This window comes from Amphiura filiformis, chromosome 11 (assembly GCF_039555335.1).
Source record: "Amphiura filiformis chromosome 11, Afil_fr2py, whole genome shotgun sequence".
NCBI classification, from domain to species: domain Eukaryota; kingdom Metazoa; phylum Echinodermata; class Ophiuroidea; order Amphilepidida; family Amphiuridae; genus Amphiura; species Amphiura filiformis.
Window position 1 is genome coordinate 65,418,663 of NC_092638.1, and position 60,948 is coordinate 65,479,610.

Here is a 60,948-nt window from a genome sequence, read left to right on the forward strand (position 1 = left end):
TTTGTGAGCGGTCCCTAAGAGCTTTTCCTTCAGGAGGGTGACAAATTCCCGGGGGGAGGGGGTAGGTGTGTGCGCCGCACAGCGCCAAACTAAAAGTCTAAGAACTAATATTCGGGCAAAATATGAAATTAGGGTCAAATTATAGGCTGTAGTGGAGCTAAAAATTCAATTTTTTCCCCAAATTTGAGCTACATTTGTCAGAATTTGAGGCTCAAACCAGATCCAAATTTGGGTCTTATGCCCCTGTCAGGCTTTCCTGCCACTGCGGCAAGCAGCAAGACATATCAGCCAATGGCAAGCCTTGATTCTGTCATGGTGTCTTCAATACGTGTGCATCATGACAGTATGATACCAGCATTGAGGAACTGCCGGAGAGCCAGAAAAAGGGACCCTTGACTGCCGCACATGTACCCGTACCACCTTAACATGTGATTCCACTCCCCGGACAAATAATGTCTGTGCTGTGATAGTCTTTGTCAAAGACTACTTGCGATTGAGGGGGCATGAGCCTCATTCGCCGTGATGCCCTTCGCATAGCGCGAGCAGTGAGCGGTACTGCTATATGACTATGGCCTGGGGGCCTCTCGCATACATTGTACCATTATGTGTTATCACCGTCAAGCAGCCCCTCAAATTCCCAATCCTAAACACCAACCTTCATGAACCCTTATTACTGACCTACAAACCAGTGGCAGCACCAGGGGGGGGGCATGGGGAGGCAAATGCCCCCAGTCAGAACTCTTGCCCTCTGTTGCTCCCCCCCGCCAGAAAAACCAAAAATTCCCACTTTTTCTGGCTTCGCCACAGCCTACAACAGCTAAAATAGGAACCCTTTTCACTGACCAACTAAAAATAGGAACCCTTTTCACTGATACAATAAAGTAGGCCTAATACTTGGGCTCCCGTACGAGCTTTAAGTTTAATATTTTTTGCTGTGTATGTAAAGTACCAATTGGAAAATGGCTTCCAACAAAACATGAAAATCACTACCCTTAACATTGGCTTAGGAAGATTTTCAACATGGGGGGGGGGAGGGGGCTGAAAACTGAAATATTGTTGGTGGGCCACCCTGGGGTTACCCAAGGGGGGTTTCCCCTTGGAGCAAAATATAGGTCACAAACACCAGTTTTTCAGATTCAGATTAAATTTATTTCAAATTTGTTGCCCGTAGGCCAAATTACATGAAATATTACATTTGCATTGTTTACATTAAAAGACATAATAAAAAAACATTTCCTTCTACATTTGTATTTTATCACAATTTTTTAACTTCACCTAGGATTATTGGGGGGGGGAGGCTGAAAGGTATTCCAGCCCGCTCCAAAATTATTGAGGGGGCTGATCACCCCAAGCCCCACCCCCTCAGTTCCTAAGCCTATGCTTTGTTTGTTTGTTTGTTTAACACAGGTCGGTCCGTGAGGGACACATGGGAAATCCATGGACCGTTCCAAGCTCATACAGTAAAAATGCACAAGCCTGGATAGCCAGTGTAGGCTAATAAAGATGCAAGCTGACCCAGATAGCTTTGATAAACAAAGCAAGAAATGGAACAAACAAACAAACAAACAAAAGGAGAAAGGAGAGAAGGCCACTCCCAAACATGCACAATTGTACAATTTTACTCTTCTTAGCCCTTACTTTGTGAGAAAGGAAACTGGAATTCCAATCTCAAGCCCTGATGCAAAGGCTGTTAAGCAGTGTTTAAAGGTCACTACACCCATTGCATTTTTTTGAGTTTTTTTATTCATTTTGTGAAGAAATGAGAAAAAAGTGGTATGCAAAATGAAGGGGCAAATCTTCTTGTTCTATTGGTGGCATCAGTATCAATGCAGGTTACATGATTTTACAGGTAGAAGCCAAAAAGTGGTACATCACTGATATATTCTACACATCCCCACTCCTGATCAACCGGTTATTCCCTAAATCCCAGCTTACAACCACACCAGTTCCCCCACATTTTCCAGGATAGGGGGATTGGGTAAAGCCATGATTTCTCCGTGATACGGAAAAACGGACACAAATTCACGGAATTCGGGGTTTGCTCACGGAAAATTGAAAATGGCACAAAATAGTGAAAAACTATATAAAATGTCTAACTTTTGTGTTGATTTGCAAAATAAAACAAAAAAAAATGTTAATTTAGCAGTAATCAACCATTAAACAATCCATTCTAGCATTAATTATAGGCCTAAGATGCAAGATTCTGGCCAAACTACAGTAAAAGGTAAGACAAAATACACTTTTAAAACATGTTTGTTTTAACTTTTCAGCGCTTTATTGTGGAAAACAGAAAATCACAGAAATCATCAATTTGTAACACAGATTTTAGATTTTGTAACACAGAGAAATCATGGCTTTAGGATTGGGGAAGAATTTGAATACTACATTATATCAATTTTTATTATATTTATGTCTGATATTTTTATCATTTCCATTTTTGTGAAGTGAAATTACAGGCGACGCTGTATCAACAAACTTCCGAACAAACTATGATGACTGTTGCATTGGCACCCTGATACTTCAGAAATTTGGACAGATCATTTTGCATCAACTTGAGTAGTTTTACAATTCCACTAGAATGGTACTAATATGGCTTCAGATTTTTCTGCTGATTCTGATCAATGGTAAGTAACACAATGGAAACTCATTAACACAAACCCAGGCCCGTAGCCAGGGGGTGTGGAGGTGTGATGCACCCCCATGCCAAAGGCCAAAAAGTCACTTTTGGACCCAAAAAGTCCCATTTTCGAGCATAGCGGCGAAAAAAAAATAGAGGTTTTTATGCCTTTTGGTCCAAAAATGTCCAAATCCGCCCTCCCCCAGTCTAAAAAGGTCCAAATTTTGACAAAAAGGTCCACTTTTTCAAAATCAGCACCCCCCCGGTTTGGTTTTTGCCTGGTTTAAACCGGCAAAAACTCATTTATAGTCACTCAAATGTTAAAAAGTACACAGAAAGCTCATAAACAGTAAACATACATCTTTTAATGAATCATTCAATTTACTTTTTGTCTCATCAAGTCCTTAAAATGAAAAAAAAATTGAATTTGATATGCCACATTTCAGTAAAACGGAAATTAATTTTTTAATTTAATAATTCGTTTTGAGATCAAAAATCTGAACTTCAAATCACTTTTTTAGTTTTTGCCAATTTTGCTGGCAAAAACTGTTTTTGCCAAGCAGTTAAAACCGGTTTTTTCCACCTGCGGCAAAAACCTGCAAACCCTGCCCCCCCCCCCCCCAAAATAAATCCTGGCTACAGGCCTGCACAAACCCTATTAACCATGCAATGGGGTGTGGATGGTGCACAAGCACCTGGGTGTTTGTGTAAAAACATACATGTAAATTTGGCCTATCCCACTCAGGTCCCATTAATGTTAACCCAAAGTTCTAATAACACAAAGTGTTACCACAAAGTCCTACATGTAAATTCAAAATTTAAATACATATAATTAACAGACCTGATAACACAAACTCCGAAATGACACTAGAAACTAAAATCATCAGTGCAGGCAACCAGTGGCATGCGCAGCACATTGAAAGTGGCGGGGCCAGGTTGTTCAGTTACCCCGAATGGAGTCTGATTAGGCCAGGAATCCTATTTTGAGGTGGCAAATTTTGACGTTTTTGCACCGTCGCCCGAATTCCCCGAATGACCAACAAAAGTGGGGGGGGCATGTGCCCCCTTGTCCCCCCCCCCCCTTTGCGCATGCCACTGCAGGCAACTTTGTGTAAAACTAAAAAGCCATGATGTACGATTTGTATTTTTCAAACCTGATTTCTTAGCATAGGCCTATTTGTAATTTTTACACATGTCCCAACTTACACCTAAATGCAACTTCTTGAGTTTGTAGGTCAACAGCAATTTTGGCACAAACTGACTAAAGAAAGAAAAGATAAATTACATGCTTAAACTTTGCAAACAAATTTACAAATACCCACATTGAGGCATTTAAGACCAAAATATAAAGGGAAAAAATCTGTTTAAATTTGATTCTTTATTCAAATGTATTTATTTATTTTCTGTACCAGTATTTCATTTTGTATATGGTGCACTTGTTACAAATCACTTTATTTTAAATAACATGTTACATCATGACATAAGTTTACTTGTTTTTTTATTTATTTGACCTGGTGTGCACGCTATATGCATGGATCTAACAACAGTTTTGTTTATTGATATATCAGAGCATCAAACCCTGGGACCAATCAAGCAAAAAGTAAACAATAAAACAACAACACACACAAGTTACTAGCATGCACTGTGTAGCATACATTTGTATTGTGTCAGAAATGTCAGTGTCCTTTATTCCCGGCTCCCCAACTCAACACAAAAGTTGGCAACCATGAGAGTTTCCAAATCTTTCAAAGACCCCCTTTGTAATGATTTTTCATCAAATTTACCCCCCTTTTTCATGCAAAATCGAGGACAAAATTTGGCCAAAAACAACCCCTTTCTTGTGTTTTTCAATGACTAGAATTCAATGACACTAAACTTTGATATAAAATTCACTGATTAGAGTTTCACGGACAGTGCAAATTAAATACCCCCTATTTTGCTGATTTCACGGTCAAATTTCGCGGACAGTGTAAATTAAATACCCCCTATTTTGCCAATATCACGGTCCTCACTACTGGTAAAAAAATTACCCCTTTTCCGCGCTATTTGGTAACTGTCATGGTTGCCAACTTTTGTGTTGAGTTGGGGGCCTGGGCCTTTATTATTAATAGCCATAATGTACAATCTTAAAAGGCCACCTTAATTAAATAGTATAGTCCATACCTTCCTTGAGTCAGTAAAGTAAAATCAAATTTTGAGATTTTTGCTGAATTCTATTGAATACAAGGCATCCCCTCTCGATTGAAAATGCAATTTAGTAGTTGACACTGAATAATTTCTGAATGACGATTACCGATTGGATCAAAGTTTTGGATTTGAGGTCACTGTTCGGAATGTGGAAATTTGTAGCAGGGGTAAAGACCCATCAAAACAGAGTGCTGCTGAGGAGGAAAAAGTATTAATGAATAAAAAATATTAAGGGGTCGGTGACACAAAGACGTAACTCCATTTTTTGCGAAAATGAGATTTTGATATCAAAATGTTCAAAAACATAAGAACTGTCCATAAACACATAGTTCTAAGTAACTCCATTTAGCACCCTATTGAAATCAATGGTCAGTGAAACATATAGACTTTAAAACTACATGTCAATGTGTTATTTTTCTCAAAATGGCCAAAATGTAGTTATGACTTTTTGTCAATGACCCCTCGATATGGCCTATAAAGGGAGAATTAAAGAAAACAGCAAGAGCACGGAAGATCGCTCAGAAGATTGATAGCGAGTCAGGCAAACCTTGTGAATCATCAATGGTTAGTGTACAATGAGGAAGACCGTAAGGGGTTGTGGCGCCCGAGGGCTAGAATACAGAATGGTGCCCCCTCCTAATTCCTGAAACAATTACGTGAGGAGCATTAAAAATTTGCACAAATACTACTAATTTGGATATAATCAAGCTGAATATCGGTCTTGAAATGGTCTTTCAAAGGAATATTACTGTGGCCAAGAATTTTGACTTTTACTGCTGGAGGGTACGCAGGGTCAATTTGGCTCCCTCTTAATCATCTACTCTTTCGTATTTGTTATAACGGGAAAAACTTGGGCTTGAAAAATTTATGTCGGGCCTGTAACCTGTTCAAGTTGCAAGCCTGCTTGGCTAGTGCCCCAAAAAATGTGGGTACAGAGCTTTAAATATCTAGGAATATTAATACATGCCCATTCCTTGCCAAAAAAAAGGTCACCTTAAAATTAATTTGTATCACAGTCCAGTAAATCTATTCACATAATGTCATAATGATAATATATATCAGCAATCACATTGATTGAAACATTGCTGTGCATTTATTTTTATTTAATTTTTTTTATGCAAAGTGCAGTAGGATAAATATAGTGAACATATTTTTTAACTAAATTAGGGTGGAAAAAGACCCTGGGATGTTGTGGACTGTAAATGCATGGAATTCCAAACTTCATTGTGCCAAAATAATAACACCTGCAACCACCATTGTTAACAATTGACACAATTTTGGTTGACATACATTTGTGACGCAAACAACAAAATGAGTCGTTCGTTGCAGACACACATTTTGTATTTCAACATGCATTGTTTTCTTCAATCTGTATATAATATTGTTAGAGTTCGAATGTATTGTACATAACTTGTTATATTTGGAAATTAATAGACCTTTTCATATCGAAGTTTTCCGAAGTGATGACCCAGTTTTTAAAAACGGGTCATCATACGCAGTTCTTGGGCACGCACTTACGCCAGTTGTGCGTTGCGTCAATGCACACAGTTGAGGAGCATTTATGTGTCTTTTCGCGTCCATGTGATCATTTTAATTTGCAAACATTTCCGATGCCGATTCTCACTTTTTGAAAAGGTCTATTCACAATAAATTTAGTAACAATACTTTTGCTTTACAAATGACTTAGCTTGCTTACCGGTACACAGTTGATGTAGTATTGCTAAATACTATGCTCAGCAGCTATTTAAAGGCTAAAGATCTCCATTATATTAGATGCCATATTAATGATTACATCATTGAGCCAAGGGCTTAACGACACAAAGACCTATGTTCATATCTCACAGTACATGTACCGTATATTTTATATGGAGCTCAGCGGCACAAAGATGTAACTCCAAATAACTAAAATGGAGTTTCATTGCTGAGCTCTGAGACCTCAGCTATTATGGACATACATCTTTTACCGCTGAGCTATGTAATATCGGTCAAATGTTGGCAACTAACTAATCGGTGTACATTGCCCAGAAACCTTCGACCGGGGGAGGAGCTTCCATGGGAGTGCACCCAGGGAGCCAAGCCAAGTTAGATGTACCAGTACTAAATCTTCGCTGATTTGTCAAGCACTAATGGAGATATGTCTATCTGCCTCAATGCGGGTTGGAGGGGAGCATGATCTAGTGGTGCTTGCATTCAAATATCAGACAAATAAAGCTGACACACACTTGAAGGGGAATAATAGTATGGGTTCTAGAATGGCTTGATAAGGCCAAGGAAAGTCGATTTTGAGTTTCCCGTCACCCGCCCTCACTTCATTTTCTGACCCTCACTTGAATTCATTATTGTGATTTACCAAAAAATACCGATAAATACTGTTTATATTTGCAAAAAAAGTTATGAATATCCCTTTATTTTTTGTGAAAAATCAAAATTAAAACATGCATTTTGCTGTCAACCTTGCAGACTCTTTTTAATATACTTTTGAATCTCATTTGGGCTAAACATCCATCTTCAAGTGAGTTAGTCCGAGGTGCTCTGACGATAACACTCCGATCGCCAGGCAATCTACGTGTTGTAGTAGGCCAGTGGGACAACGAAAACGCTACGTGAACGAGCTACAAGTGAGTGAGCGGCAAATAACAACACATTTTACATGTGTGTTGGTCATATAATGAAAGGCAGAAAAAATAATGAATAATGAATAATGAAAAAGTTACCTCACTTGTTTTCAGAAATTATGTGACAGGAAACTCAAAATTGACTGTTAGGGGCCTAATGGGGTGTCATTTCCACCCCATGTGCATGATTTGTCTCAGGAAGGGGAAAAACTTACAATTTTAATATTAGTGGCCTTTTCAATAAGAACTGCAAGAAAATTGTGATTATTGGCTCCCAAGACTCATTTCCTACAAGATCAGTGTATTAATATTTTAAAAGAATTTTCATGGCACAGTTTTTAGTTAAATGGCTAAAACTCGCAAAAAATATGGCTTTTGCCATCCCAGTCGCCTTAAAACTATCAACTTGTGCACATAAATGCACAAGAACCTGACTGAGAATGTCAATGTTTGTTGAACAAGAATAGTACCAGTAATATGAAATTTAACCAATTTGTATGTCAACATTGCTCAATTTGAAAGATTGTTATTTATACAATGAGGTATACTGTATTCATTCAAAGATTAAACACCGGTTGAAACAGATCCTGTTTACACTCCCTAGGATCCACAACATGCTCATCTATCAGGGCACAGTTCTTTAACCCCAATACATTTGTACATTGATTGAATGACCTTTGACAATTTGGGTACAAAAACTCATAGTCTGCAACTTGAGGTCAAATTTTGCAATATGATTGTTTGATTGAGCTTATTGAACTATGCCATGAGGCCATTCTAGTCCATAAGTGACTGGACATTCAGCGTGTTTATACTGAGCGTACGGCTTTTTGACCCGCTATTTTCCGGGCACAAAATACCGATCATAATCCGGCCACCGTTACCCAGCTTGTTTCTACTGAGACCAGAAAGCCGTGTCTCGCTTACGATGCATGGCATTTTTTCCTGTAAACCGAAGTACGGAAAACAGATTTGACGGTTGTATCCATATCCTAAATTTAAATGTCTCACGAATGGCAGCTCATGGCATATGACCTACAATCACAATTTAGTGTTTTCGTAAAATACAAATTGCATTAATTTACCAGTGGATCTAGTAATTGGCTATTATGATAATTAATTTACAGCCAAAATATATAACCAACTCATTAACTATAAAGAAGTAGGCCTAGACTAAGTAAAGTCATATCCATTTTACTTCATCAAGTTCATGCGAGCCACACATCATGCCAGTGTATATAATATCAGAGAGAAGGAACCTACCACATTATAGGCCCAGGCTAGACTATACAAGTAGAATATAAATCGCGTTATTTTTGCAACAAGCATGACCTCGACCCGGCAACCGATGACACGGCTCGTTTCTACGCGCGCGGATTACACGCTTTGACCGGCATGATCCACCTCAAGAGGTGGATCACGAAAAAAGCGAGCACATGACCCGGCATGACACGGCAACCGATTACCCAGATCGTTTTACTGGGCTTGTTACCGGTATGACCCGCACGGCACGGCATGGCACGGAATTTGGCCCTCAGTAGAAACACGCAGTTTGACAACTGAATACACTCTGTTTGTTCAACACTCCACTAATTTAGACACAGGAAACCCTATACTGGGGGGGGTCAATTTGATTTGGGTTGGGGTATGCCGCTGATAATTTGAAAGTGGACCCATCTGTATTCAAATTTTTCAAGAAGTTTGGACCCATCGGTACGGTATAGCAAAAGACACAATTTCCACCCAAATTTAACACAAATTTGCAAAAATTTGGCTATGCAGTACTAGGCAAAATTGGGCTATTTTCCAGAAAATCTGAAAATATTTAAAAATTGCCCCCAAAAAGGGGTCATTGATATATACTAAAAGGCTGGAAACCAATGTTTACAGCACATTTCGGTATGGTCATTTGTACTGACCCTCCTGTGTCTCTACTGCCCTAACCATATTGAAATTCTGGTCTTTTCGGTTGATTTGCTGTTCAACAAGTGCAGCATGTCGAACAAGCTCAGTGCAAATACAGCTCTGCAGATTTTATTGTTGAGTATATCAGCTAGTCACTGAATTTCAACCATTTGTTGACCTGGTTTCTGCATTTAGAGTATACATTGAAATGGAAGTTTTTGTTTTTTATTTTGTGTAAAGAATCACATTTAAATCCAATACAATTACATTTAATTACCAAATATTTCAGCTTTCCAGATTGTCTTTTAATGATGGGAATTCATGATTGAGGGTTTCAATGGGTCACATTTAAATCTTAAGAAAATTTTGCATTTTATTGCCAAATATTTCAGATTTCCAGATTTTCTTTTAATGATGGGTATTCATGATTGAGGGTTTCAATGGGTTGGCCAAAAAAGAATGATTGATGATCAATAACATAAATTTTCATTTTTTTTTTTTTTTCTGTCCCAATTTGACAAGAATTTTTTTTTGCATTTCCCCTTTGGCACCAACCTTCTAATGGACTATTCCAGTTGAAATCCACACTCCCCCTGTGGAAGATTTTGGAAATATCTTCCACTGAGGGAGTATGTTTTTCAAATGTAATTGGTCAGGGTTTCTCATTTTGAAACCCATACTCCCCCTGTATTATGGCTTTACCTTTATCTTTCACAAATGTCGTGAGTATTTCAAATGGAAGATACCCTAATGTCTCTTCTATTTGAAACTCATACTCCCTCTGTAGAAGACTTTAGCTAAATCTTGCACAGGGGTAGTGTGGATTTTAAATGGAATAGCCATGGAGTGAGCTTATGCAGGGGTTTTCTTTAAAGCCATAATGTGTGATTTGTTCTACAGCAATGCCCACAATTTTTCTTGAATTTGTACTTTTTTCATGATTGTCATGCCCAATGGTGTAATAAAATACCACATGAAAGACTAAGCCTGATGTGCTTTAATTACAGTCAAATGTTACAATAAAACAGAGGATCCCCAGTTTTATTTGCCAGTTCCCCATAGAGCTCCACAGTCAAGCGGCTAAGTGGTTTTCTTAATTTTACAATGATCAGAAAACCTCCTTGACAGTTTTTACTAATATTATGTACCCCGGTAATAATTTTTGCCAATAACAAAATTAAAATTTGACTGAAATCATACATTATGGCTTTTATTGTAGCATCTATGGTCACACCTTATTAGATTATAAAATCTGCTTAATATTATTATTCAGAGATGCCAATTTTCCGATTTTATTCGGAATTCCAATTTTTTAGGAATTCTGACTAAAAATCTGATTTTTCAGAATTTCAGAAATTGTAAAAAAAAAATAATAATTAATTTTATTTTTTGGTTTTGGAGTGTCCGTGGACCTACACCATGTAGAGCTAAATGCTAGGATCATTCATGGTTGATTTATTTTTTTTTAAAACTGTTTGTGTTTTTAATGTGAAAAGTGATAATTTGTATTCATGTCATACCGTACCCTATGATTTCAAAATGCATTGAATTTGTATCTATGTTGGCATCTCTGATTATTGAATATCAAACCTTGCTAGAATTAGATATGTAATACTGAAGCAATTAGCATTACCAATCTCAGCCAATACTGCTCTTTTGTGACAGTTCAGGAAGCACAGTTCTTTACATATCACCTAGGAAACAAAACCAGCAGGTGCACGCAGCTTTCCATTATATGATATCTAGTTTAAGTAACATCCAACTGTACCTGTAGATGCAATGGTGAACATTTGTGCAAATTGCATGTGTTCCGCGTTCACTTGTTTTTAAAAAAAATTTGGGGGGGCACCACTATGTCCCGGCACTATGTATTCTTAGCCCTGGACGCCACAACCCCTAGCTACGTCACTGATTTGCTGGTCTTTTTCTTAAAGTTAATTCTAGTTTCCATTATGTATTAATTTAGTTCGAATATATGTCTTCCACTTGGAAAACAGCAAACACTATTGAAACCTATAATTTCAATCTTCTGCTCTGGTAAGAGCAATGTGCTATTCATACGAATGTTAGCAGTTCAGATCTGATCAGATGCACTGGTTGTTGTTTTCAATGTGCACTGGCTGTTCTTGGGTTGGTGAAAGATTTTGTAAAAACCTACTGCACAAAAGGGTACCAAATTCCAAAAAAGGTGGTTTTACTTTTCTTTTCAGAAGTTTGACATGCTGAAAAGTTTTTTAAACAGTTTCTTCATATCACATTTCAAAAAACAATTTCGCAAAACTGGAAGTTTTACTGTGACTTTCTTGATTACTAAATGAGCAATTTTGCGAGTATTTTGGGAATTACCGCCTCTTGCAAAATTAAATCTCTCACAAAATTTGGTGGTTTTACAGTACCTCTGGTTCAAATTTGACCCATATTACCATTGTTTCACATTGTTTTGTTCACTGATTTTTGCAACCAATTTTAAACTGCGGAAAATCATTACCACACAGCTGTGAACTAAAAGAAAGTACAATAGGCCCCTATATAGAAGCTATACAGGGTGTCTAAAAAGTATAAAAACAGTGATTTGTTTCTGAAATTATAAAATGGTTTCATACCATTCAGTGATTTGCTCATCCAAAGAATGGTAGAAATCATCAAAATTCAGATTTTAGCACCTTATTTGGTGTCATAGATGTGCTAACATAACCAAGGCATTAGCCAGATGGGTGTCTTTAAGGTGTCCAAAATGGTCAAAAATACCTTATTCTACAAAATCAGAGTGTCCACTTCCTATTCACTCCATTATAAAAATTCGAATTTTAGAAATTGAAAACAGGGCGTCCAAATGACACCTGGACACCCCTCAGGCTAAGGCCAAAAAAAAAAAAGTTGTTTGCTTGCCCTCAACCGACCGACCCCAATTTTGGAAATCAGAAAAAAGGTTTTTTTTCTATTTACTGTACAAAAGAATACCGACCCTAATTTTGGAAATTCTTAAAAAAGTTTTTTTTTTCTTTTCAAATTTTTGCATTCTGAAGATGTAAAAAAAATGTATTTTAGAGTTTTTGTTCAACATTTTAGTTGTTTTGTAATGTTAGTTGATTCATTTTGACACCAAAATTGTCTGATTTTTCATATTTTGAGCCTTAATTAATTACAAACAGTAGAGTTGGTTAGTAATTTAAAAAAAAAAAAAAAAAAAAAAAAGAAATCCCGACCGACCGACCCAATTGTTAAAATTCAATTGAGGGCAAGCAAACAATTTTTTTTTCTTGGCCTAATGCCCTGAACATAACCTGCAAGTGGTTCTGCTGAAAGCTGTGTATTAAAGAAAAAATAAGACATTTTACATGAAATTGTAATTTCTGTACATTATCGGCTACATACAGTTGATCATTCTGGTTGGAATTTTCCGCGTTCACTCTTACAAAAAGGAGTGAGGGAGAAGGCACTTTCATTTATGTAAATATTATTAATATTTTTTCTGTTTATATTACATTTTTTAGACACCCTGTAATATCTATACCAATAGTGCCATTCAATCTCATTTGCATCACTACATTTCAATTCATTTATTGTTGATTTAAAATGATTTTTTTCTACCATTCTAATCGTGCATTATAAATTATTGCAGTCATGTTCAACTTGATATCAATTATCATTTACAATTGTTATAAATCAATATTTCCTCGTTAGTGCACCAGTTGCATGTTACTAGTGTTAATTCAAGCGCATGGAGATGGAATTTCCGATGGAAAAATCAATATTTATATCACTGATTTTGTTATTGAACCAAATGGCAGGAAATGGAAATAAAAAAAGCATTTTATTCAGGTGAAGTGCTTGGCTTGGGTCACTCACAGTGCTTGAGACCATTTTAATTAGTGTGTTTTAGAACAGAATAACAACACATTAATTTTCCAAAACCTTTTTTTTTTAAATTTTTTTTTAAAATAAAATCTATTTTTAATGCAATTTATGCAAATCACACATTATTGCTTGAAGTCTATGCTACAATTGACCCTGCTTAGGATTATTTTTATAAGAACTTTAAAATTTAAAAAAATTGGCAACTTTGGCAAATTTTTGCAAGGTCCATCTGAAAAACTAATGGACCAAAATTATATGCTTGTGCTAATATTAAATGCATTCTTAAGTGTATGTGGGTTTAAAAAGCTTTAAAAGATATGGAATTCACTATAGTTTTTGGATATAAAAGTTTTACATGATTTTCTAAAACTTTTCTAAATTTTGTTTTCACATATTGGTACTGAGCACTTTTAAGCAATAGAAAAGGTTAGATTTGTGTGGATTGTTTTACACAGTGGGTACAAAAGACGTAAAACCAACTTGAGAATTTTCAAAGGAACTCAATACAGTACACAGGTAGTTTGTACATAAAGGGCTTTACAATGTAGGTATTGTTCTAATCTAATCTCACAACAATTGGTGTATGAAAGCTGATAGGAATGAGTGAATAAAGTTCAATTTTCAAATCAATCTTGACCTACTTGTTAAAATATGCCTAAAACACTTCATTTGTGGTGCATTAATATATCCAGAGGCAAAGACGTTATCGTACACTTCCCATAATGCATTTCTCCCTGTTTTCTGTACTGATTTGCTATCTAGTGCAACATGGGTTGATAGTGATAAAAAGCACCTCAATGAACTGAGCAAATCCAGATATTGTACAAATGTAAATATTTATTTCTTGACTAGAGTTTATTTCTTGACTCTCGACTCATGTTTGGCCAGTTTATTTTCAAAATGCAAACAAAGCGAACTTGTACATAGTAATGGGAGTGTCATGAGGTGATGTATCATGTTGCAAAGAATTCTGGGAAGGGTAAGATTATCTTCTCTGTCCAGAGGGAACTAAAGTTTGCTTTATGGAGAGAGGTTCTGCTGAGAATTTAAATGTGGACCCATCAATATACCCATTTTTAAAAAGGTTTGGATCCATAGTGAAATACCAAGAGTATTACCGGGGGTTCTCAGTACGATTCCTCAGTACAAATGACCATACGGGGACGTGTCGCAAATATGGGTAGCATTTTCAGCCTTTTAGTATATCAATGACCCCTTTTTCAAAGCCTATTTTGGTATATAAATGGGTCCTTTTTTCAAAATTTTCTTAATTTTTTCGGAAAATAGCCCAATTTTCCTTAATCTAGGCAAAATTTTCAAAATTTTCCCAAAATTTTGGGAAAATTTGTAAAAACTAAGACAATTTGGGTTAAATTTGGCCGAAAATTTTGACTTTTGGTATATAAATGGGTCCAAATTTCTTGAAAAATTGGTATATTTATGGGTCCACTTTCAAATTCTCAGTGGCACGTCCCTACCAAAACCAAACTTGAGTACCCCGGGAGTATTAAAACTTTTTAACCAAATTTTACAACTTTCTCCCTGGTTACAATATTTGGGCAAATTTTGACAAAATTGGGGGGATTGGGAACATTTTGAAGAAAAAAAATGACCCATATAAATGCAAGGTGTACCATGTTGGAGAAACTAATTATTGTCAACACTTTCAAAGTTGAGTTTATTTTCAGAAAATATATCAAATATGCCACAATCTGTTCAAGAATGTACACCATTTGAAAGAAAATCTCTGTGTAGATGTCACCATAGGCCTTCAAACACATGTTTGAAGGCCTATGATGTGGCATTTCTTTATACTAACTGTTATTTATTTGTTTATTTTTTAATTTCCGACCTACAATTCCATAAAATCACTGAACTGTCCATTTATGAGCCAAGGTCAAATCACAAAACAATTGTTTACCAAATTTGTCCTTCCTGCATGCTTCTAAAAAAAGGTTAATAGCAACCCATGCAGCAAACTGGAAAATTGATTAAGAATTGCATGATTTCTCACCAGGGTTTTAACTAAAGGTAAAGGTCTATGCCAGAGCAAACATGGCAAAGTCACCATCTCTAGGCCAAACTCTTGTGTAGTGCTACGTTCGGGCTTTAGCATTAGGCGGTGGGTGGAGGCATCCTATTTTTGCCCCCCCCCTTTACACATGCCAAATTTTTGGGATCCCAATATACAAACCTTGAATGGTCTAGATATATGTTGTGACGTACTGTTTTCCTAAGCCTTTTAGTACGTTTTATCGCCCCATGAATGTGTGCCAAAAATTGCTTGCCCCCCCCCCTCTCGGCTGGCCAAAATTGCTTGCCCCCCCTTTCAGCTGGCCAAAATTGCTTGCCCCCCCCTTTCAGCTTGCCAAAATTTCTTGCCCCCCCCCAAATTTTACTCCCGGGCTCATAATTATTGCACAGCCCCTAACTATTTGAAAAGATTCTACTGATATAGTATAGCACAGGTAATTTTTCACACTTAGTCAGTTTTAGACTTTTAGAGCAATTATGTAAGTGAACATATTTCCACATTTTTATTGTTGCGTTACCCTAGTTGTGTTGCTCGCAAAATCACAACAATTATTAATGTTCATCAAAGCTTGTACATGTATGTCTAGGTTACAATTTAGAAGGGTTGCCAAACACACGATTTGGTAGCCCAATTGGGTGACCTTTGAAGATTTTCCATGATTTTTGACAATTCTTGTCACATAGAATCAAACGGTTTATTTAGAAATTGAGTGACTTTTCAACATTGGCTCCCACAACAGTACATGTAGGTAGTTTCTGTCCCATAGAATGATAGAAAACGAATGGTTAAAAGACAACTTGGACAAATTTTTCATTATTTGACCCGCAATTCGGGTTGAATTTTTTTGGTAACCCTACAATTTAGCAACACAAGTTGGAAAAGTTGATTTGTACCAAATTGTACACATAGTATATTTTAACTAAATATATTGTACACTGAAAACAAAACTTGGGGTGCCCTACTAAAGAATAGTTAGTTAAAACAATGTCAAGTACGACTGAGCTATACCTAGTACGGCTGGACTGGACTAAACTATATATTAGTACATCAGGATACACTAGCGACTTAACTATCAAATATACTAGTTCTTTATCATTCCATCCAACGCTTCCCCAAAAAATGGTCTGACCTCCCCCGTCACATCACTGATATTTATTTGTGCAATAGCTTTAACTGCTTCAAATCCCACTTGAGAGACCACTTTCAGTCCATTCAAGAAATTTAATCCTTGGTGACATCTATGTTTTGTTGCGGTGATAGGGTGGGAGGGGGGGCATTATCTCATTATGTTGTGGTGTGTTTTATCCTGCTTGGCTAAGTGCAATATATTGTGTCTCTTTATTGTATCTTGGGGCTTCATGCCTTAAACTTAGTGCTGTTTTTAAAAAATGTTTGTACTTTTAATGTGTTAATAATCTTTGTAATTTTTATGTGTATTTATAGTGCAATACTTTGTTTATTTTCATGACCAGCTTGCAAGGGTGGGGTCCACTCATCTTTTAGATGTCAGTGCTTTATCTGCCACTTTTGTTGGGCCCTGGCAGCCCTTGCTTGCTGGTCTAATTTTGCTGTATATTTTTGTTGAAATGCCTAATGAATAATAAATAAATAAATAAATAAATAAAGTTCAACCTTGACCAACTAATAAATAAATTAGTTCAACTGACACCTACTAGGGGCTCAACTAATATATTGGGGTGTTCAACTAATGGGCTCTACTATCAAAAACGATGTCAAGTACGACTATTTTTTTAAATAGGGCAATCTGTACTAATGATGTTTCACTAGTTCAGCTGACTGAACTAGCATGTGGAACTAGCCCAATTCTAGCCCGGTAGAAGTGGTCGAAGGTATGGAAAGATATGTTTTATTGACCTTTTTTTCAACCTTGTGTTTTTTAATAACTTACAAACCGTTTTAGCATGGTTAGAATTTGAAAAACAGATTTGGCCCCATTTTTCAAGCCCTGTTTTCTACTACACACGGCATGATGAAGGTTCTCACGAATTCGGCAGCCATGGCAGCCTCAACCATGCATGCATAAACCCACGGTCCATGATCATGACATTTGTGATCCGATTTACAATCTCATTTCAAATTCTAACGGTTTGTAAGTTATTCAAAAACAAGCTTGGGAAAAATGTCAATAAAACATACCTTTCCATTTCTTCGACCATTTCTAATGGGTTAGAATCGGGGCTAAATTGTCCATCTCAAGACGCTAGATGTGCTATCGTCTGCAGCTGCAAGTGTGAAATGTTGTCTATAAGCTAGTAGAGACTAGCTCTACTCCCGGGGGGGCCACTCATGTATAAAAGTTGTAAGCATCCGCGTGAATTGACTTTCAAAAATGACCCTAAGCTAGGATGTCGAAAAATTTTCAAACTAACCCTAAACAAGGATTTTTCTCAAATAAAAACACCCTAAGCGAGGAATTTGTTTAAATTTACCCCTAAACAAGGACAGACAATATAAAAACACCGTAAGTGAGGAATTGGTTTGAAATTTGCCCCTATTCATTGCGTGTGTCAGTAGAGTGCCATACAGTGACAGTCATGATATCAGTAAGCTTAAAATTGGTGTTGTTGAAGTCAGCTCCGATTTTTTTTAACAATCTGGTTAGTAAAATTGCTTAGAAACCACTCTTTTGTGCCAAATAACTTGATAAATATGTCACCACTAATGTCTGTTAATTGGGTAATTTAAAAAAAATACCCTAAGCGAGGATCGTCCTTTAAAAAATGAGTGTTTTGAGACCCTAATCGCGGATCCGCGCGGATCCTCGTTTTGCTTTTCAAAAACACCCTAAATCCGCGTTTTCTTTCACGCGGATGCTTACAACTTTCATATATGAGTGATCCCCCCGGGGCTCTACTAGCTTTATTTGTCATAAGAGTCATGTCATGTACTAACGTTGAATTTACAACCCTTGGTACGGACCACAACCATGATTCGTTCTACCAATTCGTAAAGCCAGAAAAGTTAGTTGGACCGACTTTTTGCGGTGCAACTAATTTTCACTTATTAGTAAAGTACCACAATTTGGCATAGTTCGGCATGTCCGTACTAACAATTTCCCTCACTGCATGCTGTACTAGCCAAGCATACTAGATGGACGTTTAGTCCGACATTAAAAACTAGTTTACTAGGGGAAACTAGTGGTCCTACTAAACAAAAGCTTAGTTCAGCTTATATAATACGAGTTTTTGTTTTCAGTGTACAATACAAATTTGTTCTTTTTGTTAGATTGTGATTTTGGCAAAGCAAAGCAACTTGTGATTTTGGTTTAAAAGTATGACCTCTATTGCACTGTTTTCAAATAGCAGTGCCTAGGCGAAATGTCAACCGTGCTAGCATGGTCAACCATGGTCAAAACATGGTTGACCATGGTTAACTATGGTCAGCGATGATCAGCCATGGTGGCTTGACCATGGTCAACCATGGTTGCCATGGTCACCATGGTATACCATGGTCGACCATGCTTTAGCATGGCCGAGCATGGTCAGCCATGGTCTTCACCTCACTTGACCATGGTTGACCATGGTCACTTTTAAGTATACCATGGTCAACCATGCTTTATCATGGGTGAGCATGGTCAGCCATGGTCTTCACCTCACTTGACCATGGTTGACCATGGTCACTTTTAAGTATACCATGGTCAACCATGCTTTATCATGGGTGAGCATGGTCAGCCATGTTCATCACCTCACTTGACCATGGTTGACCATGGTCACTTCAAGTATACCATGGTCAATCATGCTTTAGCATGGGTGAGCATGGTCAGCCATGGTCATCACCTCACCTGACCATGGTCACTTCAAGTATACCATGGTCAACCATGCTTTAGCATGTGTGAGCATGGTCAGCCATGGTCATCACCTCACCTGACCATGGTTGACCATGGTTACTTCAAGTATACCATGGTCAACCATGCTTTAGCATGGCTGAGCATGGTCAGCCATGGTCATCACCTCATCACCTGACCATGGTTGACCATGGTCACTTTTAAGTATACCATGGTCGACCATGCTTTAGCATGGGTGACCATGGTCAGCCATGGTCATCACCTCACCTGACCATGGTTGACTCTGGGTAGTGAATGAGAAAAAGCGCCTCTGTTGTTATTAATCGTATTTAATGCGTATTTACAACGTTGTGAATAAATATTTGACACCATAGAATATAAAAACTAGTAATTTGATAAGTTAAAATAAGATTTTTAACGGAATAAATCTAAATAATATGATTATGCAGTTTATTCTGTTAAATATTTACCCCATAATTTCCTCATTCTTCAGGCCCTGCCCTCTATCGGGTGCTAATTTAAAGTTTAAGCAGGCGGCTGACACTGAAAAATTTGCATGGAAAAATGACCCGTCTCCTCCGCAGCCAATTTGGTTCCGCTCCATCGAAATCAAGCCGGTCACGGAGGAGACTACCCTCCTTTGTGTTTGTTCATTTGTGTATGGAGAGCCCTTTTTGGAGTCCGAAATGACTTAGGCTACGCTCTCAGCTAGAGTCCGACGCTGCATTGCACTAGAAATACCTTTTCTGTGAAATCGCTATAGAGCCAACCGAGAGCACGTATTCGTTTTGAAAATATAGCATTAAAATTAGTATCACCCTTGTGGCCACCGTGCAGTGGAAAACCTTAATTCTTTCATTAAAAGGAAATGAAAATTTAAAAAAACACGGATCTACTTGTGCACCAATAAAATTGGCACAGCAATTTGTCTCAAATATGAATGAATTTTAAGAAACATACAGGGTATGATGAACATTGACCTGACGCCATGATAGTAGGATCTATTAGTCGTTTTATATACAATGTATATATACCGTACTGTCATAATACCAATATTTGTCATTATATATAATGAGTAATATCTAGCAACGTAAATGTGCAGTTCATATGCACAAACGAATACTGATCTTTATGATATTCAGGTTTTTGTACATCACATATAACATGTCACATACATGTAGGGGTCATTCGTGTTGACCTTCATCTATTGTATTTGTTCATCTGTGTATGGAGAGGATTAGCGCCATTAAATGCCATTAAAACGCCATCAGTATTAGGGCGTAGTTCAGTGAACTCACCGGATTGCTATTCCAAGTACTTTGATAATACAGATAATATGTATTAATGGGTCGAGGCGATTGCAAAGAAAAACCTAATAAATTATTCATAACAGTTACGTAATCAATCGATAGTGCGGACACTTTTTATTTGCAAACCACCAAAATTCGTGATCTTTTAGCGTTGGAAAAGAAACCACGTGAATAGAGTGCCCTCTCAAGAATATCAACTCTCTGGTTTAAGCTTGATTGCTATTGTTTCTTTCTATTGTTTCTTCCTTGATTGCTATTGTTTCTTAACCATGGTCAAACATGCAAATTTTTGACCATGGTTGACCATGGTCACTTTAGATAGAATATGGTTGACCATGGTCTCTGGCCGTGGTGCCATTTTTCAAAAACATGGTTGACCATGGTTGACCATGGACAAAAACATGGTTGACCATGGTCAAAAACATGGTTGACCATGGTCAAAAACATGGTTGACCATGGTCAAAACCCTGGTTGTTGAACTATGGTTGACAATGGTTCAACCATGGTCAAACATGCTAAGTTTTAACCATGGTTGACCATGGTCACTTTAGATAGACCATGGTCAAAATGGTCTCTGGCCGTGGTGCCATTTTTCAAAAGCATGGTTGACCATGGTTTGACCATGGTCAAAACTCATGGTTGAACCATGGTTGACCATGGTTAACCATAGTTCAACCATGCCTTTTTCGCATAGGTACAATGTGCTTTGTAGTATTGAGTAAATAGTTTGTGACTTTTGTCCAATACTTGACCTTCAAGTAATAGCTGGTTTTATATACTTCATTAATATATTCTTGTTCATTGATTGGTTAAAAGTGGATCACATGACCAAAAATAGTTCTACCATCAGTACTCCTATCCGTAAATAGTACCTCTAAGCCGTAAATAGTATTTTCAATGTCCCGGATGAGCCGTAAATAGTACCTCCAAGCCGTAAATAGTACTTTTGACCATGCCTTCAAGCGTGCGCGCATTCTATGCGCTGGAACAGTTCACATACGCTTGAAAACTGCCATAGCGTCATTTCGCTGCTGTAATTGGTTAGCCCGATTTTAGGCTATTCGATTTTTTAAAGGGTAGGTTGTGCTTAAATTAGCCGTGCTGTTTACTCAGGATAGAAGCGGGAGAGTCAAAACTTCAAATAATTTTCTTTTAACAAATTAATGAACAAAGAACATATTAATGAAGTATATAAAACAAATATATACTGCCTTTATTGAAGTTCTGGTTAAAACTATGGTCCCTCGTTGAGATCAATTAATACTATTTTCCTTGGGGCTGCGCCTCAGGAAAATAGTACTATTGATCTCACCTCGGCCCATAGTTTTAACCAGAACCTCTCATGGCAGTATATATTTGTATAATGTTGCAGGTGTATCAAGTTACACCTTCTTGCTAACCCTAACACCAAACCCTGCTTTTTGATATCGGAAGTTAAAGAAGATATGAAAAAGGAGAGAAGATGAACAAAGAAGTCACTTGGCACCCCCGGGATTCGAACCTTTGACCCCCCCTGCATGCCAAGCACACGATCACGGACCGGTAGCTACACTGGTAACGCTACCCCGGGCAGCAATTCCATGAGCATTTTTACTTAGGGTGATTGCGTCATCGCAGACGCTGGGATTCACGCATGCGCAGTGGGTTTCATCATGGTATTTTGTGGTATTTATGGGTATCTGGATAAAAGTCGAAGTTTCTAGTCAGTGGTATACTGGCCGGGAGAATGGGCAGGTTTCTGAAACACACTGGCCTTTGAAACATGCGGGCCTGTCATGCAGGGCCTCAGATTCAACGAGAATCACGTAATGATTCTCGTAACATTTGTTGCGAGAATCAATTTCTCTCATTGAATCATGCCGTAAGTGAAGCGATGGTTTTTGATTCCCGCAAACTCACTGGCGTGTCCAGGATCTTTTCCTGCGGGAGCTCAGCCACTCTTTCAGATGCGGGGGCTTAAGGGCTAAAATCACCAAAAAACAGCTGATTTTACATAATTTTTAACAAAGTGCGGGGGGCTTCAGCACCCAAAGCACCCCGGACAATCTAGGCCCTGCTGATGTGTTTGTGCAGCAACAAATGCCTTACTTCTACATTTATTTGTATGTCTCCACATATGCGATCGGATGCAAATGCGAGGACACAAAGTTAACCGGTTTTGTGTGTACTACCATGTACATTGACACATGAGACAATTGCCCGCCAATTGATCATGTGTTCCACACAAAACATAGATCAAAGACCTTTGATTAGTACTGTAGTTGTGTTACCAGAGTGACAGAATGATTCCCGGGAATGATTCATCTGTTTTCGCCAGGGTAGCAGGTGCTTACACATTGCCATTGTTATTAATGAAAAAAAGTCATCTTGTTATTATTGTTTTGTTTGAATGGTTGAAGGTCATGTCTATTGACAGCGCAGTATTGCCAAGCAAAAGGAATTTAAATTGAATCTCCTTTCAATTCTATTTTACTTCCTTGATAGGATATTAGGCGACCCTTCAATATTTATGCCAGGGGGAGTTTTGATTAAAAGTTGTTAAGCGAAAGGAATTTAAATTGAATCTTGTTTCAATTCATTTTTACTTCCTTGATAGGATATTAGGCAACCTTTCAATATTTATGCCAGGGGGGTGGGAGTTTTGACAAAAAAATTGACAAAGAATTTTATGTTCTCCCCTCACATCCACTCAAAAAATTTGCTCTTGTTTTCCCCTTTTTCTCCATAAAACTTAATATCCCCCTCTTAAAACTTATTATCCCCCTTATGATTCAAGTAAAAGATTCAGATTCCTGCTCAAGAGCCCCAAAGTATTTGGATTCCCCTTTCCAACTCCCCCCTTTGCGTAAATTTGAATTTTCTCTTCTCTTGTTTGGCTCTCTCACTACACATGAAATTATGATACTGAAAACTGCATCAGTAAAAATGTTTTTCTTCACAATGCTACATCCCGGCATCAAACGGATTCCATTTTCATCATGGTGGGCGTCGCCATCTTTTAAAAAGGAGCTGCTTTTTAAAAGGCCACTTTTTGAAATTTTACTTGATGACACTATAAAAATCACACTGAAAATTTTATTTTTTCCATGCTTTTTCTGGGGGAGGACACAACTTTCTATACAGTGTAAGTCCATTTGTTGTGTAACAAATAGCCATAGGGACTTGCACTTAATTTCATCTGTTAATGTCCTTTGTCTTAACCCCATGAGAACTACCTGCCAATTGACCAAAAAGAAGTTTTCATTATCAATTGGACCAATCAGCAACAATGTTAGAATAATTTCACCACGCAAAAAAATTGGGGTGAATTATTAAAGCTCCATTCTGATTGGTGGTTAAAGTGAAGATATCGTGTAATTGACCAATCAGAGGCTATGTTAGATCGGCAGGTAGTGCTCAGGGGGTTAAAAGGTAGAAAGTGAAGGAGTCATAACTTGGAAGTACTTTTCTGTTATACATCTATGTCTCTTTCTGTTGACAGGTTTTACTCCAGGATCTTCACAAGATTCTTCAGAAGATCATGAGACCTCAATAAAACCCTACCTCTTGCTAGCTAACACATTCGACATCAGAAGACTCAATTTTGACGGGACAGACTACCGTTTCCTCACGGCAGGTCTGAGCGAGACAGTGGCACTGGACTATGACTATTCCACTGGATACATGTATTTTAGTCATAATGATGGACAAACAACAAAGATATCAAGGTAAAGGTGTATTTGTTATAAGTTTTGTTTTTAAGCTAAAAAGCTCTCAGGTGAGCTAATTTTCCGCTTTGAGTAATAGTTTAATTTCACTTCATGCTATTACTATTTGCTTAATTCTTCTATATATATATACTAAAGATTGTTTTGTATCCAATAAACTTATTTTGAGCAATCAAACTTGTTCAAATTTGAGGCAAGATATCTGCTGTCTACTGAAGATAGCAAAGTAACAGAGTGCATGTATGGTGGCAGAGCAGTGGGCTATTCCATTTAAATTCCACACACCCTCTGTTGAAGATTTCACTGCCATCTCTAAGTCCAGTTGCACCTTGTGGTCAATCCAGCTGGAAATTTTGGCTAGTGATGCATTAAATTTCTATTACAATGTGTTGAAATTTATAAAATCCAGTTGACTAAAGTACAAATTGGCCTAAAATTTGACAATTTTGTTTAGAATTCTAACATTTTCACAACTTTAATGCTTTTTATGGATAATTGTTATGTTGGATCTGGAATAATCATGATAATTGAATTTGGTTGGAATTACAATATCTTCCACAAGGATTTTACCCCCTGAGCACTACCTGCCGATCTAACATTGCCTCTGATCAGGGTTATAGCTAGGCAAATTTTAGTGCCGGGTGAAATTTATATGAAATGGTAAAAAAATTGAAATTTTGATAAGAATTGCTAATTTTTATACTGATTGTTCATTGATTTTGAAACATTTGAGACTGGAGTGCCGGGTATTTGGGCACAAAATTAACTTGAGTGCCGGGTGGAAATTAAGAGTGCCGGGCGGATCTGCCCGCCACCGCCCAGCGTATCTACAACCCCGCCTCTGATTGGTAAATTACATGATATTTCACTTTAATCACCAATCAGAATGGAGCTTTGCAAATAATTCACCCCAATTTTTTGCATGGTGAAATTATTCTAACAATGTTGCTGATTGGGCCAAATGATAATGAAAACTTCTTTATGGCCAATCGGCAGGTAGTTCTCATGGGGTTAACTGAATAAATGATAAGTATTTTATTGAAAGGGTAAGTACACAATTGCACAGATCGTAGGCATATCATTTGACCCTTCACCGTCTTTGGTTGAAATTACAATAGTTTATTATTTGGCCTTTTACACAATTGAGAGAGCATGTCTTAATTCCACCAGGATTGGGTGTACAAAACTAAAACAATGTCCAAATTTGCTACAAGTTTGACAAAATCAAAATTTGGAAAATATTACTATTTTAAGGGATAGTATCATTTCAAAAGTTAAACCAAAGTAGACTTGATTGACTGATTGTAAACCCTCAGCTCAGGCAGTACTTATTTTGGTTGAAATTACTTATTGTTAGTCCTTTATACACTGTTACATACGCCTAAATAGATGCACAAAAGTAAAACAATTTTGGGGGCCTTACTCCAAAGTTGCCACAAGTTTGGTCTAAGTTGGAATATGTTTAAAAATTTTACTATTTTAAGGAATTTTGTTATTTTCAAACAAGAGATTCGATTGTAAACCCTCAGGCAGTACTTAATGTGGTTGAAATTACAATTACTTATTGTTAGTCCTTTATACACTGTTACATGTATGCCTAATTAGATGTACAAAAGTAAAATAATGCCTGGGCCTTACTCCAAAGTTGCTACAAGTTTTGTCAAAGTTGGAAAATGTTGACAAATTTGGCTATTTTAAGGAATTGTGTTATTTTCAAACAAGAGATCCGATTGTAAACCCTCAGGCAGTTAACATAACTAAAGTACCATTACAACAAAATACATTGTTGTCATCAGGCAAGGCAAATAACCTTCAACTGTAATTATATATCATCATGTTATCTCAACCATAACATATTAGAAATACCTTATTGACTTGTTATTCATTTATATATAAACACTGAAAAAAGTAAACAAATTGATTGTCCTTCCCACCTGAGTATACATTTACAGCAGGGTGGGCAAACTTTTTTAACTCAATGAAAAAGTAGCCACGACAGCATGGATGGCTTTTTGCTTAAGGGATCTGGAATGAGCGTTTCGACAGTATTTTTTGTGGGACATAAGAGCACATCAGACATATCGAATTGCATTCTGAATACAAAGAATGTCTTTCTGATATCAAATAATTTTCATTTTTTGAAATTCACGATGTAATACAAATTTTATGACAAATGATTAAAATTTGATATTTTTCACATTTTTGATATATAACAGTCCTCGAAGTAAATTTTATAAATCTAATGACATATTCTTAAAGTGTATGTAGCTGGGAGGAAAAGCCGACGATCAATTGAAAATTGTGACCTTTCATATTGAAGATATGGATTTTTTTCCCAAAAAGACCTAATTTTTTTTGGTGTTTTGGGGAAAAAAATCCATATCCTCAATACGAAAGGTTAAAATTTTCAATTGATCATCGGCTTTCCATCCCACGTACATACACTTTCAGTATAAATCATCAGATTTATAAAGTTTACTTCGAGTACTGTTAAATATCAAAAATATCAATTTTTATTCATTTGCCATAAAATTACATTGCGAATTTCAAAAATGAAAATTATTTGATATCAGAAGGACATTCTTCGTATTCAGAATGCAATTCGATATGTCTGATGTGCTCTAATGTCCCACAATAAATACTGTCCAAACGTTCATACCCCACCCTTAAGCAATACAGTTCTTAAGCATAACTTTAGGAAATCCGCTCTGTGAATTGTCTTGAGGATTCCAATCCCTAAGTTTGCCCCTAATGATCGACAGACAATCCAGAAAGAAGAATATTTTCAAACTAAAAAGTTTAAACCAGAACTTAATATCCTGAATTTTTGAAAAACAAATTGTATTTTTTTTAAAATGTAAGTGTAATTTTGAGCACTACCATGACAACTGTAGATACTTAATTTTCATACAAAACCCAAATATTTTTGGGTTGGAACCTTAGTTATCGTACCTGCTCAAAAAAGACCGATATACATGTAGACCACACTGATCTCAACTGCATTGGATATATCGTTAATTAATTTTGATTGATTGATTGATTACAGAGCTCCATTGTCAAGTGGTTATCCCGTTACAGACATCATCACTACCAGTCTTGGAGCTCCAGATGGATTAGCAGTAGACTGGGTCAACAGGAAGTTATTCTGGACAGATGGAGGTCAGTATGAGGCATTGTTGCCATGGACGAAAAAAAGATAACTGACCGTGTACAAGCAGTTTAAGTCTCAGCATCACTCGATAACTGCGCCGATTGTTCCATGAAATGCGACAGGCAAAACTGCTATGCACTTACCGCATATTTTTAGGGTCTATCCCGTAAGTGCAAAGGCACAAGAAGCTCTATCGCGTATATGCGAAGGCATGCAACGCTGGCATGATTGTTAGACACAGCATGATGGAACAATCGGCCCTCATGAATATGCGAAAATTCACAGCATACAATGCATGGGGACTTTGACTGTTGATACATGGTCTGTAGTAGTCTGTGATTGTGCCCTTCATTAGTTCCCAGCATTGTCTCTGTGTTCAACAAAGAATTCTTGTCAAACTTTTTCAGTACAATGGAATTTTTCACCCTGATGTGGCAGAGGCATCTGTGCGCATTTCATTTGGCGCAGCTTCAAATGGCTAATGTTCAAAGTGCTATTGAACACACACTCATACGCTTTAGACGCCGCATAGTTGCGAGTGCGAAACAACTGCCTGAACACTTTGAAGTCACTGCCACTTCACGGGGAAAAATGGTATAGATATGTTTTCAGGATTTTGAACAATTTATCCCCAGATTATCTAAATGACTGACTTCATTTGTAGATACCAAATTGTACTTTAAGATCTAGCAATGATTTTCTTCGCTTGGATGCAGGGGCGTAGCCAGCTTTCTTGGTCAGGGGGGGCAAAACAAAATTTTGGGGGCACAGACTAAAAAAATTGCAGTTGCATCATACAATACATAGAGACATAGAGACAATACATGTCCTCGAGCTTCCCAAAAATGTGCTATTGGTATTTTACACTATTTTCGCCCATTATCCAGCTAAAAAGGGCTTTATTATTACAATGTGCACGCGTAGTGCGGAAAATTTTTGTATTTTACACTATTTTTGCCCTGAATTTTGCTAGAAAAGGGCTCCTTGCCCTTTTCTTTTCCTTTGCCCTCCTGATTTTCTCTTTCATTTTTTTTGTCAGAGGGCACTTTTTTTTTTTTTTTTTGCCCCCCCTGGCTACGCTACTGCTTGGATGTACCAAAAAAGCAGGTAAAGAAATTTTACCCTCGCTGCTTCCAAAGAAGTTGTCTGTTCATATCGGCAAATCATCTTCTGTATCTCATCTTTTTAACGAAAACCATCAGCCATCACCATCATCTCATTCTTAGTCAGTTATGGTTATTAACTATTTCAAACTCTTGCGAATGGTAGGAAGCTTTGGCAAAAACTGCATTGCTCATTTCATAGCGAGCGTGTAGAAGAATTAAAATATCACAGATATACTTTTGTAGGTCCTGTGGTTCTTGAGTTATGTTGTAAAGAGGACTGAAACAACAACACGTTTGTAAAACGTACATAACTTAATAACAACAATAAATTAAGCAAGTTTGCAAAGTATAGTATTTGTAGAATGAACTTTTGCAAAACATCAAGGTGTTATTGTCAATAATATATTGATCTAGATAATGAAAATCAATTTTTTGGTTGCTTCGACCTACAACACCTCGTCTACCCTTAAATATTATTTTAATAACTATGAAATATTTTATTGAGCAAAAAATTAAGTTATGTCATAAAAACTCCTCTTATTCGAAAATAAATCATCAACTTCACATCTTCAGTTACGCATACTGCAAGTGCATGGGAGTATTACGGACTAGATCTAAGCATACAATGTGCTGCACGCACCTCTACTACAAGCGTGTTACGTGTTGTCAATACTCGTGATTACGTGGGGTTGTCTACGGGATTATATACGACACCCAAATCATGCTATCAGATTATGTGTCTACGAACTGGATCACTCCCACTGAATAAAAATTATAAATTTAATGTCAATAAATTAATCTTGATATATTCATCCCATGCATACAGCTTTGAACTTGATAGAGAAATCCAATGTGGATGGCTCCCAGCGTGGCGTCCTGATATCCAGTGGTACACACAAGCCTCGTGGAATTGCACTGGACCCTCATGCAGACTACATGTACTTCACTGATGTCGGCGATACAGCGCCCTCTATACAGAGAGCGCGCATGAGCGATGGCTTCTATCGCCAGATAATCATCAATAGTGGTTTGCTGAGACCTAACGGGCTTACGATCGACTATGAAGAAAGCGTAAGTTTATGTTTTTAATTTATCATATAGGGTCCAAGTTCCCCTAATACTTTATAAAATAAGTCGAAAAATAGTATACATCTTCAGTAGATAGCACAATACACTGTAAACAGTGGATCTGTTATCTTCAGTAGATAGCACTATACACTGTAATCAATGAATCTGTTATCTTCAGCAGATAGCTCTATACACTAATCAGTGGATATGTTATCTTCAGTAGATAGCACTTTACACTATAAACAGTGGATCTGTTATCTTCAGTAGATAGCACTATACACTGTAATCAGTGGATCTGTTATCTTCAGTAGATAGCACTATGCACTGTAATCAGTGGATCTGTTATCTTCAGTAGATAGCACTATGCACTGTAATCATCGGATCTGTTATCTTCAGTAGATAGCACTATGCACTGCGTGATCAGCAGTGCAAGTTTACAGTAATGATTTTCTTCTTATCTTCAGTAGATAGCACTATGCAGTATGCACTGTAATGGGTGGATCTGTTCTGTTATCTTCAGTAGATAGCGCAATACACTGTAATCAATGGATCTGTTATCTTCTGTAGATAGCTCTATACACTGTAATCAATGAATCTGTTATCTTCAGTAGATAGCTCTATACAATGTAATCAGTGGATCTGTTATCTTCAGTAGATAGCGCAATACACTGTAATCAGTGGATATGTTATCTTCAGTTGATAGCACTATGCACTGTAATCAGTGGATCTGTTATCTTCAGTAGATAGCACTATGCAATGTAATCATCGGATCTGTTATCTTCAGTAGATAGCACTATGCACTGTAATCAATGGATCTGTTATCTTCAGTAGATAGCACTATGCACTGTAATCAGTGGATCTGTTATCTTCAGTAGATAGCTCTAAACACTGTAATCAGTCGATCTGTTATCTTCAGTAGATAGCTCTAAACACTGTAATCAGTGGATATGTTATCTTCAGTAGATAGCATTATGCACTGCATAATCAGTACAGTATCTGTTAGCGTCAGTAGATAGTACTTTACACTGAGTGATTAGTGGTGTATTTGTCTGCTATGATCAGTTGATAGCACTTTACACTGCATGATCAACAATGTGTCTGCTATTTTATTCTTCAGTAGATAGCACTATACTGTATAATCAGCTCCAACCAAACAGGAAGGAGAAAAAAGATAATGCTTCCAGCGTAAGCTATGAACAATTAAGCAAGTTTTACCAGTTTTATTAGCTCTATACCAGGCTTCCTCAAATAGATTTGTTGAAGCGCCACATAAAATAAAAGAAACTGCAATGCGCCACTCAATGGCTGCCAAGCAGCCACCGCGGTGATTTAGCACCGCCGAGGGAGTCGGGGGGTGGCTCTGAAGCTATCGATTTTTTATATTTGAGGTGCAAATGACGTCATTTGGTGCAACATTTTGTACTATTTTAGCCTGTCTTTACAAGGATAACATGGGATTCGCATTGTTTAATGTGGAAATGTAGAATATTGGGAGATATTCATGATGGATGAAGTTTGATCAAAGGGTTTGATTTGATTTGATTTTTTTAAAATTTTTTAAAATCTAAATGGCGCTGCGCGCCACACGGGAAGCTACGGCGCGCCACAAGTGGCGCGCGCGCCGCTATTTGCGGACCCCTGCTCTATACAATGTACATCCTTAAAAAAATATGAAAGGATAATGATTCACTTTCCAATCATTATAAATACCGTACTATGAAACCCCAACTTACTATTCCAAAAATAGTTTCAAAGATAAAGGCCTAGAATTATAAAGCTTATTGCTTAATATTATACAGGTTGTGATACAAAGGGTGTAAGTACATAGTATTTTGATACAGGTGATAATACAAAGTTAATGTCAACCACCTACAACAAGGAAATATATTTCAACATTCCAGAGGCGGCAAATAACAACAAATATATTGAAAACCAGTGACTTTATCCTGCTATAATTAGAATGATATATATACTTGCTTGGACTATAAAATTTTCATAATTCCACAAATGGTATACATAATATTGGTATTTTTATACCTCAATTAAAAAGCGAAGATAATTATGCTATGCCTAAAGTGCATGGATTCATTGACCCATGTCTTGTAATTTGGCAATGTTCCTACAGATTACAATTATGTATAGATATATTATACCTAACGACCCTGGTTATAGACCTACCCTACATAAAATATATATTATAATAATGATAATGGGTTTAGCTAAGCCAAAGACATTGTTACAAATGTATCCATCCGTGACATAAATAACTTGTTGAACTAAACAAACAATCAACACACAAGTTGTGTTCACATTTTGAGTTACACCCAGCGTAAACTTACGCTAACATTAATAAAAATTCCACAAATATTTTCGCTACTCCTACCGTGTGTCCGCTAACATTAATAAAAATTCCACAAATATTTTCGCTACTCCTACCGTGTGTCCACACCTAGCCTACCCCTAGCATTACGCCGCAGTTCCACCAAGCATTCACTTTTGGTCGGCGTAAACATCCGCTACCACTTCCGCTGATTCCTTGACCTTTTTTCAACCACACGATATGTAATGTCTTAGTTCTGACCAAACTTACACTGGGTGCCAGGAGTTAGCTGCGTTCACATTGCAACTTATGTCTGGCGGAGGTTACACCCATCTTCGGACGTACGCTGGCGGAACTTACGCTGACCATCGTTCACACTGACACTACTCCTGGCAGTACCCACCGCTACTCCTAGCAACTTGCGCCGACCAAGTTCCGCCGAGTGTACGTCCGACAATGTGAACACAACTAGAAACTAGCAAATAATAAACTTGGTGTGTACACGGCAAATTAGACAACTTACTGATAGTGTGGTCATCAACTTGTGAAGGGTATTGATCTTTATTAAGTTATTAAGTGATCGGGCTATACAAACTTTGGTCTTTTTGTATCTAGGCTTCATTTTGACTTTTCAGTGTCAACAAAGATTTGAGATGTGCTCTTCCAAAAAAGGAGGAAGAGTTTTCTTTTTTTTGTGTGTGTGATAATGGACTGGATATTAATGGACAATCTATAATCTCAGACAAATCAATGAACTTGAATACATTTTGATATCATTAATAGAGTATGACATGAAAACAAAGTATCAATTTTCATATTAAAAACACAACATCGTGCACATTTTTTATTATTTTTTTAGGTCAACCATGAATGATCGTAGCATTTAGGTCTGGGTCCAGGGACACTACAAAACCAAAAAAAAAAGAACCAAAAAAAAAATAACTTTTTAAATTTCGGACACCGGGCAGGGTATTTCCTGCCGGGTAATGTAATCTCGGGCAAGTACCAGCGAGCCCACCCGAAAATGCCAGCCTTAAGTTACATTCAGAGAGGATTTTCATTTTGAAACTTCGTCAAAACATAAACAAGACTAGTCTCGGTCCCAGCCAGTGGGTACTCTTTTGTCACTAAACAAAGTGTCTGGTGACAAGTTCTAAGTAATGTCTTTTTTGATTGGCCCCAACCGAAGCCAATCAATCAATGATTGACACCAGGGCCGTAGCAAGCGGGGCAGCCGGGGATGCCATGGCTGCCCCACTTTTTGAGAAATTTGTAATGTTTTTCTTTATATCTTTATTTAATTTTGGTATATATTTTGTATTTTGGCCACCCCACATTTGTCATGGCCACCCTAAATTTGTCATGGCTGCCCCACATTTTTCAACCTTGTTACGGCCCTGATCGATTGACACCCATATCCACATGGTGATATCAATCCACTCAATGCAAGCATACGCAGGCTAGTGTGGTTTCTCTGGCTAAATGGTATACTAGGTATTGTTGGTCGAAGCAGTCAAAAAATCAATTTTCATTATCTGAATCAATATATTATTGAAAAATAACACTTTGGTGTTTTGCAAAAGCTCATTCTATAAATCATATACTTTGAAAACCTGTTGTTTCATCAGCCTTCTTTACAACATAACTCAAGAACCACAGAACTTCCAAAGTATTTCTGTGATATTTGAATTCTTCTACACGCTTGCTATGAATTGAGCAATGCAATTTTTGCTAAAGCTCACTACCATTCGCAAGATGCTGTAAACTACATTTTTGTTGCTGCTTCGTCCAACAATACATCGTATACCCTTAAAACTCAAAGCGATTTCAGATGATTGGCGCCTCTGTCAGGGTTTTCTTTAACGCACAAAACACGCATATTTACTCGTTCAGGCACTTTTCTGACTCCTTCAAATCCATAGTCCCAAAGTCCAATGCGTACAAAATCTTAAAAAACGTACTCGTTCAGATATTGCAAGATTTGAATAGAAAAACACATGATATTGTGCATTTATTCTTGGCTTTTGGCATTTAGGACCTAATCCCGATATGTAGGGCCCATCACATTTTGTCAGCATCAATCCATGTATGTTTTAGTGATTGCGAGTCGCTAAAATTGTATAGTGTCAGTTTGAAAAATTTACTCATTAATAGTGCCGAAATGATCCGCCAAATTGCTTCAATTTAGGTCTCCATTTTGCAAAAGTTTCTTACTTCTCAGGGGGCATTTTTAAATATTATTATTTTCTTCTAAAATTGCCCCACCCCCTTCTGACTGCTCTAGATCCGCCACTGATACAAACAGTGGCATAGATTTCTTTCGGTGGGGGGTGAAAAAATGTCTTGAAGTATAGTGAATCCAGCACCTTTTGCAGAAAGAATAAGTTTATGGTACAAAAAAATTTGCCATTTTGAAGCTAAACTGTTGAAATATGGTGCAAAAGTGGAATAAATTCGCTTGAAGCGCGCAACATTTGCACTTTTCGGGCTAAAATTGCCAAATATGAGGTTAATTTGGTCAGAAACGCACATACAGGCGTCAACATTGGGGGATGATTGTATTGACCATCCCCCTGGCAAAATATTGGGAGAGATCCCCCACCCCTCTCCGGATCTACGCCTATGGCTCCAAAAACACACATATTGTTAAATATGTCTTCAAAAATAATATTATAAAAATACCCCTTGGGCAATGTTTTTGACTCCTTCAGAGGAAAAATTCACAATTGAAAGGGTCAAAAAAATTTGAAAATACCCCTTCAGCAAAATGCTTAAAGAAAACCCTGGCCTCTGTGGCCACTCACCCCTCTAATCTAGTCCTATTGTAACTAGCTGTAACTGTTGTACATTTTGCACTTGTGGTTTACAAGTAAAGGTAAAGGAGAGGATCCTGTATAAACAGTGATCGGAGTGCCCATCTCTCTTTCATTGGCGATTGGGCCAGACTCCTCCATGTAATGTTGCTATAGGGGGATCGCTACACCTCCTCTACAGCGAGCCTGTTACCTTCCCAGCATTTAAGAATGCCGGTACCCATAATACACCTGGGTGGAGAGGAGTAATCGAGATAAATTTCCTTACTCAAGGGCACAACACGATGGCGTCGCTGGGACTTGAAACTGCAACCTTCCGATTATGAGTCGGAGCCCGCTCTGCTCGGTCACCGTGCTCTCTGTGGTTTACAGTTTAGCTACAAATCTGGGCAGTATTGAGACTTCTGTCCAATTCATGTTATAATTCCGCAGTCACATGGTTCCATAGCCCAAACATTTGTATATTATGTTACCCGGTCCAATCCACTCAGGCTTAAGTCAAAAATTTTGAAAAAATTAGTTACTACCATTTCTAAACTTGCTCAGTACCAACACTTACTGATGTTAAATCCCCAGGTCTTTTGAATACTTGGTTGCAAAATTATGAACCTTTTATATGTCAATTTTCTTATGTTTTGTATCCTTTTTTCTCCTTATTTTTGCTTATATCTTGGTTTCATTATTGTCGACTTTAGCCTGTTTGGACCAGATCTGGTCGCAAATAGGAATTCATAAACCAGTCAGCGATCATTATTTAGAGAATAAAAGATAGGATTTTGTCTTTTACCTATCCAATATCGTGTCATAATGGATGGGCTGGCCAATATTTTGAGCAGTTTTAATGTAATTTTTGCGAGAAAAACTGGTGCCTTTTTTCAGAAAAAAATAAAGTTACTTTTGTGAGGACATCCCTGTTGTTTTAAATGAACGAAACCATCACGAACATCTAAGCGCCGAATCGTTTTAGTTCTCGCACATGTATTACTGTGAACGCATTATCGCTAGCGATCATTGAGGAGCAACAAGCGTGCCGCCGTTGCGTGGCGGCGTGCGCCCTGACTAATATCACTATCAACTATTGTGAGATATTATACACCAGAAAACCAATCAAATTACGTGAATTATTTACAAGACGCACCCATTGAATAAGAATTTGTGATAATCGCCAGACGGTTTGTTTAGTGACAAACGACTGAGACTGGGACTGAGATTAAAACAAGACCTGCAGTCACTGGTGATGAAAGTGCATTCAATTCCCCAGAGACTAAGGTGTACATGTGGTACTATTCACAAGTACTGTCAAGTTTGAAAGCGCAATGAGGCATTCATTTACAACCCAGTTAAAAGCAACCTTTAATATGTGCACTGATGCAGACTGGTAGAGACAATTGAATACCTGAGTGGAAGAAGGGCCCAACTCCATCAAAACTGTTTTTGAGATATTAAGAAAAAACTTAATATTTGGAAAAGTTTTATAGACGGAATGTTTTCATCTTCAGGGGACCTTTAATACATGAACATACAATATTACATACATTCAAAATTATAACAAGTATACTTTACAAGTGACTAACTTTGGAATTTAGAGTGCTCAAACCCATTACAGGTGAGCTATGGAAACAAATTCAAAGTATATATGATGTTTCCATGGCAACGCTTCAGGTCTTAATACGAGCTGGAGTTGGGCCCTTCTTCCACTAATATACTGCAAGTACAAGTTCCGTAAGCAGATGTGTTATAAATAGCTACAGAAATTTGGTAATTATCCATTAATTGCACATGAAATAGAAGCATGTAATATGTTAGCAAGAAAGTTTATTGTAGTAAAAAGCAGATTCCATGGATGAACAAAATTCCTCTTTAACCCAATATGTGTGGAAGAAGGGCCCAACTCCATGGAGTTGGGCCTTTCTTCCATGAAAACCATGATTAAGTGTACGTGGAAGACTATTTAGAGAGTGGATTTTGGCTCATCTTTCACACACAAGGAAGAACAGTCTGCTGGCAATAAAATGCTGGGTCTAACTCATTTTTGTAAAAATTGGAGTTGGGCCCTTCTTCCACTCAGGTATTCAATTTCTCGCAACACCTGTTGTAGCGTTACCAGGTAACCTGTGCACCTGTCTGCAAAATTCGTTGTTGGTATTCAGCCAACATGCTTTGTTGCTGGGATCACTGAAATGGGACTTTGAATCAAAATGTGTCGTACTTAACCCACCCCCAATTTTGTAATGCAAGAGATGTTGCACGCAGTTCTAAAATGGCCATCCCAGATTTAGGTGTATTAAAGAAAGCCTCAATTTGAGGGAAATTAGGATGTAGTAAAAGGTGTAAAGTAAGTGTGTTATAGGGTGTCCCAATAAAAACAGAACCCTCATTGCGCCCTCTTTTTCTCCTATTTCTGTAAAGTTAATCAAATGTATTTTAATATGTAAAGAAACCTTAAATCGTTAGCTTTAATAAACCAAAACAATTATTTCAATCGGCTCACAATTTTTGAAGATATGCCCTCTTTAAGAAATGTACCCGTTTTTCACTTTGTCTACGGATGAGGTTTAATTGGCTACTTCAAAGATTAAAACAAAACACACGGTTAATGACATGTATAGATAATATAGCATTAGGCTTTGGAACGCATTCACTCTGAGCGAGGATCACCAGCTAGCATCTAAACATCTTCGTAACCGTATTACTGCTGCATTTGCAAGTATACGGCACACAAGGAGTGTACGCAATGCAATTGATGCAATGAGGATCAGGGCTGAAACCTGTATTTGTCAAGGAGGCAACCAGGTAGAGGACAAAGCAGCACAGTAAACTCACTTCAGAAGAACCAAGGACATACCAACAGCCTTTTTCAGGCTCCCTTTTATTCCAAAAAGAGAAAATGACATGTTGTAAATAAAAAGAAAGCAAGAAACAACAAAGTAAGAAAGTAAGAAACATAATAAAGCAAAAAGGCATAAATAACCAAGAAAAAATAAGTTTAATTGCACGTATAGCAAGAGAAGTCCCATCCCACATCCATTTTGCCGACAAGTTAATGACACTTACCAACAATCCATAGCCCATAGACCCACCGGTAAAGCCCATTCCCTTAATAAAGTTCATTATTTTATAATGTTATCATTCAGGAATGCTTGACATTCATGTATGGTACGTGTACTCCTTTTCAATCTTGAAGTAGCCAAACCTCTTCTGTGGACAGAGTGAAAAACAGGTACATTTCTTTAAAAGAGCATATGTCTTCAAAAGAAGTGAGCCGATTGAAATATTTCTTTCGGTATATTAACGCTAACGAATGAAGGTTTCTTTACATACCAAAATATGTTTGATTAACTTTTCAGAAATAGGAGAAAATGAGGGTGCAATGAGGGTTCTGTTTTTATTGGGACACCCTGTACATTTAGAAACATTCAGTTGTAATTAATTTGAAGGAAAAAACACATTACATTGCGACTTCTTTTAGGTTTGAATGAATGTTCTGTTCAGTATTAATTGACCCATGCACATTATTGCACACCCTATTATTAAATTTAAGGGATCTGGAATGAGCGTTTTGACAGTATTTTTGTGGGACATGAGAGCACATCAGACATATCGAATTGCATTATGAATACGAAGAATGTCTTTCGGATATCAAATAATTTTCATTTTTTGAAAATCACAATATAATACAAATTTTATGACAAATTATAAAAATTTGATATTTTTCATATTTTTGATATATAACAGTCCTCGAAGTAAATTTTATAAATCTAATGATATGTTCTTAAAATGTATGTAGCTGGGAGGAAAAGCCGACGATCAATTGAACATTTTGACCTTTCATATTGAAGATATGGATTTTTTTCCCAAAAAGACCTATTTGTTTTTGGTGTTTTGGGAAAAAATCCATACTTCAATCTGAAAGGTCAACATTTTCAATTGATCGCATGACTTTTCATCCATCTACATAAACTTTAAGTATAAATCATCAGATTTATAAAGTTTACTTCGAGTACTGTTAAATATCAAAAATATCAAAATTAATGATTTGCCATAAAATGTGTATTACATTGCGAATTTCAAAAAATCAAAACTATTTGATATAAGGACATTGTTCGTATTCAGAATGCAATTCGATATGTCTGATGTGCTCTAATGTCCCACAATAAATACTGTCAAACGCTCAAAACGCTCATTCCAGATCCCTTAAATTTAATATAAAATGCAATATCTTGAACATTCAATGGCATATGATTACACTGATTAATATGTGATAAATGATCCCACGTCACATTTTTGATTCCATAAACAGCAGCTTATTAAATTGAAATTGTGCTGTCTGAACCTTGATTATCTGTTTATTAAAGGGACTTTCAGTGATCTATTGAGAATCAAACAAATCTCTAAAACGGCATGAAAATGGTTGATAAATTGTGGAAATAGACTCTTAACTCTAATGCTACATTGTACAAGAGTTAGGTTTAATTTAGATGAACTTTCCCTTCAAGGAGGCCTTAATTAAACCACTTCAAATATCCAGTGGCGGAACCAGGATTTTTTTTGTCAGGGAGTGTGGTATGGGGGGGGTAAGGTGAATTTTTCGGGGGAGGTGGGGGATCAACAAATTTTGTGCAAAATTGCTACAAAAAGTAGGCATTTTCCTAATTTGGGTTTTTACCTCCACAGGGCATAAGGTCTGAATAGGGGGATTTGCCCATCCCCAATGTCCCCCCCTGTTGCCACCACTGAAAATATGGTACAAAATATGAAGAAAACAAATATATTCAAGGTTTCGTTCCTCATTGAGATCACAGCCCCAGGTCCATTCAGTGATCCCTGCAAGTGTGGAGGATAAGTCATTAAAATTGGTATTTTTGAAATGAAAACTTTGGCAAACAACAACGACAACAGCAGTATTGACAAAGTTGAAGCCGCATTCAAATACAGTGTAGCTAATTTCATGTAAAATGTCCTATTTTTTTCTTTAAAACATTGCTTTCAGCTTAACCACTATCAAGTAAGCTATGTTAGCACATCTATGCTAATAAAAGGTGCAAAAAACTGAATTTTGATCATTCTTACGATTTTACGAATGAGCAAATTGCTGAATATGCCTTTCAGGGTTAGTAAAACTCTACTAAGTACAAATAAATGACATATATGGTGAATAGTGATTTGGGAGTGACAGGTCTCTGAATGCCCCTTTAATTGCCTTTAATTGCCATGTATGAAACTATTCTATTTAAAACACCTTTGATGTACACAAATGAGCACATCTGTTGGCATAATTATTTTTCATAAAAGAACACACTATTATAGTCATCTAACTTTCGAGTCGCCTGCACTAGCTTTGAAGTTCTGCGTGTTCTGCGTTAGCTTAGCGTTACTTGGTGTGTTTACATACTCTTACGCAAGCAATCAACATGTCCAGAGATGTCACACTTCCGGATTTATTCGGATTTCCGGATTTTTTTATGTGCTCCGGATTTTAAAAAAATAAATTAAAAAATAAAAATATATATTTTTTTTTTTGAGTGTCCCTTGTCCGATCTCTGGACCAAGAACTAAATGCTAGGATCATTCATGGTTGACCTACAAAACATATTGTTTGTGTTTTTAATATGCAAAGTGATAATTTGTGTTCATGTCATTTTTTTTCCCTTTTTGTAGGTCAACCTTTCCTGCGGTGCAAAATGTGCAGAAACCCTCTGGCTTGCACATTAATCCCCCGCATGTGGGCCCCCTCCCACATACCCAAAGAGGGGGTTGGGGGTCAAAAATTTGATGAATCATCGTTTTTTTATATTGCGCATTATATATCAATTTCAGCCATGTAAGCCATGGGCAGGCACTGGATGCCAAGCACAAATGGTTAATTATTGCTTTATTTTTCTGCTTCACATATATCAACATCAGCCATATTGGTCTTGTAATAAAGCCAAAAAACATTTTTTAAGAGTGTCTCTTGTGCATAAAAGTATAGGAAACTCGAAACTTTAAAGCATGTTTTCTGGAAGAAGGAAGCACTTTTTATTAAAAGTGTAGAACAAGCCAGGAGCTTTGAAATGTTCTTTTTACCCTCTGAAATGGCCTTTCCTGTGGTGCTAAACGTGCAGAAACCATCTGGCTTAGGGGCCTCGACACCCATTGCTCTGTTAGAAATAATACGCTCAAGCGGGCCCCCGGACCCCCCGGCCATGCTGGGCGAGAGCTCTGCTCGCTTTACTCGCTATGCTTCGCAAGTTCAGGATTTTTTTGGGTCAGCCTGTGACATCTCTGCATGCCGCATATGTTATGATATGTACACGGAAGAAACCATGCTAAGCCAACGCAGCACACGCTGAACTTCAAAGCTAGTGCTGGTGACTCGACATAGATATATAGACTATAGCCCCTTCAAAGGATTCATATTAATATCTCTGTTCCATCACAAAAAAATAAGTAAAACTTCAGCAATTTCTTTGTTCATACCCTTTTCCAATTCTATTTTCAGAAATGTTGTGCCAATATAAGGCACTCATTTTATTATATTCTTCCAAATATAGTCATCAATTTATAAGTTCAGATATTTATGCAGTTTTCAATATTTGAGTTATTTTTTACTTTTTCTGGTTATACCTTAACAAGTGTTCTACACAAATATTATATATATAACCCTGAATTCCATTTAGCCACCAACATGTTAATTTTTGGATGTTCCTGTTCGATTTTATGTCTTTCAGGTTTTTTCTATACTTAATCCAAGGTTTTCAATAAAAAGTTGATTTACTACATGGATATAATTTTAAATTAACAAAATTAGTAAAGAATTATGTACATCAATATATAGTAAAATTTGTTCTCATTTAAAATGTACAGGCACTATTAGGCTTTTGCATTCTGGTAACGTAATGGGGCTGTGCAATAATTACAAACCCTGGGGGAGGGTAAAAGACAAAAAGATGAAGAAATAAAACACTGACAAAACAAATGAGATGGAGGAAGAGATGACTAAAGCACAGGCAGACTCTCAAGACTTGAAGGCAGCCAGAGTTGGTAATTTGAGTAACTGAGTGGCAAGATCACATCATTTGGAGAGCAGGGAGAGGTCTACTTTTGAGAGAAGAGCCTTGTGAGACAGTTTCCATTCTTGCAGAATAACCCAGAAAGCTGGGTGAATTCAATCTGGTTGGGGAGTGTTTAGGTGGTAAAAGTGATGCAGCCATATTCCAGGGTTGAATGAAATAAGAGCCAGGTAGAGTGAACGACAGATTAGACAAGAATCTTTGTGAAATGACCTGTGCAGAAAGGCAGTTGTTTTATGTGTTGTCTTGCATTATACTGTAGATATAAACATTGCAGGAAAGGTGGTTGCTGATCCAAATGCCAAGGAATTTCACAAAGCTGACTCTGTCAATTAGCTGTAATGCCCCCAGCATACTTTCCTGCCGCTGCGGCAAGCGGCAGGGCGTTTCAACCAATGACAAGCCTTGATTGTGTCTGTTTGTCTGCAATGCGCGTGCGCCACGCCGCTCAGCGGCAAGCGGCAGGGTAGTATGAAACCAGCTTTATTCTTGAAGAGCTGCAGATATCGAGAGATTTGTGATGAGAAGAGCTGCATCTGTGGATTGGAGTCCTTTTTGGTAGAGACAGTCATGGCCTTTGACTTACTGGCATTGGCTGGAACTGAACCTGTTGTAGATAGCATCAACATCTTTCTGGAAGTCATGAGAAATGCGAGTGAGCAGTTTATTATATCATCTGCATAGAGAACTACTGCACTATCCTGGAAGAAATTGGAGAGGCAAAGATCATTAGCATAGATAAGAAAAAAGATGGGACCAATGACAGAGCCCTGCGGTACTCCTGAGATGACTGGGTAGGATGCAAGGGAAGACATGGACAGCAACAACCTGTGTTCTGTTTGAAAGATATGAACAAGGCAAGGATATCCATTTTAGGCAATTGATCACTATAACATAGTTCTGGTGATGACTCATTGGACCTTGTTTGTGTGTAGAGCATAAAGTTAAAAAAATGGGATTTTTAGTTCCGAAATTAAATTAAATCAAAATATTTTTTCACCATCTCACTGGACACACGTCCAAGCAAATAGTGAGAGTTGGGATTCAACCAACTGTTTGTCCAACAGTTTCCCTCATTGAGATATTCTCCTCTTGAGCTTCTTGACTTTTACAGTGTGGGCATTTTACTTTGTTAAGCAGATACCCACCAGATGTATAGAGAAATGGATTGAGAGTGGAATTGATAGGTAACACAAATGTTGCTATCCAGGCATAAGCAGTAGGACTGACTTCAATTGCTCCAGCTAGTACAAGTATTGATACAATTCCAATTGGTACCCAGCAACATAGGTCTGAAAGGACAAGAAAAGACATTTTTATTGCCATGTGTATTTCTTTTTGTGATCTTTGAGACTGTCCAGCTCTGAAAGTTTTTCTGGCATCAATAAAAATAGACATATAACAGAATCCTACTACAGAAAAACAGATCAGGTTGAGAACGGTAAACATAGCTATGGATAGATACATTGATGCCATGCTATTATCATATGTATTAATTAAAACTTGGTCTTGTAATATAAAGCTTTCATTATTTTTTCTGTAGTCAGTGTTAATGACATCAGTGCTATTATTATATTGCTTAAATTTTGAAAAAGGAAGACCTACGCAAACTTCTGAAACATCATACAAATCAGAATCTATTCCTGCTAATAAAAATGAAGCTATACTGAAACTAAATGCTACTAACCACAGTATGGCCAGTAGTAACTGAGCCAGGGATGGACTCAAACGTACGCTTCCAAATGGATACCGGTACTTAATACGCAGATACCGATCAATACTTATCAGTGTTATCAAGAAAGCTGATGCCTCACTGGATAAGACGGATAAAGCTCCAGCAAATCTACATAACACACTTTTTCGCCAATATTCAGAATGGGATGGGAAAAAATCTGCATAATACACATCTACTGAAAGTAAAATGATCAGATATAGGCACATTGTGAGATCGGAAATTGAGAGATTTGAGATGAGAAGAAATTGGACCTTATTACTCTGCTGTCTTTGCTTAAATCCGATGTAAAGAGCATATGTATTTCCAAGAATACCAAAAACACTCATAAACCAAATAACAATTCGTAGGAAGTCATAGGTCAGCAAGCGTGTACATGTAAGGAAAGGAGAAGGTGGCTCATCACTTTTACACTGAATAGATGATGCATAACAACATGTTGCATATCTGGTGACCAGCAAGGTGGCTGTTTCATTTAACCCTACAAATACTTCACTATCTATCCATAGCAGTGGATTTTCTTTCAAATTAATTGTTCTTAATGATTTGCACTTTGATAGTATTGGAATTTGATTCAAATTATTGTCAGCCAGGTTTAGATACTGTAAATGCAAAAAGCTATAGAATATGTTTTCTGGAAGATGTTTTAGATGGTTATGATTAAGTCGTAGGTCTATGAGCCTGGATTGGTTCTGAAATATTTCAGGATGGAGAAAGGATAGCTTATTGTTGAATAACCACAGTGTCTGTAGATTTGTCAATGATCCAAAGGCATTGATTGCTATCTCACGTAATGTATTATTATACATGTATAACAATTCCAAACTTGTCAATCCTTTAAACACCCCAAAGTGAATCTCATGTAATGCATTGCCAGACAGGTCTAACACCTCCAGATTTGTCATTCTTTCAAATATACCAGGCTGTAGCTCTTGCAATGCATTATTATCCAGGTCTAACCTCACCAGGCTTGTCAGATCTTCAAATACACCAGGCTGTATCTCATGCAATGCATTGTTACTCAGGTATAGCTCGTCCATACCTGTGAGTCCTTCAAACACACCTGGCTGAATTTCTTGTAGTGCATTCTTGTCCAAGTCTAATATCTTGAGACTTGGCAGTCCTTGAAGAACACCAGGCTGTATCTCATGCAATGCATTGTTGCTCATGTATAGATTCTCCATACCTGCAAGTCCTTCAAATGCATCTGGCTGAAGCTCTTGTAGCGCATTGTTGTCCAAGCCTAATGTTTGGAGACTTGGTAGTCCTTTAAAAACACCAGGCTGAATCTCATGCAATGCATTGTTTGTCAGGTCTAACCACTCTAGACTAACCAGTCCTTCAAACACACCCGGCTGCATAGCACTTAATGCATTATTATACAATAATAACCACATCAGACTTGTGAGTCTTTCAAACACACCAATCTGTAACTCCTGTAATGTATTATCAGACAGGCCTAGCCCTTTCAGATTTACCAGTCCTGAAAATACACCAGTATGAATCTCATGCAATGTATTGCTAACCAGATATAACCACTTCAGACTTGCCAGTCCTTCAAATGCACCAGGCTGAATCTCATGTAATGTATTGTTATTCATGTATAACTCTTCCAAATTTGCCAATCCTTCAAACATACCAGGTTGTATCTCAATTAATGCATTGTTTTCCAGGTATAATGCTTGCAGACTTATCAGTCCTGCAAACGCAGTAGGCTGAATCTCATGTATTCCATTGTTTTTAAGATCTAAAAATTCCAAATTTGCCAGCTCTACAAGCACACCTTGTTTTATCTCATGAATTGCATTGTCACTCAAGTCTAATGTTTGTAATGAACTAGCAAACCTTTTAAACGCCATTGGTTTAACACTGTGCAAAGTGCTGCCAGCCCAGCTGAGAATAATCACATCATTGGATGGGTACAACACTTGAGTCACAAACATACTTTCATCTGAACAATTACTGATAATGGTAGCATGATCCAATGTACAGGTACAGTTAGATATGCATGTCATGTGACATCTTGTATCATTCACTCCCCCTTTGCACTCCATCTCGGTAACATGTTGTCCACTTACAATCATTTGCGTACTACATACAAATAAAAATGTTATTATTGCTGTTCCCATATAATGTGTAAATTTACCAGGTAGCCAATTCTGAGAGTATTTAGCCATGGTGTTGTCAGCTCAGTTTCCTAGCGTAAAGTGATTTTCCTCTAATTGACTTGCTTGATGTGTTTAGAGAATATGTTTCATATTTTAATATGATATCATCTTTGTAATTGAATAGCTTTCGTTATTAGTTTGATGAGCATTGATGCATGTATCGTTGGCAGATTTATTGAGAAAGATCAGCTCACCAGTACATCATGGTCTGTTGGTATATAGATGGTGGGATAATTAACACATCACATGGTGATGTATTGTGATTTTCGGTTGTATTGTAGGTTTTAAATATAATTTTCATCAATTATGTACTATAGTACTTTTTACCACAACTTTTCCCCTGCAATGCATATTGGCATCGTGCATTAGTATTTTATTGTCATATCACACAGTGATTTAAGCAATCAAAACTTAAATCTTTAACTTCACCTGTAATATAGAGTCTTTTAGGCCACAAAAAACCTTGTTTTACCGACCAAGGTTTTGCATTTTGGGGAGAAATGTTTTTGTACTTTTTGCTAAAATCATGCAAAATCAGCCATTTGGAGGCCAAAATTGATTGATTTTGACTGAAAATTCAGAACATTTTCCAAATATATTTGCAAAATAATTATCAAATTCTGCTTCATATTTTCAAGCTGTGTGATACTTAATATTTCTAATTACTTTAATGGGAAATACAAAATAGTGGGAACTCAATATGTTATTGGATGCTGAACAGATAATTTGCAAAGTGTAAGGTATCAAATCAAATTAAGCTTGTTAATGTCATTAACCCTAACCCAAACAAGTCTCACTAAAGCTCATTAAATCCACTGCGCGTGCATGCATTCCACGTGATGCGATGATGCAATCAGCCTAAGTCATATTATATACCCAGGAAATTGCTGGATCTTCTGCATGGCATGCGAGGGGGTGCGAGCTAGGTTCAAATCCAGAGTACCAAGTGAATTCTTTGTTCATCTTCTATCCTTTTCATTTCTTCTTTCCCTTCAGATAGCAAAAAACATGGGTTAGGTTAAGGTTAGTTAACATGTTTTTCCTAGATTTAGACCTTCTAACCCTAACCAAATCAAGTCTCTAAAGCTAACATTTTTTAGGGAGTATGGGTATTTGTATATATGATTTAGGCTATAATTTCTCTAGCATCAGAATAAGCTATACATGTATACAAAAATAAACCCATAACATACACAACAGCATACAATCCATAATATTATGAGGCAAAGCTGATGAAAATTAAGGTATAGCACTCTCAAGTACAGTTTCACAAAATTTGTTATTCTATATTTCATGTATATAATTTTATGATAAAATTTTATATACAGGACATGTGATATCTAGTAAATTTACATATTGTACAAATAAATTTTATATATTTTTATTCATTTCAGAGATTATATTTTGGCGATGCACACACAGACAAGCTTGAATCATGCAATCTAGATGGCACCAATAGGAGAGTCATTCTGGATCGACCTTCGACCTTTCACCCCTATGCCCTCTCCTTATTCCACGATCGGCTGTATTGGTCAGATATACTACAGCATCACATCATGAATGCGGATAAGAACACAGGGTCAAGTCGGGTCAGGATAGAAGGGTACTTTGCATATCCTACTGCATTGCATGTGGTACATCCTTCAAGACAGCTGTTAGAAAGTAAGATATGTTTGTCTGTATGTCTGTCTGTTTGTGTGTCTGTCTGTTTCAACACAGATAAGAACACGGGGTCAAGTCGGGTCAGGATAGAAGGGTACTTTGCATATCCTACTGCATTGCATGTGGTACATCCTTCAAGACAGCTGTTAGAAAGTAAGATATGTTTGTCTGTTTGTGTGTCTGTAGTTCCAACCACATTTAAAAGAAACATTTACGTGTTATTTTTGCATGAATGCTTGAAAGGAACAACATAAGTTGTGTTATGTTTACATAAGTTTTAAATGATTAAGTTGTCCAAATATATCGGGACATCTTCCTTTTTAGGTTTACTATACATAACAATTAAATTGAGCTACCATATAAGGTTCACGTGCCATTTGATTGCAGAATTAATGAGACAGAAAATCGCTTCCTTTGCGGGGTGTGATACCATTGTTAATTTGTTTAATGGAAAGAAATGACAAGGGTAGTGGATATTCTTTGAACCTGTTAAAATCACCAGCCTGTGACTCCCTGGTAAAGCAACATATTGGTTTGTGGGCCCTGGATGTTAAAGTGGCATTTACTGATTGTGTGATGATTAGGAGACAGCAATAAAAACCGTGTTCTACAGACCAGATCGACCCAGATTTCGTTTTTTGAAAAACAATTTGGTGGTGGCCAAAAGTGGACTGAGTTTAACAGAAATTGTTGTATGCATGTAAAAGTAGCAGATGTGGTCAAAACCAGGGAAAAATTGCCCAAAAAATAGTAATTTATTTATAGATTTTGGTGAATTTAGAGTCATTCCTAAAAAAAACTTTAAAAATTCCGGGCCAAACTATCTTACTTGAAAGGTCCGTCCACCTGTATAACAGGGTTTTTTTGTCACCCGTATGGACTTTGTTGCTTAGAATGAATGTACGGTATTTTTAACATGTTCATATAGCTCAAAATGTAATTTATATTTGAGTTAGACCAGTATAAAAGTTGATGGAAAGTGTATAGATTTTTATCAGCCCATTACTGGTTTAATAAGGCATGTAATGGAACAAGTTTGTTGGGAAGTATAAAATATAGATTATGTTCAAGCCCTTACTAGTCTAATCAGGCCTTTAATGATAGGTTAATAACTGCGTATTACTATTTACTTGTTAGGAGTAAAATTGTACATGGATGCGTACTGAGATATAGCCTAATGCACAAGCCCCATCAACATCTCAGTACATGTGCAATATTTTGCACAATTTCTCAAGCAACAAGTAATACGCAGTTTTGTATTAAGATATTGCATACACAAGAAAAAATTCTGTAGTTAATCAGTGCTATTTTTATAACAAACTGTCACTAAAAATGCTGGCAAATGTGAACTGTCAAACATATGCATCAACCCGCAAGAAAAACTAGCCAATCCTGCGCAACGCCTACATGTGGCAGAATGCACTCTGTGTAGCATGCAAAGTGCGCCTGTGGAATTATTTATACACTAATTCATACACTCCTATATCAAAGCAGCCAATCAGAAAAGCTGTTACAAAAGTACGAAAAACATGCATTGATTGTATATATTTTGCACTCCGCGTACTACGCACAGTGTTTCGCGCAAATTCGTGTCACGTAGGTTTGATTGATTAATCGGGCGGGTTGATGCATTTATATTTGGTTCTGTTTTCCAACATTTTTAGTGATAATTTGTTATATAAAGAAACTAAAAATCATGTGTTTTTTTCTTCTTGTGTATGAAATAGATTAATAAACTTGTATTACTTATTGGGAGAGAAATTAGACAAAATAATGCACGCGCGCTGATGTTGATGCGTCTAATGCACAAGCCCCAAAGGGGGGAGTGCATTGACGCATCAACATCAGCGCATCAACATCAGCGTTCATTAACCTATACATCCCCTGGCATTTTTCTAATGTTTGCTCTGTTTTGGAAACTGTTCATACTTAACTAATGTTCAATTTCAATGGGGGTTTCTTCAAAATGTAGCTTTGAAACTGCTTTATACAAGCATTTAAAAAATTGAATATGCCTGACTTGAGAGTGATTTTGCTTGATTGCACCACATACCTGTTCCTGTGAGTATTCTTGTAGCTTTCTTTAGGCATGATCACACGGGAGCTTACCTCTGTGTTACCGTAATACGGAGGTAGCGCAAGGTCATGACTTAACACAGATACTTGTCCACACGGTCCTTCCTCGTGGTACTCTATAAACACTCCGTGTTAGCTGCACGGCTCGGTCTTTGCTTCACTCAATTTCTTTGTATTTTTTTTTTTTTTTTTTTTTTTTGATTTTGTGGTGCTTCTTTCATCATGTTCTTTCTCGGTGAGAAACGGAGATAAATTATTGTGAATTTATTTTTAAGAAATTTAAAATAGGCCTACTGCGAAATTGTAAGTGTTGTATCCATAAAGGTCAAGCTTACCCCGGAATCTTGATCACACAGGCGCTAACATGGAACGATCGCTTTGTGTTAGCGCACTACCACAGATATTTCTCTGTGGTAAATCTTCCGTGTTAAGTTTCAAGGTAGTTAACACGATACTTGTTCAGACGGGCGCTAACACGAAGCTATACAAATTGTACCTCAGAGGTAGCTTGGTGTTAGCATAACACAAACTTACCCCTAAGCCCGTCTGAACACGGCTTTTGTGATACTTTATGAAAGGTGTAAATCTAAAGTGACAAAGCCCTATAAATAGTATGAAAGTGTGCTTAATGACACTGATCCACATTGTTAACCAATTTACAATAGGTTGGATTTATTTACTAAAGAAATTTAACGAAAAACAGCATACCTTAAGATCTCTGAACCTTAATGTAGTTGTTAAACATGAATAAATATTGGTCGTTTAAGTGACTTCTTTAATAATAGAAAGGTAAATGAACTTGTTCCGATTTGTCGTTTTAGACGTGACTACTTTTGTGATAGGAATGTAAATTGTTTTCTATTTAAATCATGAAGAAAGAGGCAGCCTATATGCTTCACCCTTCAACACGAGACACAAATTAATATATTCGAGGATCGGAAATAATCTATGCAAGCCCGAGAAGTTTATTGTAAATGTAGAGTATAGAGGGGTACTGTTGGTACTTGTTTCGGTATCAGTGGACCTTGACTTTGCTGATGATATCGCTCTCCTTGAGTCTTCCACTAATCGGGTCCAGTCTCAGCTCTCCAGGACCGCAAATGCCGCAGCAGACCTTGGACTTATAATCAGCAAACCCAAAACAAGAGTATATGACCATTAACTGTCAACCACAGCCTCCTCTCCAAGTGTACAGAAAACCCATTAAGCATTTAACCGACTTCAGATACCTAGGCTCCATGATGGGGTCCTGTGCTAGTGACCTGAAGAGACGGAAAGCTCTTGCTTGGACAGCCTTCTGGAAATTAGAGCAAAGAAAAGTCCTACCATCCCAATTTCCACCAAGGTTTAACTGTTTCACATAACCTGCATCACAGTTTTACTATACGGCTGTAAGTCGTGGGTTATCTCTCATTTGGCACATCCTGCTACCGTATTATGCTGAACATCAAGAGGGTAGACAGAGTACCAAATTCTACCATCTATAATTTGACAGAGACAGCACCATTTGTTGAGAAAGCCAGGGCTCGTCAACTGAAATCAGTAGGGCATAATATTCCGCTTGCCTGATGATGAGCCAGTAAAAGAGTATGCATTGTAATGTCCCAACTCATGGCAAGAGGAAACCGGACGGCAACGAACCTTGTTCTGGAAATACATCCAGTGTCTGGGAGATAAGGACAGCATGCTGAGTCAAGGTCAACTATCAGCAATGGCTCAAGACCGATGTAGCTGGAGGAAACTTGTAGTCGCCTGCTCCGCAGCCGATGATGATGGACAGAGGAGACCCATAATATGCTAGTAGCAAAAACAACAGATGATTTGTTTAGTATAGAAAATTCAGGAATGTGGATGCAACAACCCCCACCCCCTTCGGTAGATGTGTTACAAAAAATTCCCCTGGTAGGTGAGGGTTAAGGGTACAACACCCATTGCATTTTTTTGCGTTTTTTGCATTTTTTGAAAAAATAAGGAAAAAAATTGGACAAAATGGTATGCAAAATGAAGGGGCAAATCTTCTTGATCTATTGGTGGCATCGGTATCAATGTAGCTTACATACTTTTCAAGGGAGAAGCCAAAAAGAGGTACATGACTGATGTACCTCTTTTGGCTTCTACCTGAAAAGTATGTATAGCTATATATACATTGATACCGATGCCACCAATAGAAAAGAAGATTTGCCCCTTCATTTTGCATACCACTTGTCCAATTTTGTTTCTCATTTCTTCACAAAAAAAATGCATAAAAATACAATGGGTGTAGTAAATAAATAAAAAAATAAATTTCGGATTTATATAGCGCCTTTTTCCAGCTAGATCTTGAAGGATTCAAAGCGCTGTAATTTCGCTGCCATGGTGAATCATCACAATCAGATCGCATCATCTAGGCCAGTTGCAGCCGAACCTCAGGCGCAGACCTATCCGCACTTAGATTGTAACATCCACCAATTATCTGTGCAGCTCCCCAAATTCCATTGGGTGAAGGAAGTTTTTGATAACCAAACAACTAATCACCGATTTTTTGAAAGCAGGAGGAAACCGGAGATCCCGGAGAAAACCTGCGAGAGCGAGCATGGAATCGGGATAAACCAAGTGCACATGAGTCCTTGGGCGCGCCGGCTTGAACCGGGACCTCAGTGGTGCAAAGCGAGGAACTACCGTTGCGCTAACTCGCCCTACATCCTTAAACTAGGATTAATTAAGAAGCATGCATTATAATTGAAACAAATCTTAAGTAGTCATACATAGATCATATTTGTTATGTTTAGAGGGCACGTTGGCGCAAAGGTACAGGCTCTGCCTTGTAATCGGTGGATTGCAAGTTCGAGCCCTGGCGGTGCCAACATGTTGAGCTCTTGGGCAAGGTACTTTACCTTACTTGCCTCTCTCTACCCAGGGGTGAAATGGGGAGCTGTTATGAATATTGTCCATTGAGCGCCGCCCAAAGATATGAGCATACCTTGTGCATTGTATGGCAGCTGACATATTCTAACAACAGCGGAATAAATGTAAAGCACATGTGAAAGGCGCTGTATAAATACCAACATTTATTTTTACTTTTTTACTTATTTATCTATGTTTGCAGACAGAGACTGGTGCGAAGCCAATGAGGGGTTGGGATCCTGTCAGCATGTTTGTCGGAACATCTACAATGGATTTGTGTGCACATGTCTGCAGGGATTCGAACCAGTACATGATGACCCGAATAATTGCCAAGGTATGTGTATAGGAATACTGTAGCCACACATTGTAGGAATCAACCAAAAGATCACTGATCGCCAAACTTGAGGGGAACCAAAGAATATGAAAATAATTTATGTTATTTTAACCCACTTCTGGTTTTTGTTTCAGATAGGGAGGGGGTCAGATTTGTAAGTGAACTGGTTACATTTATATGGCTTCATTGATAATATGGTTTGTTCCCTTACAATTGAGGTAGTTACAGAAGAGGGATTTAAAAGTAGGATATAGATGGGTGCATGTTCCACCCATTATTTTAAAAAACAATTGCAAGTTTATCTCATACTTTTCATATTACCTGTTCTCCAATGGAAAGGGATGATACCAGATTGTGGAACTTTTTTCTAACTTAAAGGAGTATTTTGTGATCCTAGCATCCTCTTTTTATGACATTTTTCAGTACATATCCACGAAAAAATCATATTCCCAAAATTTCAGTTGGTTCCGATTTTGCGTTTGCGAGTTATGCATGATTGTGTGTATTACAATGCTCCATAGACAGAGTATTCCAGTGATATAAAAATCTCAACTTTTTTTGAGAAAAGTGGGGGGATGAGGCTGTGGATCACGAAATGCCCTTTTAAGGCTTTAGCATTTGTGTTACCCGCATCCTATTATTATCCCCACCCCTTTATTTGCTTAAGTTGTTGTGAATCTGAACCAGACACAGGTATAGGACAATATACCACAGAATGAGATGATTTCCCATTTTGTCTTATACTTTTTGCTATTCATGTTGGTGATAAAATTCTCAGTCTCGCTGTCCAAGACCAATGCAAGGTCTGACCATCAACTGATCAAACAGACCATCAACAGACCCAAGAAGAAATCCAAGCTCAGCTCTTTTAAACCAAGACCTCCAAAATCCAAGATGAATACAAAGACCTGTAATTTTAAGTGAATGAGCTGCAAACAAAGCATAAATTAGCATTTGCAACAGTTGTTTTACCTTCGTTACCTGTTTTTTATACTACTAAATTAAGGTAATTGCATGTTGTTAAGAATGTTGTTAACAAAAGTACAGGACAATTAACTGAAACAGCCTGTCCTTAAAACACTTTGTATTCACTGGTCTATTGGTGTAGGGCCAGATTTTCAAAATGTCAAGATTTGAGGTCCAGAATACACTTCTGGTTTCATGACCAAGACCAGCACATAAAGCGCTGGCTCTATAAGTTTCCTGTGGACCATCATTATGTACCCCTTGCACCGCCCATATGGGGTCAGTCCATGTCGAAACAGATTGAGTGTACACCCACCCTCTTGGATTTTGCTCTCCTTTGGCTCAGGAGTACCTTTCATGGATCCCTAGGTGAGGACACAAAAAAAAAATTCAAATTCCATTTAGTTTGCGAATGGCGGGCAATCAAAGTTTGGCGACCTCGACCAAAATTGTGAATTTAAGGGGTCCAAATGACAAAGTGCTCTCTTTGAGGGGCACTTTCTTCTTAATTTAATCAGTTGTGATCCTCTTTTTGAATGTGGTCACTCACTGGCTGTGTCTGAAATACCTAATGCCAAAAAAGATAGATTTGAATTTCGTTGGGATTTCAGAGGGGTCAAAATCAGCACTTCGTACTGTTCAATCAAATTATCTTGATTTTGAAGGACCCATGATAATGTCACAGTGCACTTATAGGTCCTAATTATGTTCAGAATGGATTGACCATATGCCAATGTCTATGAGCAATTCAAAAAAAAGAGAAATTTCTAGACCCCTACAGAATTTTAGGCCACCCCTAAAGTGGTTCAGCCACAAATGGCACTTAAAGTCGGCAAATTTTGAACCCTAATAACTTTAGGTGTACACCAGATATGAATTTCTAGTATTTTGCATCTGAAAGAATGTAGTTTAATGTTACTAGGAACATAAGATTTGTTTTGTATTTTTGTGTTTTAGTATTAAGTTGGCGCTTTCAAAAATAGTCATTTTGCCTAACATACCATGCATACAGGATACGGTACAAAATGCCAAGTTTAGTATGATATTGTTTTATTTTTTTGATCACTTTATATCCATTTGTATTATTTATCCTGATATTTCAGTTGCTCTTGAGTCAAGTAATAAGAAAAAACTACTTTCTAATCCTCTGTATGGATTTTTAAGGGGGTCAAAAATGCACTTCCTGGCAACGATGCACATGCAAAGTACAGGTGGGCTATTCCCACTTGGTCCAATCCCATTTGGTCCAATCCCACTTAGTCCAATCCCATTTGGTCCAAATCCCACTTTGTCCAGACCCAGTTAGTCCAATCTCACTTAGTCCATGTCCCACTTGGGCCATGTCCCACTTAGTCCATGTCCCACTTAGCCATGTCCCACTTAGGTCATTCCCACTAGGACCATGTCCCACTTAGGCCATATCCCACTTAGGCCATGTCCCACTTAGGCCATGTCCCACTAGGTCCATGTCCCACTAGGGCCATGTCCCACTTAGGCCATGTCCCACTAGGTCCATGTCCCACTAGGTCCATGTCCCACTAGGGCCATGTCCCACTTAGGCCATGTCCCACTAGGGCCATGTCCCACTAGGGCCATGTCCCACTTGGGCCATGTCCCACTTAGGCCATGTCCCACTAGGTCCATGTCCCACTTGGGCCATGTCCCACTAGGGCCATGTCCCACTTGGTCCATATCCCACTTGGTCCATATCCCACTAGGGCCATGTCCCACTATGGTTATAATATTTGTTTTTGGTCATTTTCAGTACTTGCTTTAGTTTTCATAGTAGGGCCTATAGTTGTAATGGGGGGGGGGTGGGGGGGGGAGGGGGGGGGGGAGGTGATGCAAAAAGTGGGTCCTAAATATTTTAATCCGTCTGTAGAGGCTTATTAAAAAATCACCAAAATATTTTCTCGCAGAACATGAGTTTACACTATATATTTTCTATAGGGTTGACATACATTTTTCATGGCCAAAAGGGGGCCCTGAAAATAATTTTAGGTCCCCTAACAAGTGTTTGTGAGCGGAAAGATAGTCAATGTCTGTCTAAGTTCTTCTGTTCTTTGGTATAGGATCACAGTCGTCTAAGTATATCCAGTAATTGAGAATATAATGTAAGATTGGATAAAGTTGCACTGAGCATGCTGAGAGTGGGTCCCATGTATATGACCATGCCATTTTTTTGAAAAAAGGTGTTGTATTCAAGAATAAGACTTAAAAGATTTCTAAATTGTTCAGTTGGTGGTTTGTTAAAACATGTTATTAACCTGGAAAGGCTTTGCATGCTATACCTATTGCTTCAGATTAATAATGTTTCAGTAAATTATATAGCTGTGCCAACTATTATTTCTAGTGAGATATTAGAGTTGTTAGCATCTAATTCGTTTATGATGTCAGAAGCAGCGTTCACATAATTGTTTTGAGGTTATAAGTTTTAAGAAATAGTCACAACATGTGGATATTTTGGATGTAGGTCCATTATGACTAATAATTAGTAGGCCTATATGTAGGGAAGAGTAAGTTATCTGGAAGTGGTTTATGGACTTCTGGTAAAAGGCATGTGTATAGTTTGTTATATGGGTCAAGAAAGGCCCCATCTTCCTTGATAAATATATTTTGAGTTGTACATTTCTACGAGTGTGTTATGTACATGCATGTTGAGCTTTATCATGGATTTTTGGGTTTTTTTGATGACTATATCGTGGATGTTATAGAGTTTATTGTAAAGAACATTTCTTTCTTTCGTTGCAAGATTTGGTTGTGGTCATGTGAATCTTAGATGACAAATTTCATTTTCGGTATTCAGAGTCTAATGGTACCCATTTTGATTTGAGTCTGAAAGGAGCAATTTTGTTTTGTTTTTAGGCAACGAAAAAAGAAAACCCTGTTCTACGGGCCCGACCGACCCAGAGTTTGTACAAATTGGGAAAAAATTTTTACCTGTACAAATGAATGCAGACCCAAATTTCGGAAATTTCAGGAACAAAAGTTTTTATTTGTATTTTCTCAAATTGCAAATTATTTACAAATTTTGGTGATTTTTTTGGGTCATTTAAGAAAAAAAAGGCCGACCGACGTAGAACAGGGTATCTTTTTTTCTTCAACTTATCGTGCATGATAGAAGATACTCTCATTTTTCTTGCAAAATTGTTGTGTGACGATGTGCGTTCACACAATTTGCAAACCTTAAATGGTCTATATAATATAATGCGAACTATGCAAATTACATAGGCCTATGATAAAATGCCACTTTCGTATGATTATGCACATAATTAATATACAATCCAAAGATCATCATTTATGGGTCATTTCTGTTCATTATCTCCGGCATTATGTTGGCAAACAGTCCCTTCTTCTCCTTCAGTATCCATCTCCTTCCTTTGTCCTACTGATTCCTTCTCTTTTCCTTCCTCTGTCTATTCTTCACGCTTTCATCCACCTTATTCTGCTCCTTCTACATGTACATCATCTCATTTTTTTCCTTTCTGTTTTTCTAAACCTTTTCATCTTTTTATGTACATCTAGGCCTATGTACGGGTCCAAATGGGATATGGCCTAAGTGGGACATGGCCTAAGTGGGACATGGCCTAAGTGGGACATGGCCCTAGTGGGACATGGCCTAAGTGGGACATGGACCTAGTGGGACATGGCCCTAGTGGGACATGGACCTGGTGGGACATGGCCCTAGTGGGACATGGACCTAGTGGGACATGGCCCTAGTGGGACATGGACCTGGTGGGACATGGACCTGGTGGGACATGGCCCTAAGTGGGACATGGCCCTGGTGGGACATGGACCAAGTGGGACATGGCCCTAGTGGGATTGGCCAAAGTGGGATTGGACCAAATGGGATTGGACCAAGTGGGAACTGGACCAAGTGGGAATGGACCAAGTGGGATTGGACCAAATGGGATTGGACGAAGTGGGATTGGACCAAATGGGATTGGACCAAGTGGGAATAATCCGTACAGGTTATGGGGGTCAAATTTTCAGAATGCTCCCAATTATGTCAAGTAATATATCAAATTACTCGTATGGTCATGAGGATTCCAAAATGTATAGTTTGTTATGTGTCAGACCTTTCAGGAGGCGCTATGACGAAAAAATGTTCATAGGTCAACGACCTTTTTGAAATATCAAAACACAAAAATACAAAACAAATCTTATGTTCCTAGTAACATAAGACTACATTCTTTCAGATGCAAAAGACTAGAAATTCATATCTGGTGTACACCTAAAGTTATTAGGTGTCAAAATTTGCCGATTTTAAGCGCCATTTGTGGCTGAACCACTTTAGGGGGCCTAAAATTCTGTAGGGGTCTAGAAATTTCTCTTTTTTGAATTGCTCATAGACATTGGCACATGGTTAATCCATTCTGAACATAATTAGGACCTATAAGTGCACTGTGGCATTATCATGGGTCCTTCAAAATCAAAGATAATTTGATTGAACAGTATGAAGTGCTGATTTTGACCCCCTCTGAAATCCCATCGAAATTCCGAAATCAATCTTTTTTGGCATTAGGCATTTCAGACACAGCCAGTGAGTGACCACATTCAAAAAAGAGGGTCACAACTGATTTAATTAAGAAGAAAATGCCTCTCAAAGAGAGCGCTTTGTCATTTGGACACCTTAAATTCCCAATTTTGGTCAAGGTCGCAAACTTTGATGGCCCGCCATTCGGAAGCGAAATTGAATTTGAATTTTTTTCTTGTGACCTCACCTAGGGGTCCATGAAAGGTACCCCTGAGCCAAAGGAGAGCATAATCCAAGAGGGTGGGTGTACACTCAGTCTGTTTTGACATGGACTGACCCTATGCTTTAATCTGATGTTTGTTTTAATTTGTTCTTTCAGATTATGTGCTTCAGCTTTTACCTTTCCTCTTCTCTGCTTTTATAATCAGGTGAAGGGTGCATGCTTTCTGTTCATTGTCATAATTCATTAAACTGCATGCAAATCTGTTATAATATCATGTATTTATGTCCTAGCATTCACATTTTGGAAGATTCAGGAATAAATTTGGGCAAAAAAGAAACCTCTGATGATAAACAGCTTGTTTTACAACACCTTTTCTTGCCACATCCTACCATTCTTATGGCTAAAGTTCATTTGAGACACATGGGCTATTATCATACGCTATGGACCACAATGGCCTCATCCCAATGGCGTAGTTCAATAACCTCAATAAAATACTCATAGTGCAAAAGTTGCAGAGTATGAGTTTTTGTACCTAAATTTTCAAAGGTCATTCAATGAATGTACAAATGTATTGGGTTAAAGAACTGTGCCCTGACAGATGAGCATCTTGTGGATCCTAGTGATATGGAAGACATGGCATAATCTCCCATACAGGGGGTGTAGATTTCAAATTGTGTCACCCATTCAGGTAAACCCATTTCAAATTCACCCTCACCATGTGGAAGGAAGATTAAGGTCATGGTTTCCATAGGGGGTGTATGGATTTCAACTGGAATAGCCTATTTTGACCGAGATGATTCTCACAAAACCATACCCATGCAGCAAAGCATGTCGATTCATATACAGCAAGCTCTATACATTCTGATGGATAAATTTGCTTGCATACAACATGGATCTTTTTACAATTTACTAAGTTTTGCAACATTTTTCTCCCCTAGATCTGAACAATTTGTCTTGTAACTTTAATAATAATATGTAGATCACCAATAACTTCATCATTTTTACCGTGAAAATGTCATTACCTTAACGGTAACACTAACCATATATCCTAATACAGACCTTCAACTATCCTAATCCTTAACCATAACCCTATCTGTTCATAATCCCTTTCATACTACGCAACAGTAATTGCTTTGCGATGCAGTGCGTTGCCGTACTGCAAAATACTGCATTGCGGTATCGCAATAAAGTTAAATACATTTTAACTTGAAAATGTGATGAGTTACACCTAAAAGTAATCGATATATCGGCAATGCATCGCAAAGCAATTGCGGCGTAGTATGAACGGACCTTAAGACGTGGATTTTTTACAGAGATTAGTACAAAGTGGTTAATTTCAAGGGGGCTGTGTTTTGTGTTTACCGTGTGAAAGGCTTGCTCTTTACATTACGTTTCACTACCTAAAAGAGAGAATTGATCAAAAATTGAACTCCCTCCTGAGGTTGGTATCTGTCAATGAGTTGACCAGATCACAAGGACGTCATTATAGCTATACAACACAAATGGGTCAATGAGTTACATAAAAATGACCTTGTGTGATATATATTGTGTTGAGTTTTGCCTGAGGCAATTTGTAGTTAAATGTTGATCCTCACTACAAGAGTTATTACCGTCGATTTGGTTGAAAAGGAGGTGGAAAATAATCAAATCTCTCCAGGTAACAAAACGTAATGATGAATAGCAAAGGAAGCGGGCAGATCAAAAGATATCTCATTATGGCATTCTCATTTGTTTCAATGGTGTAACTTGTAATGTAGTCCATGTAAACTAACCATACTTGAACAGGTTTTAACCAATTTGATTTACAAGTCATAACATAGTATGATACTGATGTCATGGTGTGCCATCTGCTTCTCTTTGTTCAATATTGATACAATATTGATAGACTCAAAAATAATCATGCACATAGTCTAGTCAAGTGTGTGACACAGCAATTTCATTGTTATTATTTACACAAGAAATCACTGTGGATGTTGTTTTTTTAATGCTAGAGTGAACAATGTAGACATGCATGTGATATGTCAGCAAGGAAGTACTACACCCCTCGATAAATTTGTGTCTATTTTTGCATTTTTCTCAAAAACTAATAACACAGTGGTAACAAAAGTTATGTATATCATAGGGGCAATAAATCCAATTACTACACTGGAATTTCAGTGACCCAAGACCAACAGTTTGTTATTTATGATAAGAAATAAGGTTCAGCTAAGATGTACCGTGTTTTCTTGAGTCACTGAAATTTCAGTGTAGTAATTGGATTCCTTGCCCCAATAATATATATAACTTTTATTACCAGTGTGTTATTATTTTTTGAGAAAAATGCAAAAATAGTCATAAATTTACCACAGGGGTGTAGTACCCACTTAACTAGTTTTCAGACTGCAGTTACTTCACTCAGTTGTAACTTTGGAAATGGGCATGGTGTACCCTTGATATAAAAAAATCTTTATTAAATAAAGCAGACCAGCGTAAGTTTCACCTGTCAAAATAGAATCAAATCCTTGATTCTTCTTTTTGTCCTACTATCAATATAAAATTGTTTTGTAAAATTTGGACAATTAATCTTGTTTTGATTCCTTATGCCAGTTGAATACACTGACCTCTTTCTGTCATTGTTTGCCTATAAATTATGTATAAGGCCCATTGTTCTGCTGTCAATATTATGATGCTTAAGCTGAATTTATACTCAAATCGTTTTTTCAGAAAAGCGATTCTCAGTTTACTTTGATTTCCAGAGCGTCAAGCCGATCAGTCAATTCAAATCGCTGTGGCAAAAATGATGTCACTTTTGCGACTTGAACAAAATCTCAACTTCCCAGCCATGTTGCTTGCTTCAACCAATCATTTCAAACCAGCTGGATTTATTATTTTGCTAATT

At 37.5% G+C, this 60,948-nt stretch overlaps 1 protein-coding gene across 1 annotated transcript; it reads left to right on the top strand.

Annotated features, from left to right (window-relative positions):
- Window positions 1-2,447: 2,447 nt before the first annotated feature.
- Window positions 2,448-58,288, top strand: LOC140165162 (low-density lipoprotein receptor-related protein 6-like). Its single transcript, XM_072188604.1, has 7 exons — window positions 2,448-2,624; window positions 23,814-24,039; window positions 27,086-27,198; window positions 29,123-29,367; window positions 46,844-47,264; window positions 52,273-52,404; window positions 58,227-58,288. Exons 1-7 carry the CDS (start codon window positions 2,579-2,581, stop codon window positions 58,277-58,279), a joined length of 1,236 nt encoding a protein of 411 aa, XP_072044705.1. The 5' UTR covers window positions 2,448-2,578; the 3' UTR covers window positions 58,280-58,288.
- Window positions 58,289-60,948: the final 2,660 nt, after the last annotated feature.

What these genes read in the sequence shown, in the direction of transcription:
- LOC140165162 (XM_072188604.1), top strand. Translation starts at nt 2,579, where the DNA reads ATGGTACTAATATGGCTTCAGATTTTTCTGCTGATTCTGATCAATG. An exon ending in TCTGCTGATTCTGATCAATG is followed by an intron (nt 2,625 to 23,813) that starts GTAAGTAACACA and finishes TTCTGTTGACAG; the next exon opens with GTTTTACTCCAGGATCTTCA. An exon ending in TGACCCGAATAATTGCCAAG is followed by an intron (nt 52,405 to 58,226) that starts GTATGTGTATAG and finishes TTGTTCTTTCAG; the next exon opens with ATTATGTGCTTCAGCTTTTA.